Source organism: Biomphalaria glabrata, chromosome 2, assembly GCF_947242115.1.
Source record: "Biomphalaria glabrata chromosome 2, xgBioGlab47.1, whole genome shotgun sequence".
Lineage (NCBI taxonomy): Eukaryota > Metazoa > Mollusca > Gastropoda > Planorbidae > Biomphalaria > Biomphalaria glabrata.
The window spans coordinates 7,581,286-7,653,374 of NC_074712.1; the positions used below are offsets into that span (position 1 = coordinate 7,581,286).

At 37.9% G+C, this 72,089-nt stretch overlaps 1 protein-coding gene, 1 long non-coding RNA gene and 1 other non-coding gene across 3 annotated transcripts in view; all 3 read right to left on the reverse strand.

The window, feature by feature from the left end:
• The window catches only part of LOC106074815 (uncharacterized), a 55,742-nt gene extending 51,067 nt beyond the window's left edge, over window positions 1–4,675 (reverse strand). The window contains exon 1 of the mRNA XM_013235659.2: window positions 3,406–4,675. Coding sequence (XP_013091113.2) covers window positions 3,406–4,188 — 783 coding nt within the window. The 5' untranslated portion in view covers window positions 4,189–4,675. The remainder of the gene's footprint in view (window positions 1–3,405) is intronic.
• A 22,995-nt stretch (window positions 4,676–27,670) lies between these two features.
• Window positions 27,671–50,107, reverse strand: LOC129924460 (uncharacterized). Its single transcript, XR_008776397.1, has 3 exons — window positions 49,956–50,107; window positions 33,176–33,270; window positions 27,671–27,882 (listed from the first exon to the last, which is right to left on the reverse strand). It is a non-coding gene; the product is annotated as an uncharacterized LOC129924460 (long non-coding RNA).
• Window positions 42,041–42,164, reverse strand: Trnal-caa (transfer RNA leucine (anticodon CAA)). The gene is made up of 2 exons: window positions 42,127–42,164; window positions 42,041–42,086 (listed from the first exon to the last, which is right to left on the reverse strand). It is a non-coding gene; the product is annotated as a tRNA-Leu (tRNA).
• Window positions 50,108–72,089: the final 21,982 nt, after the last annotated feature.

Genomic DNA, 72,089 nt, shown 5'->3' on the forward strand with positions numbered 1-72,089 from the left:
CTCCTTCTTCCCTGAATCAGTCAGAAAAACCAACGACTTAGCAGCGTTTAAGTCACTGATCAACACCTTTAGTAAAATCACTCAATTTAGAGTACCAGTAATTTAATATTTAACCTTAAAAAAATATTAAATATGCATAGTTTAGTTTTTTTTTAAATATTTTTGAGTTTTTGGAGAGCGAGGCCCTGATTAACTCACTGCCGTATACCAGGAGCAGCAGAGGCGAATCCATTATTACGGAATATGTAGATGGTTTACAATGTAAGGTCTGTAAAAATATTTAATAAACGGTAAGACGAGGGACAATCACTTTTACAAAACTTGCTGTCATTTTAAGTAGCTTATGTTGTATCCCCATAAATCAAATGCCTGCACCGATGAATGTGCATGATTTTTAGATACTTATGAAGATTTCTTATTAAAGCATATTTTAATAATTAAAATATGTTTTGATTATTTACATACAACATGCATTCTTCTTTATTAATAACAAAATTAAACTTACTCGGTAAATTGTAAGCAGTCTATATTATAGAGCATACACTAATTAATAATATAATAAATTTTTATTTTCGGAAACAATAACACATATTTAATGCATTTATAGCCCTATATACAGAAAAATAACCTCTAATATATAATATAGTCTCCCCTGATTCTTTAAAATTTACTATTGGAAGTAAATGATTGTTAATAAAAGAAAAAGTGTATTTAAATGAAAAAATAATTTGCATATTTAATTTTAAACACAAAACATTCAGTTTCAGAATATGAAAGATTAAAGGTTGTGCCAGAACATAGCCAGCTGCAAAATAACCAGAAATCAGATTTTCAATATCCTTTCTTAACTGTTGATATCTAAACATGTCAAACGGAGGGACAGACTACATAAACAAACATTGTTAAAGCGCCTCTTTCCCTTCCAATATCCGCTCAAAACACACAAAATATTTAATCTATAATAAAGTATGTTAACTTTAGGATAACTCTTTAAAACTAAGCAAGTTGTTTCTTTTCCTCGGTTGTTTCCCTTAGCTCGAATTTTTTTATTTTTTTAAACCGCTTTCACGACACTTGTTTTTGGGTGTGTAAACAAAGACGTTGCTAATGAGCCTGCCTTGGGCAATGAGGGGGGACGCCATTGTATATAGCGTACAAAAATGTGTAATAGTGATACCGTATAACTAATTAAACTTCCTGGTGGTAAATCAAGTGTTTGAATCAGCCTAACAGAGACGTCTAGTAACGGAAATGAACGATCTACGGCGCCGTAGATGGCAAAGCAAGTGTTTCGAAATCGTCTGCTGTAAAGCGAAGGCAGGAGGAAAAAAATGGACGCGGCATGAAAAATATCAAGGCAGAACTGACGTAAACTAAGGCCGCCATGTTGTTTTCGTTTTTGTTTTGTTTTTGTTTAACTTCTCTCTCGCGGCTAGAGAATTATATAAAAAAAAAATAGGTTAATTGAGGAAAGCTTATGGACACATTCGCTTGATCCACGTACAAGAGAGTGAGGGGAGGGGAGGCGTTTCGGGTGAGGGGTTGGGGAGGAGCGTATTATGTGTGTTGCCGGCTGTGTGTGTGAGTGACTCGTTCACATCACGGCAGGTTTAGCGCCCCTCTCCCCCCCCCCCTTTTCCATTTCTCAGTGGTTCGTTCCTTACTTAACAGTTTTATTAGGCCCTGTCTTGGCAGACGGCTTGGGAGTAGACCTTGTAGATCTAGTTATTATCGCCCTTAGTATCGTGTTGCTTTAACAAGAAGAGAATGTACATAAATCTACATACGAACACACACACTCTCTCTCACACACACACACAGAGACGTGTTTACAAGCGATTTCTATGTTCTGTGATCCAGTACTGTCGGCAAAGTGCACACATACACTCACAATATATATATTGTTTAAAAAAACGTAAATTATGTTTAAAATGTGGTGTTGTTAGTTTTGTTTAATAGGTGCAAGTGTCTGTTAGTGTGATTATCTTTGAGTGTGTGCGAGTGAACGTGGACAAAAAGATGGGGGGGGGGGGAGAGGGGGGAAGTGAAGTCGTGTTGTTTTATCGCCTCAAGAGATTAGGACGATTGCTTGTTAAGATTGTGGAATGTTCTAGCACACACTTAGAAGATTACAAACCTGGTTTGCGAACGACAAAATACAAACATGTGTAATGAACCAAAAGCTTATGAGTGTGAGAAAAACCTTTGTCCAACACAGAGTTCATGTGTGTCGTGTGTGTGTGTGTACAGTCCATGTGTGTTCTACGTGTGTCACAGTCTATGTGTGTACAGTCCATGTGTGTACTATGTGTGTCGGAGTTCATGTATGTTGTGTGTGTGTGTGTGCACAGTTCATGTGTGTTCTACGTGTGTCACAGTCCATGTGTGTACTATGTGAGTCACAGTCCATGTGTGTCGCACAGCCCATGTGTGTACTATGTGTATCACAGTCCATGTGTGTACTATGTATGTCGCAGTGTGTACTGTGTGTCGCACAATCCATCTGTGTACTATGTGTATCACAGTCCATGTGTGTACTATGTATGTCGCAGTCCATGTGTGTACTATGTATGTCGCAGTCCATGTGTGTACTATGTATGTCGCAGTCCATCTGTGTTCTATGTGTATCACACAGTCCATGTGTGTATATGTGTATCGCAGTCCATGTGTGTACTATGTATGTCGCAGTCCATCTGTGTTCTATGTGTATCACACAGTCCATGTGTGTATATGTGTATCACAGTCCATGTGTGTACTATGTGTGTCGCAGTTAATCTGTGTTCTATGTGTATCACACAGTCCATGTGTGTATATGTGTATCACAGTCCATGTGTGTACTATGTGTGTCGCAGTTAATCTGTGTTCTATGTGTATAGCACAGTCCATGTGTGTATATGTGTATCACAGTCCATGTGTGTACTATGTGTGTCGTAGTTAATCTGTGTTCTATGTGTATAGCACAGTCCATGTGTGTATATGTGTATCACAGTCCATGTGTGTACTATGTGTGTCGTAGTTAATCTGTGTTCTATGTGTATAGCACAGTCCATGTGTGTATATGTGTATCTCTGGTTTGTTTTACTATGTGCATACAGTTTATATGTGTTTATGTTTATGATTGACCTCCCACCTCCAAACTTCAGAGACTTTGCCTTTATGAAATGGTGAATAAACCAGTGGTGATGAAACCTTCAAATAAAGGTGACCAACATTAGAAGCATTGTTTTTTTTTAATGGAGCAATGGTATGAAGAGAATAGCGAGCTTCCTGTGAAAAAAAAACGCCCCTGACAATCCCCATCATACTTTCTGTTTCACCCATTAGCTTTGTACCCTATTCAACATAGATTATGATAGACTCCCATTCCCACCACCCAGAGGCGTATAAGAAGACTATAATACTTACCAACAGCTGGAGCTGACTGCAAGAGTCACATCGACACGCCGCCGGATGCACGTCCAGGACATTTTTGCTGAGGAGCAGCTTCAGGCTACGCCCATGATGTCGTATGGACCTCTTCCAGTCCTTGGCCGACTCCCTGCCGGACACGGCCTGGAACTCGTTGGGGGTGAACCACTTCCCTCCGAGCTCGATACATTTGCCCTTGCTCCCCTGGTACAGTTTCGACATGTACATCAGCGCTTTGTTGTCGCCGCATTCAACTTGCAGGCAGATGTCGTTCTGCCGGAACTCCGGCGTGATGTCGTCGTCGGAGCAGTTGTTGAGGTTCACCACGGTGCTGCCGACCCGGTAGTTTTTGGGCCCCGTCTGCATGAAGCCCGTGTGCATCTGCTCGTTGTCCCCAGCGTCGGACCCCCCGTCGCCGTCGACGCTGCTGTTGCTGCTGTTACTGCTGTTGGCAACGACAGCAGCGCCCCCGCCGACGCAGGTGGAAGTTCCGGGTGTCTCCGTAACCACGTCCTTGGTCGTCGTGGCTGCTTCGATTCCGACTACGGCGTCGTCATTTACGGCGCCGTCAGACACAATACCAGTTACGGCATCGCCGATATCAAGGTCCTCCTCTCTCGGGTCGCCCGGCGTCTCAACACTATCCTCCACTTCAGTATCTTCGCTCAAACCAGGTGACGACGCTGTCAGGGTCTCCATCCCGGCCCCGGAGATGGCGTCGCCATAGGGAGTTGTCCCTTTTTTCCCTTTCCCCCTTCCTCGACGGGCCCGCTTTCTCATTTCCGACGCCGTAAGTGGATGTTATCTTTCACAAAATAATAAAACTATTAATCCAAATGGAATTCACACAGTTAATAATCCAATTCAAGAAAGTAATCCACTTACTTGTCCCTCACAAAGAGTTTAATCCTATTGGTAATATCCTGTTTTCGAAAGACAGACACAAATAATCCAGGTTCGGCAGAATAACGCGTTGGGCCGTTGGGTGTGTTAAAAATAAATTCAACAATGAAAAGGGAAAAAAAAAACCAACAACCTCTAGGTCACTTTCTTCTGCCCGCAGTCATAGGCCAATCCGGCTCGGTCGCAGGAAAATTTGAAATTGGCCACGGAGCGAGGTAAAAATCTGACCACATATTAGCGGCAATGGGAGACGGTACTTAGCCGCGGTAATTGCTATCCTTCCAATGACGGCCTGCACACTCATTGATTGATGCGTCTTAGACGAGAGACGCGCGAGGTCGCCGGCTGGCGGGGGTACACACACACACGGGGCACACACGAACACACGCACTCACACATCAAAGCACATAATTCGTGTACACACCCACTCACACAGGGCGAGAGCAGTTCGAGGGAGTGAGGGGAAAAAAATGGAAAAAAAAAAGGGGGGGGGAGAGGACAGCGCTACAAACAACAAAACTCGGGGCGTGTGGGGGGATGCTTGATTTTTTTTTTGGGGGGGGGGGGGGCGAGGGGGGAACCTAAATGGCACAGCACGAGACAACACGACACTAACTTTTTAGGCCTAGCTCCATGTGTAAAAATAGAATTTGGCGAATGGCGTAGCTCAAGAGAGGTTAAAAAAAAAAAGGGGGGGGGGGAGTCTAAAATATAGTTATATCTTTTGAAGCTGCCCTCTCTGATTCAAAATTACTCACTCCTGGATGCACAGATGTTCAATTTTTAAACTCAGTTTCCTCTCTCACCTCGTCGTGTTCCCTTCTTTTTTATCAAACGCACTGCAGAAGTGAGTAATTACAAAATCAGGACTTCCTTTGAGTACGTTAACGAAATAAACTCGTCGTCCAGGGACTTTCCCAATCTTTAAAAAAAAAAAAAAATTTACACGCGCTTACACATTCACATAGATCTAGATCTACACTGCTCTTAAGCATTAGGGAGTGTAAAGGGGGGGGGGGTAGCAATAAAACGCACTTTTAAATAGTCATTATAGATTTACAAAGCGACAAAACGTCCCGATCGCGTCACGCTGAAGTATTGATGAGTGGACATTTTACTTCCTTTAAAAATAATATTTCCCGAAAGAAACAAAAAAAAAAACAAACATAGACCTTGGTTTAAATATCAATATATCATATACCTAAGAAAAAGAAACCTCTCTCAATCTGAAATGACATCATATTATGATCTAGAAATAAAATACCCCTTTCAAACCTTGCGATATATGGGGCAGACGATGTAAACGTCACATATTTCTGGTTCACGAAGATATCACGTGGCCAGCACAACGACAAAACTCCTCCCCCCCCCCCCAACCACACAAACTATTGACAGGTACCCATTAAAGTTGGGTGGACCCAGGGGCGCCCTTTTCGAACCCTAGACCACTCAGTTCAAAATCTCAATCGCTTAAGCACTCAGCCACCATGACCCTATGATCTAGTTGTTTTTTTTTTAAATTGTTATTAGAGATCTAGATTTAACTAGATTTAGATCAGTGTGTGAATCTAAGTCAAAGTAACACCTGCAATGCCCTCTGGGTAGTAACCGAAAAAGGTTAATACATTATAAAAAAAGCATTGCTCTGCGATAAATGTGATGTATCAATCTAGTTAAATCTAGATCTAACAGACGCTAAAACACACACACACACACACTAACCGCTAGGCACTAGCTTTCGCTGCGGATGTACGAAAAGAACGTCCACTTGGGGAGGGGGAAAAAAAAACACGTTTCGCAAAAGCAGAGTAAACACATGAGGAACAAACAAACCGAGGCCTAGCGAGAATCTGTGATAGGAGGGGGGGGGGGAAAGGGGGGGGGGGCACGCTATAGCAAGGCTAACAAAGGCAGTCCTTTAATCAGCGTTGGACTTGTATTTGCCCAATAGAACCTAGCGGGGGATAAAGTCGGTCGTCACTGGCCACGCTTCCCTTTAGCTGTTGTTCATGTGTCATTGAATGTTCATGAACTTTTTTGTGTGTGTTTGTTCTAGATTCCAATATGAACACAATAAATGTTTTTCAACATGTTCATCTTTACATTGACATCAAGCGCATAAAACTATAAAAATAACTGATTACATTGAAAAAAAAAAAAAAACAATGTTTGTGTGTGTGTGTTTTTTTTTTTTTTGGGTGGAAGGTGTTGTTTTTTTTTATAAGGGCAAGGTGTTGTTGTTTTTTTGTTTGGTATGTGTCGTCTGCGATGTGGAATCAAAGACGACCCTCAGACACGAGGCCTAGGAGAGGTTTTTAAGAGAGGAAGGAGATCCTAAGTTTCAGAAATGAAAAGTGTCAAAAACAATAAAGAGGGATGGGGAGAGAGTGGAACAGAACGGTCTAACAATGTAGCAGACTGCGACGCCGTAACTCTTTTTTTTTTCTCCTCCTCCTCCACGCTTCCATCCACAGCGTTAGTAGGACAAAGAAAGGGAGTCAACTCTTTTGGGAAGACAAAAAAATCGTCTGCTCAACCGGTACAGTTCAGCGTGTCAGATTTTTTTGCCACTCGTTTTCTTCTTCTTCTTCTTCTTCTCCCCTTTCTTAAAATACTAACAATAATAATAAAGACGGGAGTCCTTTCTGGCACTTCTATTGTTTCAACAAGCGCGTGAAAGTCGAGGCAAATATCTGAGCCTTAGTCAGAGGGGAGTTAAACAATGAGGGCCGGGAGTCTGTGGAGGGCGGAGAGACCGCGACCAACGCTCGGTGCCTTTGCAGGGAGACGTAATGAATACAATCTGAAGGAGTTTGAATTTAAGACGTGAGTCACATCTGGTTTCTGTGTTGTTCTGAAATCAAATTCTAAATTTAGATACCCCCCCCCCATTTTTTCTTCTCTTCCGTAGTGCTCGTATGTTGTAGCGCTTGTAGGCCTACTGCAAATGAAAATGCTCTACAACCCATGGCTCCAGATTGAGGTCTCGAAAGCGTAAATGACTATACTACCTAGTGGTTTTATGGATGGCTGCATTGTCGTGTGGTGTGGTGTGTCGCTTGGGTACAAACTCCGCACTTACAATTATATCTCTCAATAATGTAGAAGTATATTTCCTTTATTCGACAGCCAACAAAGTAATTAAGTACAAATAATTAATTTACGATTTGTTTTTTTTGTTTTTAAATATTCATTTTTTTAGGTACAATAAATAATTGTTTAAAGTTTCAACTTCATCCGAGAATGGGTGTGGGAGAAATCAAGTGTATAATTTTCTAAGGGGAACAAACCCTACATAGTTAGCCATATCTGTAAATATTGAAAGATCAATTTCCTTTATTGGTATCAACAAAATAATTAATTACTTGTAAATAACTAGGTTAATTTTGTTTATTGATTTATATCTTGTCTATGCCAATGAATAATTGTGCAAAGTTTCAACTTGATCTGAGAATGGCTGTAGCTTTCTAAAAATAAAAACAAACTACGAAGTTTATATCTTTTGTTTTTGTTATTGTTAGCGTTACGCAGCTTGTTGTTGACTCAGACTTGAGATGACATCATCTATTTATTCAACGTGTAAGTTTAAACTATAAATAATCCTTTGTTTAGAAAATACTTCACAAACAAGTCACCCAAACTATTGGTTCGTAAGCTCACACAAACTGGCAACTTCCTGGGAGATCTAGATTCTGTTTACAGTTGTTTTTTTTAATTCAGAACTTGCCATCTATGACGCAGATGCTGTAAAGATATCATCTGTTTCTTAGGCCCACGGTTTACGAGGTAGTCAGGTGGTAAGCACAACGACCCATCGCCATTGGTGTTGGGTGGACGCAGGGGCTACCTAAAAATCCCAAAATTCAAAATCCCAATCATAAACCGAGATTGTAACCCGAGACCACTCTGTTCGGAAGCCAAGCACTTTACCACACAGCCAACACAGCACCTTAAAATTAACATTATATTACAATAGTTTTCACCAGCATTTACGTATTTACCATTTCTGCTCATTTCATTTGAGAGTTATCTTTTCTTTGCGCTTTTGCCATATCTCAATGATAATCTTGGACAAGGAATAACGTTTTACAGTGGGATCAAAGGAACATATTAATTTCAATGCTTGATAACTTTCCAAATAATACAGTTCATAAACTCTTAGGTAAATCTTAAATTTAAAAATATATTTTATAAACGCGTTGCTTCAGGTGTTAGCGTTTCTTTTGTGTCATGAAAATGCAGGGAAATTCTGTATAGTTGGTATTTTTTTATAAAGTCACCAATAGCTTAAAGTCTAAGTACCTTAAAAATGTAATTATCTTCAAAATTAAGGTAATCATTAAAGTGTGCCTAATTTTCCGGTGCCAAATTTTCCGCCATCTCAAAGTGCCCAATTTAACTGTGCCTAAATTTCAGGATGCCTAAATTTCCGGGTGCCAAAATTTCTTGATGCCTAATGTCCAATGCATGAAATTCCTGGCACCCCAAAATTCGCATCACACGATCGCCCTGTTTTTAATGATGATGCTATACCAAAAAAAAAAAAAAATTAACAATTAGGGGGGGGACGAGGGGGGCAACACTCAGTCAGACGATTCTTATAGCGCCCAAAACTATCTTAATAAATGTGTCTAGCTTCACGTTCCCCGTGACCTTTTCCCGCTGAATATAAACAAAGAAAATTATCAACTTTCTTTTAGCTTTGCACACGTGTTGAAGCAGACGATGGACGAGGCAATTTCGAGCGATATTATTGTTCTGGCTCCAATCCAGTTTTTTTGGCTTCGAATTGCACACTTCCCTGGCATATGAAATGTATAAGACATGAAAACAAAAGAGTTTAAAATAAGATAAAAAAAACAACAACCAAGATTTATAGATTGTTTGATGGGAAATTTTGGGAAGGGTGGTGGGCTGAGGTGTTGGTCTCTGTGTGTGTGTGTGTGTGTGTGTAATTGTCTGTATCTGTATGTAAAATAGTTTTGACATTTAGTGGCTGTCTGTCCTTTGGCCGTGTGTCTATTGCTATGAATCTCGTTATGCTTTGAATGCTATTTACACGGATCCCATCCTAACATAGACATATGCATAAACTTTCTGCTTAAAGCGCAAAAGGAGGGGGGAGGGAGTTCGTGAACGGAACTTTACGCCATTAGTGCAAGCTCAAGGTCTTAGCTTCGAATGGATAAAAAAAAAATGGCGGCCGAATTGGCCGGCTGACATTTACGCAACGATCAGCATTTTCAAGTGTCAGTCAACAACATTGCGACATTTTAAAACAACATATTTCAAAATGTTTAAACATCACTACATACCATCTTTAAACAACTTCTCTTAACATCTTTAAACAACTTCTCTTAACATCTTTAAACAACTTCTCTTAACATCTTTAAACAACTTCTCTTAACATCTTTAAACAACTTCTCTTAACATCTTTAAACAACTTCTCTTAACATCTTTAAACAACTTCTCTTAACATCTTTAAACAACTTCTCTTAACATCTTTAAACAACTTCTCTTAACATCTTTGAACAACATCTCTTAACATCTTTAAGCAACATCTCTTAACATCTTTATACAACATCTCTTAACATCTTTAAACAACTTCTCTTTACATCTTTATACAACATCTCTTAACATCTTTGAACAACTTCTCTTAACATCTTTGAACAACATCTCTTAACATCTTTAAACAGCATCTCTTAACATCTTTAAACAACATCTCTTAACATCTTTAAACAACTTCTCTTAACATCTTTCTTTATACAACATCTCTTAACATCTTTATACAACATCTCTTAACATCTTTATACAACATGCTCTATGTTTTTGTGCTAAGGATGGCTGCCTGGCCGTGCGGTACGGACGCTGGACTGTCATTCGGTCGTCTCATTGGTCCAGGTTCATGCCCTGCCCGCTGCCAACCCCCGTCGTCCTGCGGAAGGTTTGGACTAGGAAGTAGATTATCTTGAACTCTGAATTAACAACTGAAACATGTACAACATTATACAAACAAAAGCATGAACAAACGTATGTTCTGAATGAACTAATCCGAACGCTTTAAACTTTTGCTTTAAGTTTTTTTTTTAAGTTATAAATCTACGAATTAAACGCAAGGGCCGTCATTCACTGACTCCCATATCACTAATTGGAAGAAAAAAACAAACAAACAAACAAAAAAAAAACAAAAAAAAACCCTGTTATTACTAGCCATAGGTGTAAAACAACGAAGTCATTTTCACGATCAAAACCGCAGCGGTTGAATTTAACAAAAACCATAATTTATTCGCATTTTCGACCGAATATTCTTTTTTTTCAAGCCGACATATCGATAATGTACAAGATTAAACTTCCTTCCGTTTCAAAGCACTACTGAAAACTCTTTTTGTGCGTAAATTTCAACAGCGCACCTTGGTGCGTAAATTGCTTTTCTATAAAACAATCAGTATGATATTTCCTTTTTATACGAGGACAAGGTGCAAAAATGAATGTAGTGTGGAGAACTGGAAGAGTTCATGGGGCCAATCATATTTACTGTTGGTCATTGATTGGTGTCATGTCAGTTATTGGTGTCATGTCAGTTACTTACTTAACTGACACGAAATGTTCGTTTTGTATTTCAGTGAATTGTGTCTTACTATGTGTGAGTGTTAGTAAAGCCCAATTCAATGTCAAAAACTATCCAGGTATCGTAGATTTATTAAAAGCTATCCAGGTATCGTAGATTTATTAAAAGCTATCCAGGTATCGTAGATTTATTAAAAGCTATCCAGGTATCGTAGATTTATTAAAAGCTATCCAGGTATCGTAGATTTATTAAAAGCTATCCAGGTATCGTAGATTTATTAAAAGTTATCCAGGTATCGTAATTCAATTAAAACTTGTCCTGATATTGTTGGTCTGTCAAAGGCTAACAGGGCTGTAGACTTTTGGTTCATAAACAATTTAAAATGCATCAGCAATGTCCTCGCGTCCCACACACAACCGCACACACAAACCCCCACACACAATGATTACCACACATTCACACATTGTTACAAGCCCACGTTCTCCTAATAAAGCACAGATCAAATAGCCTTCCATCTTCGGGTCTTCACCTCACTGATTCAGTAGCAGACGGTTAGACAAATAAACAATCCCTCACTTCCGGTCTGCGTCAGAAAAAGACTTCAAAATGAGAACTTCCCTTGTAGCCTACACACTTCTCCCCCCCCCCTTTTTTTTCCCCCACCTACTAACTGCAACACCTTTACCCACAACACCCCTTCCCTTATTCGCCTTTTCCCCAATTTTAAACTACACGTAGTCTACTCTTCATTTGTCACAAGCATTTTTTTTTCTATTACAGGCGAATGATACCGACGTCAGACAAGATAATGGATGACACCCCTGGCCTGGACACAGCGACAATAGCGTTGTACGGTAGCCAATACCAGTTTGGGAGACCGGAAAAGAGAGATCGGGGGGGGGGGGGAAGGAGGGGGTTAGTAAGGCGTGTCGCTGAAAGGTCAAACTCCGATGGTCAGCCCATAGAATATATAACTATATGTATAAGGACGTGTTGGCTGAGTGGTTAAGGGTTAAACTTCAGAGCCAAGAGTGTGTAGAACGCCAGAGAAAGTGGCAAACGATATCCCTGTGTCCACCCTCGACGCAGTTACGATAGCCCTTGTCCATCCAGCAGTAGTGGACCTGGTGTCTGGAAATTTAGGCACCGGATATTTAGGCACCCGGAAATGTAGGCACCCGGAAAATTATTATTATTATAGCTTTTATATAGCGCTACTTTCATGCTTATAGCATGCTCAGAGCGCTTTGGTACAATCTCATATGTGGACCTGGGGGGGGGGAAGGGGTATCTAGGAGTTGGTTTTCCGTGCTGCCTTTAGGCGCTCAGTAAAGGCAACTCTTCCCGAGTCAGGTGTAGAACCTCGAGCCCCCTTCTAGGTAGCCAAGACAAGCCAAGTTCAAGCGCACTTAGCTTATCGAAGACTCTTTAATAGCGACCTTAATTTTGAACATAATTTAACAGTTTTAATGTATATTTTATCCTTAGGTTATGGGCTATGGGTGACGTTGTCAAAAATAGCAACTATAACGTCACAGGTCATTGTTCAGGCGATCAATCGTCATAGAAGGCCTGAACACTGACCTGCAACGTCACAACCTATGGGCAGTGGCGACCAATAGCTAGTCTTCACGCCACAGGTCTGTATGACGTGGCGACGAGCTATTGGTCTCCACTCCCCATATGGGCTGCCACGTCGCAGGTCAGTGTTGAGGCCTTCTGTGACGATTGGTGTCGGCTCGAATCCCTGCTTGCTGTCATCCACTTGCCGTCTTGCTGAAGGTCAAAGAGCAATCACGTGATCATGCGAAAATCTTCCCCTCTGAATGACACATAGTGAGACATTCAAGGAAACAAAGCTTATTTACTTCCTTCAAAATGCCAAGAAAAAAGAAGAAAAAAAATTTACTGTTGATAGAGGAAAAAGTTGTACAAGAATCTAGAACAAAGATTTTCTCTCCTCGTTATGGAGTGTGTGTGTGAGTGTGTTTCCATGGTGATTTTGAAGAAAGGGAGCATTAATTGTTAGAGGACGAAGACAGGGAGCGTTAATTTGTAGAGTGATGCAAGATAATCGACTCTGTCATAATCTATGTTAAGATCGAGAGACGACGATCGAGGATGCTTAAGTGTAAAGATGTATTTTTATAGTGAGTTATCGGATTATTCCATTTCAACTCAAATTAAATGTGTCTATATGTTGTAATAAACTTTATATTTGGTTTTGTTCACAAAAGACGTTTATTCAAGTTATTTCAAGCTCTATAAGTTAAAATATAATACGCCTACAGTGGTTTAGTTGTCTACCAGCAGTTTGGTGCTATAAGTCAACGACCATCAAAAACGCTGCCCCTTGTCTTCCCTAACACACACGCACGTACTTGATATCACACACACACTCGCACTTGATATCTCACACACATACACACACTCTAGCACTTGATATCACACACACACACTCGCACTTGATATCACACACATACACGCACTTGATATCACACACATACACGCACTTGATATCTCACACACACACACTTGATATCACACACATACACACACTTGATATCACACATATACACGCACTTGATGTCACACACATCACTTGAGCTGTAGGTAAAAGAGATAAGCAAGTGTGTGTGTGGGAGTGTGTGTGTGACCACCATATCTACTCGTTGCACACTGTTGATGAGTTGTCATTCAAAGCCGAAACTAAGAACGATTCTCAGATTACCGAGATAAACAGATGGCTACGTCAGAGTTATCACCTAAAAACTGGGATTAGAAAACAAGAAATATGGCGAAACAAAGTTGCAATATGCGTTTTATCTTGTATAGAGTATGTCAACATTTCTTTGTGTTTATAACTTATACAGCCGCTAGAGGGCATACTCACTGCCGCCTTTGTTGATTCTAAAAGGTAAAACAAAGTACATTTAGGTCCCTTGCAAGGGTCTCAAAATATCGCAATGCCCCCAGTATGATTTAAATCAGTGATGACCAACCTAATTTGACTTGCGGGCCGTTCTATTTTCCGACACTCGTGTCGCGGGCCACATTACTAAAAATTTATAAAAACGAAATTGACTTGAAACTAATTTTATGAGAAACTCGTGTGTCTAGACCGTCTAGTACTTGCATTATCTTCTTCTTATCTTATATAATACAGACGTTACTTCAAAAAAGAAGATGATTACGTCCTACGCGTCATGCATTTAGTCATGCATATTAACCAATGACTTAAATTCTGCCAAGTCACTGGTTTTCCTGGCTAGCTCAGGCAACCCATTCCATGCTCTAATAGCACTAGGGAAGAAGGAGTATTTGTACAAATTTGTCCTAGCATATGGGACGAGGAATGTGCCTTTATCTTTGTGTCTTTCAGAGTATTTTATTAAATTTTGTTTTTGTATTTGAAGATTATGGTTCAGTGTTTTATGTATGATTGCTACTTTACTTTTGAGCCTTCTGTCCTGAAGGCTTTCTAAATTTAGTGATTTTACTAAAGGTGTTACTCTAGTCAAATGTGAATATTCGTTTGTTATGAATCGCACTGCTCTATTTTGTGTCTGTTCTAGTTTCTTAATGTTTTCTTGAGTTGAGGGGTCCCAAACAGAGGATGCATATTCTATTATTGGCCTAACCAAGGTTAAATAACATTTTAGTTTTATGTTCTTATTTGATTTATAGAAATTTCTTTTAATAAATCCTAATGCTTTGTTTGATTTTTTTGTAGTTTCATCAATATGTGGATTCCATGACAGTTTTTCATTTATTATAACACCTAGGTATTTTGCGTTTTTAGTCTGTGTTACTGGTTTGCCATGAATAAGATAAGTGCAATTAATTTGTTTTAGTTTTTTTGTTACTCTTAACAACTGACATTTTTCTGGGTGGAAAGACATGCTCCAATTTGATTCCCATTTCTGTAATTCATCTAATTCTCTTTGTAAAATATCTGTGTCTTGTGTTGTTTTTATTGTTCTATATATTATGCAATCGTCTGCAAATAATCTGACTTTTGTTCCTGAACTAATGCAATTTGGTAAATCATTTATGTAAATTAAAAATAGTAGTGGACCCAAGACTGTTCCTTGAGGTACACCTGAGTTTACTGTTATCGGTGTTGATTTAGAGCCATTTATTATTACAGTTTGTTCTCTCCCTATCAGAAAGTCTTTAATCCACTGATGCAGTGGACCATTAATGCCGAAATATTTTAATTTTTTAAGCAAACTATGGTGTTGAACTTTGTCAAAAGCCTTAGAAAAATCTAGTAAGATAGCATCTATTTGTTCACTATTATCTAAACCTTTTGAAAAATCATCAATTAGTCCTATTAGTTGTGTTTCACATGATCTATATTTCCTAAAGCCATGTTGGTATGGTGTGAGGACCACATTAATTAGTGGGATATGTTCTTACACATAGGAAAATGACTTCATTTCTGTACTTAAAATTTGAGCAACTTTATAGCTAGCTCTAGCTCATTTTCTTGTCACTTTTTGGTAAATATTTCCATCAATGCCGCCATATTTGTTTCATAATGCCGTTTATATGTTGTGTTTTTTTTTGTTTGTTTAAACAGACACAGTTACTTTATAAAACAAATATGGCGACTCATTATCATGTTCCATTAAAAGAAGATGTTTACATGATAGTGTTAAAGGTCTTGGTACCAATCCATCAGAGAAGAAGTGAGGGCCCTAACACAGGCAAATAAACATTTTTTCCCCGCCGGATTGAACCAAGTCGCGGACTGGATCTGGCCCGCATATTTTAGCACCACTGATCTAAATAATATTCTTGCCACCTTTCACCAAGATTGATCAAACGGTGATTTATATAAAGAACACACATATACCTAGTGATGGGAACTATACCGTATTTTTTTTAGTTAAACTAAAACTAAGTTTGAACTAAAAAAAAGTAATTAAACTTTTAGTTAATCACAAATTGAAAAAATTAGTTAAACTAAACTAAGAAACTTTAGTTAAACTTTTACTAACTATTTTGACCTTTTTTAAGGACGAAACAGCCAAAAATGAAAAATATAAACAACAACCAATCTCTTTAGCAAAATGTAATAAACATTTATTTGTGCACATAAAAAAGATTTAAATGTCTTTATGGGACAGATGTAGATCTTAATAGAATCACTAGATTAGACTAGAATGATACTATTATAGAAATAAATTAGAAGTAATTGTCCAATTTCTAATATAAGTTACCTTTTTAGAAGTAATGATATAACTGCATGTTGACTCTCTAACTAACTTTAGATTCTGGAATATTCTGGATCTAATATCTTCTACAACGAAATGATCAGAAATATAATCTGGGTCTAGAATTAGATTTAGCTACTAGACCATGATCAAATAATTAATATTTTAATCTAAAAATAATCTAAGAAATACTAGTTACTACTACTACTACTACTACTACTATTAGATCTAAATAGTCTAGTAGATATCTTAGTAACTCTAGATCTATCTAGAGATTTTAGATTATTATAATTATGATTAGGCCTATAACAAGATATGGGTATTTAGATCTATAATATACTATAATATAATATACTCTAGTAGATAATACTAGATCTAGATCTAATAGATCTAGATAGTAGATATAAGTATAATTAAAATAGAAGTAGATGTAGATCTAGTCTAGATTTAGTTAATTTAGTATTAGATCTAGATCTAGTATAGTGACGACTATTATTAGTAGGCCTATTATAGTCATTAATATTATAGATCTATCATCTTTGGATCTTAGGTTTTAGTATAGGCCTAATTAGTAATCTAGAATTTTCTAGAATATTCTAGATATATCTAGACTCTAATTCTAGAATAGTAGAATGTCTAAACTAATAGATCTAGAAATCTATATTATTGACTTATAATTTTAAATTTACATTTAGATCTAAGACTAAGACTACTAGAAGTTAGACTCACTCTACTTAAGACTAAGAGACTAAAATAATTAAATATAGACTATTATGACTATAGATCTAATAGTAGTAATAGACTAATACTAATAGACTAGACGTCGCTAGACTCTAACTTTAGATCTATCTAGTAAAAAGTTTTAAAATAAAGAGTCGACATTTCTTTTACGTCTATATAGTAAAGCAAAATTCTTTGCCTGCAGCTATACAGGAACACACTGGTGTTTAATAAAAAAGCAGCAAAATGTAGATCTATAGAAGCAAGGAATTATCAGGATTTATCAAGCAGCGAAACTTGCTAGAAATATAATGAACACGTGTATTTTTTTTAAAAGGCGGGAATAGCGGCCATTATAGGGTAAAGGTCAAAAGGCTTTCTAGTGACCTGTGCACCCTCTAGTTTATTCTCCTCTCTATCATTCATTATATATATTCTCCGAATTACATATATCTAAATATTTATTGGTATGACCGTATGTATGTTAAAAAAGTTTGTAAAATTTGTAATTAAACTTTTTAGTTTGTAACTAAAAAAAATTAATTAAACTAGGATTTTAACTAAACTATTTTTTTTAAATTAAACTTTGGCCTTAACTAATTTTTTTTAGTTAAACTAAAAGTTAGCAACTTTTTAGTTAACTTTTGCCCATCACTACATATACCATCCTTGGCGCTATTGCACATTTGGATCTATGGCAAAAAAGTATAAAAAGTTACCCTATTTTGTGTATCCGATAATTGGAACATATGAAATAGTGAAAAGCCATGTTTTTTAAATATTATATGCCATTAACATAGATGTGGTTATAGGATAATTTTTTTTTTAGAACTTTGTAGCATAGAACAATAACATTTTTTAAGCTCTTCTGTTTCCTTCATAGATCTTTTGAAGATTTCAGACATGGCAGAAAGAACTATAAATAGCTCATGTTTTGGTGCATCCGGTGTACATAATAAAGGAAGCAGTGAGAAGTTTGTTTTTTTTTTTGTTAAAGGTAAGCCCTACGCCCTAAATGGTATTTTTTGTTAAAGGTAAGCCCTACGCCCTAAATGGTATTTTTTGTTAAAGGTAAGCCCTACGCCCTAAATGGTATTTTTGTTAAAGGTAAGCCCTACGCCCTAAATGGTATTTTTGTTAAAGGTAAGCCCTACGCCCTAAATGGTATTTTTTGTTAAAGGTAAGCCCTACGCCCTAAATGGTATTTTTTGTTAAAGGTAAGCCCTACGCCCTAAATGGTATTTTTTGTTAAAGGTAAGCCCTACGCCCTAAATGGTATTTTTTTGTTAAAGGTAAGCCCTACGCCCTAAATGGTATTTTTTTTGTTAAAGGTAAGCCCTACGCCCTAAATGGTATTTTTTGTTAAAGGTAAGCCCTACGCCCTAAATGGTATTTTTTTGTTAAAGGTAAGCCCTACGCCCTAAATGGTATTTTTTGTTAAAGGTAAGCCCTACGCCCTAAATGGTATTTTTTTGTTAAAGGTAAGCCCTACGCCCTAAATGGTATTTTTTGTTAAAGATAAACCCTACGCCCAACATGGTATTTGTGTTAAAGGTAAGCCATACAGGGTATTTTTTGTTAAAGGTTTGCCCAACGTGGTCTTTTTTGTTAAAGGTAGACCCTACATGGTATTTTTTGTTAAAGGTAGACCCTACATGGTATTTTTTGTTAAAGGTAGACCCTACAAGGTAAGCCCAACATGGTTTTTTTTTTGTTAAAGGTAGGCCCTACATGGTATTTTTTTTTGTTAAAGGGAAGCCCAACATGGTATTTTTTTGTTAAAGGTATGCCCTACATGGTATTTTTGTTAAAGGTAGACCCTACATGGTATTTTTTGTTAAAGGTAGACCCTACATGGTATTTTTTGTTAAAGGTAGACCCTACATGGTATTTTTTGTTAAAGGTAGACCCTACATGGTATTTTTTGTTAAAGGTAGACCCTACAAGGTAAGCCCAACATGGTTTTTTTTTGTTAAAGGTAGGCCCTACATGGTATTTTTTTTGTTAAAGGGAAGCCCAACATGGTATTTTTTTGTTAAAGGTATGCCCTACATGGTATTTTTGTTAAAGGTAGACCCTACATGGTATTTTTTGTTAAAGGTAGACCCTACATGGTATTTTTTGTTAAAGGTAGACCCTACATGGTATTTTTTGTTAAAGGTAGACCCTACATGGTATTTTTGTGGGCTCTTTTTAGCACTTCTGAATCAAACGATCTAAACTTTTCCGTTTGATGCTTTCAATAATGAGAAACTATTAGACTTTCTGTATATGAATTCAAACTTAAAAAAAAAAAAAAACAACGAGCAACTAACTAGCAGTAATAAAGGAGATTTGACACGCAGATGTTGTTGTCATGTCTCTATTCTTTTTTTTTATTTACTTGGCAACATAATAGTTCAGTTTAGTGTCCTAGACTTAGTCTATTGGGAAAGCTCTCCAAGATTTATATATAAAATACAAATAGTTTGTAGCACAATTTTGTTTTATTAGTTGTAAAGTTCAGTTTAGTGTCCTAGACTTAGTTTAGTTTATGTTGAAAGATCTCCGATATATAACTGATGGCAAAAAGTCCATTGAGCATGTCACGCTGTGTTCAAACCTAGCTGAATGATCTCTAATTGTACTGTGGAAGTCTTAATGTAATACAACTCCTGGTTCAGTACCGTGATCCCGATACAAAGACTGGTACAAACAGCTTAAACCTTCACACTCCCTCTTACTGGGGGGGGGGGGGGCGGAGGCGGTGTGCACCTGACAGCGCCCTGACACCGAGACAATAGTGAAAGTGACACTTAACGAAATAAGACAAAGTGAAGACTGTGAGGTAATCCCAGGTAGAGAGAGAGGTCACAGCCCCTGTGGCCAAGCTCAGATTAGTTTTGAGTTCTTTGGTCAGTGTCTAGTTAGTAAGAACAGTCAATGGTATTAAAACTTCAGTTGTGGTCTAGAAATAGTTGTTCTGTCGTTCATTTCTATATAGTTTTCTTTTTCTTAATCATTTTGTCTCCACGTGGAGCCTAAGGCCGCAGCTGTACTTCGCCAGCTGACTTCGTTCTGCCCTTAGCTGGGTCCCTGCGGCACCTTCGAGGTCACGTTCCATGTCCATCCTTCCGTCTTTGCCTCCTGGTCTACCGACCTACTCCATGTTAGCTTTGGTCTTCAGTAGGGGGGTGGGGGGGGGAGAATGGGGAGAATTTGAAAATCCCCCCAGGACCCCCAATTGAAGGAGCCCCCAAATGAGTATTTTTTAGCATTAAAAGTTAAATATTACGCAAAATACAAGGGCCCCCCCAAAGAAGTCAAGCCCCCAAACGATGAAAAATTCCTAGCTACGCCCCTGTTGGTCTTCCCAGCCTTTCTCTTTCCCCGTGGGTTCCAGTCCAGAGGTTGTTTTGGAATGTCTTCTGTTGTTGTTCACACTGTGTGTCCAGATTATTGATAATATTAATTATTAATACTTTTGTTGATGCTGATTACTTTTGCATTATTTAATCATGAACATGACAATCACAACCACAACTGACAACAATGATGGCCAAACTAATGGCATTCAATTTATACCGCCACATCTGTGAAGGACAATTTCTTTCCCTTGTTTGATGAGTCTGCCAAATAGTGGCAAATAATTAATTAACTACTTGGTTAATTTAAAAAAAAAAAGATTTATGTTTTGTCAGGTACAATAAATAATTGTGCAAAATTTCAACTTGATCCGAGGTACGGTGTGGAGGAAATAACGCCTACAACAATTGTAACAGATAGACAGATAGAGTAATGTACCTCCCTTCTTCTTTATAAACAAAATTGATTAATCACCACTAATGAGATGCACAATTGGTTAATTTTTTAAATTGATTCGTGTGTTGTAAATGAACATGTAATAAATTTTTAAACTTTCAACATGATCCGAGAATGGGAAGAGTACCAGACAGACAGACGGACAGACAGACGGACAGAGTGGGTTCAAATTAGCTTTGTAATTAAATCCACTTGATAATAGACATACATTTTTGGGATTTATTTCGGCCCTGCTATTAATTAAAGCAAAAAACGAAGAAGGAAGTGTGTTTCCGATGATTTCTGGGTTAAAATACGTCAACCTTCTGGGTCTAATTAAAACTTGCACATATATTCACGATGTTTTATTACAGCCAGTGATAGTCTCAGGTCAACGTCGCCTTAATCGAATACATAGCGCCCCTTTCTCTCCCGACCTCTTCCTTCCCATCCCCACCTGCTCTATTAAATAGACCAGTGATTCCCAAACTTTTTTCTTGACGGAACACTTCGCACATTCTGGGTATTTAGCGGAACACTTTGCTTATTTTTTTTTAGAGAGATTAATTCACGTGGTGGCCTACTAGTTAATTATTCCAGTTGTTCGCGGGACACATATTCAGGTCTCGCGGAACACTAGGATTTCGCGGTACACCGTTTGGGAAACACTGAAACAGACGAAACAGAAAGGGGAGGCTACAAATGATGAATGTTTATAAGGAATGGTGAGAGTTGCTTTACAGAAAATAGCGCGAGATGGTGTCATTTACACCTCGGTTTTTGGTGCACTGAGTCATGTCAGATGTCAGGACGGGCCACAGTGTTGTCATTTGTAACATTTGCCAACAAAAGTTTTTTTTTTAAACACAGCAAGCTGAGACCTGCGTCTACGAATTTTAGATTCTTGACGTTTTGTTTTATATACTAAAAAAAAAGGCAGACAATAGAGCATATATTTTCTTACTATATCTTCAGATAATACTGTCTACTATACTTAAATATCTTATTTGTCAATGAAACAAAAAAAGAGAAAAAAAAAGGCCACTTTGGGAGATCGATCCCATGACTTTCGCTTTATTAACGAGACTCTATCCACTTCGATACCTAGCCATACGTGCGGCCTTTCAGCTTGAAATAAATAAATCAATTTTTTTTTATTTCCGACCAACTTCACCTCTTTTTTATCTAACATTACTATCCATGAAGTAAGTGAGATTTAAAAATAGATATCATAGTAACTGAAATACATAACAGGAGGGTTTTGGTTTAGTTTAGACTTCCTGTCGACTCCTTTATATCCCACACTTATACACAGCCTTTACCCAATCTGACATCTTTCTTGCATCAGCGTTAAATGTTGTCCAGTGTTGGCTTAAGAGCTTCCTAACAACCTCAGAAAACTATTGATCATATTTCATCTTAAACCGTTGACCATATAATATCATCCTAAGCTATTGGTCACATGAGTTCATCATAAGCTGTTGACGACATAACATATCCTAAACTGTTAACCACATACATCATTCTAAACTGTTGACCATATAACATCCTCCTAAACTATTGGTCACACGACATCATCATAAACTGTTGACCACATAACATTATTCTAAACTGTTCACATAATAACATCATCATAAACTCCTGGCCACATAACAATATAATAAACTATTGACATCATAACATCATCTTAAACTGTTGACATCACAACATCGCCCTAAACTCCTGGTCACATCAGCCTAAATTACTGGTCACTTTCAGTGCCTTGATCTCAAAAGAAAAATATTTTGTTCTAAGTAGGTCAATATATTCTTTAAACACGACCAATAGCTCCATGTATACTGTTAAACTGTGTTATTTGAAACCATTCTAGTCTTACAGACGTCACCACTCAGGTAATACAGTTTTCTTATTGAAAAGAGAAAGTGAATCTTGTGACTCAGCGGTGAGGGGGGAAGGGAGGATGTTTTAATAATTGCCAGAAAAACTAAATTTTCCATCTGGTTTCCAAATCTCCAGTCAACGATTTTATCAGACTTCAAGGCATGAAATATGTTACTGCGTAAACACTTTGGATCGTTTTAGGTATTTCGGAGCTTCAAAATTAGAAATGAAACATATTTTTTTTTTAAATTAATAAACTAACGCCATTCCAGTTTTATCTTAGGTTGAGAGAATTAGTCATTCGTGTAGTAAACATAGCAGTTTGTGAACAATATTGTACGCATTTAATCTGTGGCATTTTACGTCTCGAGAGATAATCTTTTCCCTTTGCAACTTCTTTGTGACTAAAGAGGCCGATCCTTGATACACAGCTGCGGTCACAGGTTTGGGCATCTCTAATCACCTGGCGCCGTTGCACTTTCACCCTTCTTTCTACTTCTGTTGTGTATGGCATCTGCACTCTCTGACCCTTCCTTTATGCTCGCTCTCCATGTGGAACTATCCAGTGCCACTTTTTCCCAACTGCAAGTGTTGATTTTGATGAGCTTCTTGTCGCGTTTGCATACATCCGTGTGGCGACAAGCGGCTCTCCTGCCTTTTGTTAGCTGGAAACTGGAACATACGTGTAGTTGTTAAAAATTCAAAAGAAACAAAAATATACGTGAAAAATGTAGTCATGTATAGCGCATCTTTCAAGCTTCTCATTGCACTAAGGTCAGAGGCTTTAACTTAAAGCTATGTCTGATTTCCTGCAGCCTGTATTCAGCCTTTGTCTTGAGGGGGTGCCCAATAAGAGATATAATGGAAAAAAAGAGAATCAATTTTTTATTAAACTAATGTTAATGTCCAGACACACACACACACACACATACAAGCTTATAACAGCTTCGTCTGTTTGTCTGTCTGTCTGTCTGGTACAAATCGTGTTCACATTATTTCTTCTACTTCCTATTCTCAGATCAAGTTGAAACTTTGGAAAATTATTCATTGTCGAGGACATCACATGAATCATTCATACAAATCTTGCAACATTTAGAGATTTGGCAGTAATTTTAAACAAGTATTTTTTTAAATATAGATTTTCCTTGTTTCTTTTAATATTCCGAAGATGGGGCGTCGTCCTCTCACTAACAGGTCCTGTGTCTGTATTTGATCAATTTATTAAAATATATAAGGAGAGAACGTTAGATCTCCAAGGCGTTCATATATTCTTCTTAGTGTTCAATACTACTGTGAGTTTGTGGTCATGATACTTACATAGCATCCTAAATTGCACATTTATAGTAATATGGCATACTTTGACAACGCCAATATAGGAGTATGTAAACAACCTCATTGTGTTTTTTATTTAGATGTTTGGATATTTTTGCAATCGATCTTTCGACTATTTCAACCGGCCATCAAATTTTGCACACGGCCTCATGCTCGATGCACACGAGTCAGTTAAAAAAAAATCAACCAATTAGTTAATCAATTAGTCGTAATTAATTTATTTAGTTTGTATGCAGAAAACCTAAGGGGAGATAAGCCTTGTGTAGAGAATTGCGATTGGAATTGAAAGATAGTTTGAGCTAAATAACATACTTCAATGTTAACAGACTGAATAGCATAGATTATATAAGAGACTATGTTTATTAATCAATTCTAAATAAAAAAATTTACTTTCGGCAATATGAATATAAATTGACATTTTTAAAAAATGTTAGTGTCTTATGTGTTGTAAAGAAAAATAAATTATATTCTCAAACATAATCTTAACAGATCCCTTTGTCAGCTTTGAAACACCAAATGGAGATTATTTGTTTTTACTTGTTAAAAATTGTTGCAAGCGACAAGAAAGACTATACTAATTCGACTCCTTCCTATCTACCATGTTTGTCTGGCCTGTATCAGGACAACACACCAGCATCTACTCTTATTTACACCTTCTTATTTACCACATTTATCTGTCCTCCGTTTGGACGACGTATCGGCACAACTTAGTTGTTTAATTATTTTACACTACAATGTTCAACCTTGTGGTGCGTCAGATAAAAACACACGGGCAAAAAGGGGACTAACACAATTAAAGTTCTGCACTCAAGAAAGTAGAAGAACAGTTATCAAGAGGCGGCAATGGAATACAGATCGTTACTCTTTACCCATCCCTTAAACTGTTGGGGCACCATGCAAGATTCGTCGACCGTCTTTCTCCATTCCTCTTTGTCTTTTGCCCTAGTTAAAACCTCCTTCAATAGTATTCTTTTATTCAATAGCATTCTTTTATGTTGTCCTACCATCGCTTTCTGTCTGCCTCTTCTTCCTTTTCCTGGTACTATTCCCTGAATGAATGTCTTTGCGAGCCCCGAAGATCTTGTAATATGGCCCTAGATTCTTAGCTTGCGTTTTTTTTTTTACGATAGTTAGCAGGTCATCAAGGGGTCCAATCGCTGCAGTAACCCTGTCTCTAATCTCTTGGTTTGTGATGCGGTCCTTGAATGTGATACCTAGGATCCTTCTGTAGCATCTCAATTCCATTGCTAGGATCCTCCTCTCTAGCTCTGCAGTCAGCGTCCAAGACTCACAAGCATATAAAAAATGTGCCAATGACCATCAATCTGATTTTGGTGCCGAGGACTAAGCCTTTGTCTTGCCATATTATTTTAAGTTTTGAGCGGGCTGTTGTGGATTGTGCTATTCGGGCAAGTAGTTCAGGTTTCGTTCCCTCATCTGAGACAATTCTCTGGAGTTGTCTATTTTTTTTTTCAGTTTCATTTTCAATTACTTATTAATTTATTTATTTTGATGGTTTGATTGCATTTTTAGTAGGATGTTTAATTATGTAAGAGGCAGGAGAACAACACACCCCCTCCCCTTCCGCAGAACCTCCTCCTCCTCCCCCCCCCCTCCATAACGACCATTTCCTGTCTTTCCATACACAGAACTCTTCATTGCGTGGAGGAAAGAAAGAAAATAAAAAAAGAAGGAGGGGGGAGATGAAGGACTGAATTTTTTTTTTTTTTAAATCTGGAGGGAAGATGAGAACCTACATTTTTGTTGTTTTCACTTTTAATTCGCCACTGAGCCCCCCCCCCCCCAGTCGTCTTTTTTTTCCCTTGCTGTTTTAATGGCGTGGGAAAACGAAGGTCTGATGCCTGGCCCGTTCTTTATCCAACATGGCGCACCCTTTTTTTTTTTTTTGTTCTCCCACACACAGTCGGCCTTGCTCGGCATGGCCACAGAGAGGCTGTTAACGGAGATTGGCGGAAGAAGCCGAGTGTTCAATCTACGGAACATACAGTTTTGAAACTTTCCTTTTCAAGCGCACATGAATAGTTGGAAGCATTAGTACTGAAACAAATGACCATCACAAGTAACTTGTGTAATGGCGACGAGCTATTGGTCTAAACTGCCCATAGGTTGTGACGTCGCAGGTTAGTGTTCAGGCCTTCTATGATGATTGGTCTTGTCCTTATACGGCTTTGTGGCAGTTGAAAAATAGGTACAGGAAGAAATTCCCCGTGGTTAGCGCCGCAAGATCTGAGTATCATCTGAGGCAGTGCGCTACACTTAGACCCAATCGTAGTAATGGCGACAACTTCGAGGTCACGAGTAATGGCCGTTGCCACTGTGGAAACTTCAGGCAGGACTTAGGGTGAAGAGCTCCCGGCCCAGACCTGCCCGTTTCGGTAAAATAATTCCTAACAGTCATTGGGATAATGGGGCGGCTTGCAAGAACTCCGAATCCGTAATGGGCTTTTTCGAAGGTCAACAAAAGTGCAACAGATCACTCGACTGGTGAAGGGTGAAGGTCAAGAAAAAATCAGATGGTGTGTGAGATATCGTTGCCATATCTTAATGAAGACAGTACGCAGACATACATTTAGTATTTAGTCAAAGGAATGAGTTATTTACTGCACATACTAACTACTACACAAGATTTCCGTCGATGCACTTTTAAAAAAAAATTACTCTCTCCTGGAAAATTAAAGAGGTGGGGGGAGGGGGGGGCTGGTAGTCGGGATCATTGTTGATGTCTGTAATGTACTAGTTTAGAGAGTAGGTTAGGTTTGTTAGTTAAATATATTGTGTGTAGTTTTAGCGACGGTAAAAGTAATGACGTAGTAAGACAGACTAATGACGTAGGTAGACTTAGGCGAACAAGAGACCAACATGGCGTTATGTTAGAAGTAGGCTGTGTTTTGAATAGTAGTTGAATAGAAGTTAGATATAGCGACGTTTTAGAAAGACTTGACGGATTTCCCAGTGGTTAATAAAGTCTCATTTTATAGAACTGAATGTTGTTATCAAGTATATCTATTCTGTAAAGTTCTGTGGCTAATGTTAAGTAATTATTGATACATAGTCGAAGTCAGATTAGATTAGCCCACAACATTATTCAACATGTCCAAGGGCTGAGCCGAAGGCTTTTCGAGCCCTAAGTTTGAAAAAAAAACCTGTTTGGACGCCAAACAGTAAAACAAAAACCTGTGAGAACACAGTTCTGTTTGAGAGAGACCCGAGTCAATGCCTATGTAAAGCATTGCTGTTTCCAATGCCTTTGGCCCCCGACGCATGCTTGGCTGCACATGGCCGAAGGCCGAGGACACCGGGAGCCTCCGACATTTCCCTTCGTTATACCAAGCTAACTGTGCGGGACTCGCCATTTATGTAACGGTCCCTTTGAGGAACAGCGCATGGATGTGTGACAGGTTTGTGGGGACTTTTTTACAACCCCGCCCGTGCAAGAGGTGGGCATCCCAACGGGAGTCTTTTGTTGCTACCCATTTAGCCTAACCACTTCCTCTAATGGTCGTTTCCACACGAGCGCCACGATGAGGCAGAGCCTAAAATATTCTACAGTCTACGCAATGATCTAAGGTAGCGTGTCCCTAACTTTGTTTCGCGGAGCCTTAGTGTTCCGCGAGGCTTGAATAGATTTTTCAAGAACTACAGGAATAATTAACTAGAATAGGCCGCCACGTGAATTAATCACTCTAAAAATAAAGCAAATTGTTCCGCTAAATACTCAGAATGTGCAAAGTGTTCAGTTATAAAAAAATGGGAAAGAATCATCTAAGGAATATTTATGTCGAGCTTCGTCAAAATTGGCCAAACTGTGTTGATTTCTGTAAATAACAAACATTCATACAAACTTGGTTTAAATATTTCTTTTTATTTGCAAATATCTGATAGATATCGAAGGATATTAAAAAAAAAAGGCTCAACCAGTGTAACCAGACATTGGCTCATCTGCTCCCCAGTTTTCTGTCACTCCTCTCTGTTCTACACCATCTTCACCTAGTAGCTAACTCGTGTCTCCTCTTTGTAGGAAGGTCTTGGCGAGTCCTGAGACAGTATCTAAGAAAAACAGAAATGTTGCTTTAATGTTGGCAAGATAATGAATGTGAATAGTGCAGTAGCTAGAATTCAGTATCTTCAAACTATTAGGGAATTGGGCCCATTAGAAGGTTAGATATTATATGTTTCTTCTAAATATTGATTGGGAACCCTAGGTGTATCTTGTGTTGCCTACAGTAAATCCGGCTTGGAAGTGAATCGCTCCTACGATTTCCACTAAAGTTAGATCTGGAGATACAGAATGAGGTAGTTCCGAATCTCTGACCTACTTTATAAAAACTCACGTGACTGTGGTCTTATACATGACAATATCTTCCTATGATAAAATGTAGATCTAGATTTAGTGCTAGCCTAGCTCTAGTAGTCCTACTAAATAATCATGAAAATTAGTGAATTTTTGTAACATACTTCTTATTACTTAAAGATGTCTAGATCTAGACTATTTTCATGTTTAAATTACAATGAAATCAATGAGGTCATTAATGTAAACAACACACCCACATGACTGAGAAGAGATCCGGAACTACCTCACTAGGGTAAAAGCTACTTTGTTATGTGACTTCCCTTGAACTGCTAAGCCTCTATCTTGAAATAAGCATGCAGTGGCCATTGAAACACCGTTGAAAAACTAAAAGCGTCAAGTTTCTATTGAAACATAACATGTTTTGACTTAAAGCTCGTACGACCTTCGATAAAGTCCAGAAGGGAATCGCAGCCGAAGGCGCCATTATCCCGATTTATCGATGGAAAGGCTTTTATCCAACGACCAGTCCTGGACCAGGATCTCTTCACTCTTAATTCTGTCTGAGGGTTCCAAACAGTAAGGGCCATTGGCCGTGAAGGGAACCCCAACGTGTACAGGGAACGTCTCGCCCCCGAACGGGTCCTTCTCGTGTTAGCAGCCCAGGGCAGAGCGTCCAATGGAGACTTTGCCTCATATTCCTCCTCTGTAACCGACACATTCCGAGGGAGGACCGCCACTCCTATTGCTCTTCTATGACGGCCTCGTTTAAGGAAAGGCGTGGTGGACTTTTTGGAATGGGTTACCGGGGTATTTGTTCCATTCCCTCCTCCAAGTGACCGGCTCACCCAATGTATCTCGGAGAGACCTTGTGCGCGTCGCGTTCTTAGCCTATCTACCTCCCGGAGGCGCCAGGCTGAAGTGACGGGGGACTGAATCCTCTAAGCTGTAGGACCAGATGTTACAAATCAGCATGCACATTGGACTTTGTTTTTCGAATTGACCTCAATTTTGTTTTTCGAATTGGCCTCAATTTTGTTTTTCGAATTGGCCTCAATTTTGTTTTTCGAATTGACCTCAATTTTGTTTTTCGAATTGGCCTCAATTTTGTTTTTCGAATTGACCTCAATTTTGTTTTTCGAATTGGCCTCAATTTTGTTTTTCGAATTGACCTCAATTTTGTTTTTCGAATTGACCTCAATTTTGTTTTTCGAATTGGCCTCAATTTTGAGAACGAACTTAATTAACGTATTAATCGAACTTTTTTTTGTTCCACCCACCATTATAGCATCCTCAGCTCTATGACGATGCTCTTCAACTTCTTTTAAAAAGATTGCATTGGGGGTTTAGTCTAGTTTGAGGGTGGGTAGCGCTGGGCTTCTGACCCGAGAGGTCTCAAGTTCGATATGGAAGACTAGGGACTTAGAAATTTGCGGTGGTCAGTCAAACTAGTACCTGGCATTAACTGGGTAAAGTAAGACGGTTAGTCGTTGTGCAGGTCATACGACACCCTCGTTAACTTTCGGCCATACAAACATATGACCTTTACATTGTCTCTCCCCCCCCCCCCCCCCGTGAATCGTAAGATAGTAACATAGTATTATACTAATTAGTCAAGTTACATAGTAACAATATTATACCTATTAGTCAAGTTACATAGTAACATAGTATTATACTTATTAGTTAAGTTACATAGTATTATACTTATTAGTCAAGTTACATAGTAACATAGTATTATACTTATTAGTCAAGTTACATAGTAACATAGTATTATACTTATTAGTCAAGTTACATAGTAACATAGTATTATACTTATTAGTCAAGTTACATAGTAACATAGTATTATACTTATTAGTCAAGTTACATAGTAACATAGTATTATACTTATTAGTCAAGTTACATAGTAACATAGTAATATACTTATTAGTCAAGTTACATAGTAACATAGTATTATACTTATTTGTCAAGTTACATAGTAACATAGTTTTATACTTATTAGTCAAGTTACATAGTAACATAGTATTATACTTATTAGTCAAGTTACATAGTAACATAGTATTATACTTATTAGTCAAGTTACATAGTAACATAGTATTATACTTATTAGTCAAGTTACATAGTAACATAGTATTATACTTATTAGTCAAGTTACATAGTAACATAGTATTATACTTATTAGTCAAGTTACATAGTAACATAGTATTATACTTATTAGTCAAGTTACATAGTAACATAGTATTATACTTATTAGTCAAGTTACATAGTAACATAGTAATATACTTATTTGTCAAGTTACATAGTAACATAGTTTTATACTTATTAGTCAAGTTACATAGTAACATAGTATTATACTTATTAGTCAAGTTACATAGTAACATAGTATTATACTTATTAGTCAAGTTACATAGTAACATAGTATTATACTTATTAGTCAAGTTACATAGTAACATAGTATTATACTTATTTGTCAAGTTACATAGTAACATAGTATTATACTTATTAGTCAAGTTACATAGTTCTAACGCAACATGCGCTACACCGTCAACGTAACTACAGTATTCTAGTCCCTTCGCTGGCCTATCCTCTTAACTTTCTATACATTTGGTGTTCCTTAGTGCGTCTATAATAAGTAATGTGTTGCTTTATCTCTCCCCCCCCCTCTCCAAAGTACAAAATGAGCATTGGCGGGATTTCATGACCTAATTAGCGTCGGTTAATTGTCGTCAGGTGGAGCTCTGCAGACGATATGCGACGTGTCGGTTGTACGTGCTGAGTGCTGACAGATTGTGTGAGTGGAGGGGAAAAAAACACAACAACATGCAATTTAAAAAATACGAGGATTGAGTGAGGGAAAGTGAGATAGAGAGATAGAGAACACGAAGGGGCGGGGTAGGGAAGCAATAAAAGCTAAGGCTTGTGGGATGTGTTTATTTTAGTGGCAACACGCTACATACATGTGTATGTGTGTGCGTGAGTGGCCTGAGTGAGTGTGTGTGTGTGTGTCGACTGTGTCGGGATTGCGTTAACCTTTATCTCACTTGGGTATCGATTGCTGAATTTTATGCATGGCGCTAATAAGTAATCGATTTACTTTGTTGGTAGAAAATCGATACGGTGTTTATTTTAAAAAAATCTGGTGTCACGATTACTTTAACTTTTTTTTTTTTTAAAGATTAATACGCAATTTAAAAAAAAAATCTATCTTTATCTCAAACATGGAATCTGAAATCTAAGCGTTTTAGTGCGGACAAGGGAGTGTCTGTTGTCTTGGTCAATAGTCTGTCTTGTGATTGCCCTAAGTGATCTTAATGTCTGACAATCCTGTATTGTCGTAATCTCTGTAAGAAGTGTCCATCTTCTGGCTCTTGTGATGGTCGATATGTTTTACTAATGTCTGGCTATTTAACGTATGGTCTGTCGAAATGTCTGTCTATCTTATAGAAGGTATGTCGTAATGTCTAACTATCTTAAAGATGGTCTATCATAATGTCTGTCTATTTTATAGATGGTACGTCGTAGTGTCGTTCTATCTTATAGATGGTCTGTCGTAATGTCTGTGTTATAGATGGTCTGTCGTAATGTCTGTCTATGCTATAGATGGTCTGTCGGAATGTCTGACTATCTTATCTTATCGTATCTTATAAAATAAAGACGTTACTTCAAAAAAGAAGATGATTACGTCCTTCGCTTGTTCCTAGGTCACCACCCTATAAGTCCACCTCTGATTACTGTTGTCTCATCATTACTTGACGTTTTGGCGTCAAAAGAAAATCAAACTAAAAGTATTAATCTTTTGAAAGACGTATTCTAAGCAATTTATAATAATAATAATATAAGATAAATAACTACCATTTTTAACGTCCATAGCCAAAATGACCACCGCGACAAAAACGGCGTCGCCAAAATGTCCTGCTTCATAGTCGCAGTCAGGGCCTGCCTTAGGCCACTGCAACCTATGTCATCTTCAAGGCATGTTTTACCAAATACCGCCAAAACCCAGAGAGAAAATTTAGCTTATCTGTCTACTAATGAAAGGTACACTACTTTCCGAAATTACTTTGTTGCACTCGGAATATTTTAAAAATACCCGCAACTCGTGGCATCTTGTGAAAGAAGCTTCTCGTGCCTCAAACTAATCAAGAATTACTTGAGGTCAACAATTCACGAAGATAGATTGAAACATTTGGCAATTCCTGCTATTGAGCGTGATCTATGTGGGAAACAGAATTTTCATGTTACGCTGTATGAAGTCGCTAGACTCGTTACACACAAGGCTCGTAAAGTAAATTTGATCGAGATTTTGTATTTAGTAAAGAATGAATAAAATGTACAGACGAATTTATTCCCTATTACAAAATTTTAATATTCACTTATTAGTCTTATCTCTACACAGACTAGGCCCCGCGCAATCCGTCTCGCATAGGGCCCCACAATCGTTAAAGTCACAGAAACAGTTCAGCGCCTACAGAACGCTAGACATCACACATAATTATTTTTTTATATATTTTACATTGAGAAAAAAAATATTTGTTTGGAATATTCTTTAAACCAGCGGTACGCCAAGTTCATCTAGTGTACTGTAAATATAGACAGTGTACATGTTTTTAAAAAAAGTTTTTTTTTTCTCTTTGTGTACTGTCCAGAGCTGATAATAAACAATGCGCTGATGACACGAGCAGCACGTGTCGCGCTAGGTTCATAATGGCCTCAATGTCATCCACCAGCTGTCAAAATTGTTTTTCGGATGACAAATGACATAGAGAGTGGGCAAACAGTTTGAAAACTTGTTTGTTTCTTTGTCTCTCCACTGTCCTGGGCTTCTCATTATGTTTACAGTTTGTTGATGGTTGATGGAGGGAGGGGCCGAGGGGAAGGGGCTGTTACTTAAAATGTTTTTTTTCTTTCATTTAAATTTTTGTGAAACAATAATGTGATGTTAGTTTGACCCTCTATATTCTATAAGATCACATTGACCTACCTACGACGTGTTCCTGCTCTCTATAACCGACTGTTTTCTACTGGTAAAAAAAAAAGAAAAAAGAAATATCGTACCTTTCACTGGAACTTGATCGCATGACCCTCGCTTTAAATATAGAGAGTCCCTGGGCAAGACTTGTGCACTGGAGGTCCCCACCCACTTCTGAAAACTATTGAAAATAGACTTTATGCTAGAGTAATAAAACGCTAGAGTAGACTATTTGTGTCTTTAATCTCATTTTCTTCTTTTTACAATTCCTCTTATTAGCTTGCAAAGTCTCGTGGAAACTGGAACATGGACAATGGACGGGTATTTTGAAAACGGCTTAAACGATTTCACAGTTAAGTATATCTTTGGGAAAAAAAATCCAACTTATTTGCCAAATATGTCTGACCGCTATAATTTTTTTGAAAATGTTTATAGACGAAGTTGATTGTGCAGTGCACAGCTGAGAAATCTCACTGGAAAGACTTCTTGCAATATTGAAGCATAACAAGAAAATATATCTCTAGTCTAGTCTATAGCGTAGTTGATGTTGAGGCCATCTGATTCTTTGACCAACCGTTAAGTAACAGGGTGTCATGTGGCCAGCACAACGACCAACCTTTACTTTCCCCAACTAAAGTCAGTTACCCATTGGAGTTGGGTGGACTCAGGGGCGCCCTAAAAATCCCGAAATTCGAAACCCCAGTCTTCACCGAGATTCGAACCCTCGACCCTAGGTTCCAAGCGCTAAACCACTCATCCACCGCGCCCTTAAGAAATGAATAGCATGAGAAATTTATAGACCGCGTCTGCTTCATAACACTGGATACTAAACGCAGAAAAGTCATTCAGGTATTTGTTTACCTTCCGTTTTACATGTTTTCAGAGATAAATATGATTACATCCTACCCCAAACTACTCGCAGGACGGTTGTGGGATAGCGGGGGAGGGGGGCAGGGTTCAAATCCGGGACAATCGATAAGTCCACAGGCAGACCACACGACCATGCCAGCCATCAAAAAAGATTATATCTCTAGACCCTTAGATATATCCATCTCCATCCGAAGCTTACTATTGGCATACATTTCAGATGCCAAGAAATGCATAGATTTTAATGTTATGTAAACTACATGACTGGCTCAGCAGGGTCGAGGTTAGAGTGTTGTGGTCTCAAGAAACACGACATAGCTCACAAACATTGTATACGTACGTGTTTTGCATATACATAGTTACATTTAAATCGAATAAACTCAATAAAAACGTAACAAAAATCCCAATAAATCCATACAAAACCCAAATAAAACCTACCTAAAACTTAAATAAAACTTAACAAAACTCATTAAAACCTAACTAAAACCCAAATAAAACCTACAAAACTCAAGAAAAGTTAAAGGTAATTGAAATCGATACACATTAGTTTTAGAATAATAATAATTATTGTTATTTGGTTTGCGGGGCTAGAGCAAAAGACATTCAAAAGCCAGATGATAGACATACCCATTGATGAGGTCAATCACTTGGGACCCGGGACAAAGAAACCAAACCAAACCAACTGTTGCTAAAAATAGACCCTCGCCCATTATGACAGGTGGCGCTCATAAATCTTTCGGCTGTCTCCTTTCGCCATGTTTTCTTTTTTTCTCTTGTATCTGAAAATATATTTTGGACGAAATCAAATTTAAATCCTTAAATCTTTCAAGACTGCAAATGTGTGTGGTGTGTATCTCCCCCTCTCTACGGGTCCCCATATCAACGAATAAGACAACTACCCATAAACAGGGCATATAATAGATGTGTGCAGGCAGCAGTCCGAATGTGTAAATTAGCGTGTGTATGCGTGTGTGTTTGATTGGCAGACGACTCTGCCCGCTCGTCATAAAACACGTGATGTACGAATCCCCAGAATGGTCACGTGGCGCCTGCCATCAGACACCCTTCCCCCCCCCCCCCCCCATCCAACACACCAACTGAAGAAATGACCTTTAGATAGCAGACGAGAGAGGACCAAGTCCAACATTCTGGAGTGTTGAGATGCACCCCAAATCTATTGTTATAAGAAGAAAATACCTGACGTATCTATGTATGAAGAGATCTCATCAACTGTTGTTCGTATTTGCATGAAACTTTGGATCATTAAACATATTAGCAACGAAGATTAACTGAAACAGGCTCAGTATAGAGGATTAACTGAAACAGGCTCAGTATAGAGGATTAACTAAAACAGGCTCAGTGTAGTCAAAATTTAATTGATCCTGCGTAAAAGCACTCTTATCTTATCTTATATAATACAGACGTTACTTCAAAAAAAGAAGATGATTACGCCCAGCACGTCATGCATTCAGTCATGCATATTAACCAATGACTTAAATTCTGCCAAGTCACTGGTTTTCCTGGATAGCTCAGGCAACCCATTCCATGCACTAATAGCACTAGGGAAGAAGGAGTATTTGTACAAATTTGTCCTAGCATACGGGATACCGCAACTCTGAAATAAATGGAATGGAACTTTAAGTTGAAATAGAGGCAATCGAAATTTAGTATTTCAATGAAATTGGTTTCGTTGAAGTACTAGAATATATTTTGTAGAAATAATTTTTTTTTTTTGGTTGTTGAAGGTTACAAATTGTACTGCCAATGTCTCACCAAAGTCTATGGCTAGCAGCGAACGGTCTTTTTTTTTAAAATTAAATTAAACTGTTTAAAGTTACCCCAGTTGCCACAAGAAAGACTATCAACTTCATTGATGTAACTACACCCTCGCCTTTAACAAGCTCGAGAGTACCGCAACGTCTACGTATTGCCATGCGGCAAGCATGGACAGCTGTTTGTTACAAGTTTGCATTATTATACACGTACATGATTACCATTTTTAAAACATTTTCATATTATCAATAGAGTATTCATTTATTGGCTAGAGATAACGGCACAATAAATTATCAATAAAAAAAAATAATACACACACCTTTACTTCCATAATCCAACAATATCCTTTAAAAAAATCAACAATATGCTGTAACAAAAATCCAACCATATCCTCAAAAAAAAAATAAAAAAAAATCCAACAATATAGAGCCCAATCTGCAAAATGATGGACTCCCAACCCTTGCTTATTACCAGTGCATCGCTAGCGACTTATAGATGTGCAGGCTTTAGAAAATGTGTATACTATTTCTACATGATTAAGGGAGGTAATGCAGTTTAATGAGAAATTACAAAACAAGTCATTAAAGGAGCATAGTACTCCAGTATAGTGTTGATGAGACTTAGGATCCGTTCTTGGTCAATTCATGGTCACTGTGGTGAATGCAATTTAAGACTAAGACTAAGACTGCTTTATTGATCCTTACGGAAATTTGTTGTGATTACAAGGACTCTTTTCTCATATAAAGACAACACAACAGAAAAATACACATAAATACAACAGACAGTATAGAGAGTTCAGATATTTTAGTGCATTTCATGTTCCTTTAGATGTGAGTTTGCGTTTTGTACAATGCAAATGACTAATGACTGAGCCGCAGGGGTCGCCTTTGATTTGGTATGTCATTACTTTCTTTTTACTTCGCCAACTTTTTTGTTTGTAAGTTTACAGTTCTTCTCTTCAAATGAAACACCCCCTTTTCCTCCGACTTGCTCTCATTCATTACGTGGGTCGTTTCTCTAAGAGCATTTTTTTTTTGAGAGTGAGAAGTTGTTTGTTATCAGTGTGCGTTGGGTCAACATGTTGGCTTGGAGATGAGGAGGAGGAGAAAGAGAAAAAATTTCCTCTCCCCCCCCCCCAAAAAAAAAAAATTAATGTTTTTCAAGGTTAAATGAAGGACATGGACTAATGGATGTGATGTCGGGTGAGCGCGAAGATTGAGGGCGCTGCCATCAATCCACATGACATCATCACAAGCACAGCTGGACCATTCAGATTGGACAAATCAAAATGCCCCATTCAAATTGGACCGTTCAAAATGGACTTTACTTTTCCGTCGTCTCACAAAGCTAGCGTAAAAAAAAACAAAACAAAAACAAAACGAAAACAAACAAAAATACAGTAAAATAATGTAGAAAACGTCACTTCTCTTTTACACATATATTTTTTTGTCTTAAATTTTTAGCGGCCCCCGTAAGGGGAAAAAGCCGCTATTAGGTTTGTGCAAAATGTCCGTCTGTCCGTCTGTCCGTCTGTCCGTCTGTCACACTCAGATCTCGAAAACTAGAAGAGATATGAAAAATATTATTTCATCATTAAATCCGGCTTGAAAAGTTTAGGTGCAACGGCTACTTTTGGTTTTCTAAAAGCAAACCGTTTAATTTATAAAATTAATTATGCAAGCGATTTTTTCATAAAAATACACCAATTCTAAAACAATTACGTAAATGTAAGGGAGGCAATGTTACAATATGCTAACAAAGATGGACAATTTTTGTGTATTTTCAGTATCACTAAGTCAAATATATTTTTAAAATGTACAGGAAATGTTTACAACAAATACAAATAATAGTTAAAGACGTTTTTTCTGGTCAACTAGCTGCTAAAATTAAAAGAAAACATTTCTGTTTGTTTATAAAGGCTAATAATGAACTTTGTATGTAAATATCACGCACATTTTTTTAAATGGACTTTTTATGCAGCGATTTTCGTGCAGTAGCGTAACGTCGCAACATGATCAGGTGCTAAACCAATTCCTTAAACTTTTTTTAAAAATCAGATTTTATTTATTTTTTGTTTAGTGCCCCCATCCGAATAAAAGAAGCTTATTTTTGTGCGTTTTGTCTGTTGGTCGGTCTGTCCGTCACGATTAGATTTAAAAAACTAGAACTCTAAAAGCTATTGAAAATCTGATTTACCCTTTAATGTTCCTCCCATAACATCTCAATAGTTTTAAGTATCTAAAATTGATTGTTCCGGATTTTTTTGTGCAAAACTAATCAACGCCAACAAATGTTTATTTGCTCTTCTAACTTATATTACATTCAATTTCCATGCTTAAACGTTGCAAAAACACATTATCAATAATATGTTGTTCCGTTTTTTATGTAAATAGCATATTAATGCTAAATCATAATCTCTATACTGACTTATATTTCATTAAGTGTAAAAATGTTCCGGATATTGTTTTATAGAACATGAATTATGCCTAATGATTGTTTGAAATCGCATAAGGCTTTTAAAAAAAGTAATTTACTTGAATTGATTACTGAAAATTACTTTTTAGACATTTAATTTTCTTGTAAAACAAACATAACATAGAAGTTTTGTAATCGATAAAGAAAGTTCCGGATTTTGTTTCTTACAAATCGTCGCCAGAAATTTCCGAATTTATTTAAAAATCTACTAACGACAAATAATTGTTTGAACTCCCTCTTCTAATTAATAAACAAATAATCTTCTCATTTACGAAATAATGTTTTTACGGATTTTTATGAAAAATATTTTAACTCACTACTCTCTTACAGTACATTTAACTTTCTACCTAAAACACTAAAAAATCTAATTATCGTTAATATTATGTTCCGATTTTTAAGGAAAACAGAATCCAAACACCAAAGTAAGGTATGAAAATCTCTCCACGTGGCTGTAGTACATCTAATTTTTATACGAGACCATCCAAAAAATTTAATTAACGGTATTACATTTATCTGAAATTCTCTTTTTCTTTTACTATTTATACAAACATCCGGAACAATCTATTATATAAACTTTTCAATTGTGTTCATACCTAAAAATTATTGCGATGTTTTGAATGGTAAAATAAAGGTTAATCAATTTTTAATAACTTTTAGTTGTTTTTTTTATATCAAGATAACGGACAGACCGACTGACAGACAAAACGCAAAAACAATGTGGCTTTGATCCTTTTTAAATAATATCTATTAGAACTCAGTGCACCAATGTCTATGAACCCTCGTTAAATATCTCGTGTAAATAAAGACATTTTTTTTTATGGTACCGGTACTAGCCTATTGTGAGGTAATGGAATTTTTTTTCTTTGACGTCATATGAATGGACTCTTTAAATGTAATGTTAAAAGAACGCACTCGGTGCACCAATGTCTATTAACCCTCGAAAAAATTGCTTGTATTAATGAAAACATATTTTAGTCTAACTAAGCCGTGTGACGTAGTGTTTTTTTTCCTTTGACGTCACATGGAATGAAATCTTTAAATGAAATGCTAAAAGAACGCACTCGGTGCACCAATGTCTATGAACACTCGAGAAATGGCTCGTGTTGATAAAGGTGATTTTTAGTCTAGCTAGGCCTTGTGACGTAGTGTTTTTTTTTCCTTTGACGTCATATGGAATGAATTCTTTAAATGAAATGCTAAAAGAACGCACTCGGTGCACCAATGTCTATGAACACTCGATAAAAGGCTCGTAATGATGAAGGCGATTTTTATTCTAGCTAGGCCGTGTGACGTAGTGTTTTTTTTCCTTTGACGTCATATGGAATGAATTCTTTAAATGAAATGCTTAAAGAACGCACTCGGTGCACCAAAGTCTATGAACACTCGATAAATGGCTCTTATAGATGAAGGCGATTTTTAGTCTAGCTAGGCCGTGTGACGTAGTGTTTTTTTTTCCCTCTGACGTTATATGGAATTAATTCTTCAAATGAAATGAAAAAAGAACTCGGTATCATGGGCGTAGCCAGGATTTTTTTTCGGGGAGGGTTTGGGGGGGTGATTCCCCCCCCCTGATCCCCCCCCCCGCGGAAAAAAATTAGATATATATATATATATGTGTGTGTGTGTGTGTGTACATAATTAATCTTTATTACATTCTGACCCTTTCGGAAGACGTTTATTGTTTATTGTAGACTCCCTGCTAGCAAAGGGGTCTAGGGGAGTTCGCAGCGCTCCCCCAGCGCGGGGCGAAGCCCCGCCGCCGAGCACTATTTCTGGTATTGAAAGCCAACAAAATGCATATTCTGAGGTATCTACAGTGCATTATCTTGCTATTAAAAAGTTTTATTTCAAAAACCTAATGTGCTATTCTTACTGACTTAGACCCTCTCGAGCCGTTCGGCGCATTTTCCGGCAAGCTGTTTCCGCAACTCTTATTTTGCGTAATTCATTTTGTGTGAGAACATGTCCCGCAAAACCTCATGCGACGCTCTGTCACAACCTTACTAAAAATTCGACTCACAGTTCGGCATATGATTTCTTTGATTTAGACCCGATCTCTATGACTGACTCCTAAAATCTGTCTTAGTCATCTTTGTTGAGACACATTTAATGATTTTCAATTTTGGCAGAACACTATTCACACTTTATTAATGGCGCCCAAGCTACTGGTAGAAATTTGTAACCTTTCTTGACTACGCTCTTGGAATTACATGCCTGTATTTCGCTTTAGATTTTATATCGAAAAGGAAAGTTTTTTCGTCAAATCATCTGTTGAGGGGTTTTAAACTAAGAAATCTCTGGAGTTTTTTTGTTTTGTTTTTAATTCAAAACCCCATTTAGCTACGATCATAGAATTTGGTGACTGTAGTTTGCTTTAAAATAATATTGAAGAGAGAGGTTTTCAACTCTAAACGCTCTGTAGGGGAATTTTAAACTCAAAACCATCTGGATGGGTTTTAAACTTTAAAGAAAAAGCCATCTGGAGAAGGGGGACTTAAACTCAAAACCCCTTTGGCTACGCTCATAGATTTTATAGTGTGTAATTTGCTTTTTTTTTATATTGAAGAGGTACTTTTTTAGCTTCAAACCCTAACTGGAGGGGAGGGGGGTTTAAACTCAAAACCCCTTTGGCTACGCTCATAGAATTTTGAGTGTGTAATTTGCTTTTTTTATATTGAAGATGGGGTTTATCGTAAATTTTGGAGGGGGTTTTAAAATCAAAATCTTCCTCAACTGTGCTGTTGGAATTTGGGGATTGTTGTTTGCATTTTTTTTGTTTTGTTTTATAGAAGAGGGGGATTTAACTGCAAAAAACCTCAGGTAGGGGGTTTGAAATTCAAAACCCCCTGTAGGGGGTTTTAAACTCAAAGCCCCCTGGTAGAGGGATTTGTATCTCAAAACCCCCTGGTAGGGGGATTTAAACTCAAAACCCCCTGGTAGAGGGTTTTTAACTCAAAACTGCCTCGGCTGTGCTGTGGTAAGTGATGATTTAGTATTAAAATCTCACCTAAAATAAACAAAATGAAAGCAAAAATCAGTCCCTTAATTCCGTTCCCTGCGGGGGGGGGGGGATTTCATTTCGGGGGGGGGTTTGAACCCCAAGAACCCCCCCCCTGGCTACGCCCATGCTCGGTATAGTAATGTTTATTAAGCCTCGTTATGTGACTCGCGTTTAAAAAAGGAATGATATCTTGATTTAGATCTAATCTAGATTTTTTAAACTAGATCTAGATTTTTATTACAGTATATCTAGATCTGGATTTATATTCTAATTAAAATTATTTTAGAGTCTAGATCTAGAAACTAGTTTAGACTAAAATAGACTAGATTAAGATGTAGAATTTCAATTTCTAAACTTAAAGTGTAAAAAAAATGTGTAGATTTTCATTTCCAAACGTTTTGATCAATATTGTAATGTTTTAATATACTAAAACTAATCTACTATTTTTTTATTAAATTTAAATTTAAATTTACGGCAAATGAATCTTTGAAACATTATTACTTTTGACCATCGGATGGCTGCCTGGTCGTGCGGTTTGCGCGCTGGACTGTCGTTCAGATTTATGGATGGCCCAGGGTTCAAACCCTGCCCGCTCCCATCCCCCGTCGTCCTGCGGGAGGTTTGGACTAGGAAGTAATTATCTTCAACTCTGAAGGAACATCCGAAACGTGTAAAACATTTTACATCAAAATTAAATCACCTCTTGAATATTATTTGCGAATATGCAGATCCGACAGGGATCCGACTTCGACGGGGGCCGCCTCTGAGTTTGTGTAACACAAACTCTCTTTGTAATCTTGTTTTTTTTAAATTTGATTTCCAAATAAAAAAAAATTGTCAGAAGTGGGATTTGAACCCACGCCCACATTCGTGGACCAGAACACCCAAGTCCCACGAATCATGGGAAGGACTGTGATTATCCTTGAGTCTGGCGCCTTAGACCACTCGGCCATCCTGACATACGGATGATAAACCATTTGAATCATATTAATACTTTATAATATCGTATAATATAATAATATATTATATATATAGAGAGAGATAATATAAATCATATGTAATTTAATTTAAAAAAAAAGTAATAACAGATCACATAATATCAATAATTAACGATACCATGGTTGATTTGACCTTATTAAATAAATTAAATTAGTTTCTGGTTTTATAAACTTTAATTTGTGTTATATAAAAAGAGCATGCAGTCTCCTATAATTATATACCAAAAGTGGCAAAAGTAACATTTTTTAAATTACAAACAAAAATGTTATTGAAGTTTAATCATAACAGGGTAGAATGTACAAATGTGAAAAATGAATAATCATGTCAGAACGTGGAAAAATAAGGACGGATATAAAGAGTTAAATAGTCACTCCACCGAAGGCTTCAGAACAAACCGCTTGGTCTTTCCATAGCCCGAACGAATTCTGCTCTATTCTCAATCGACGAGTTTGCCTTTTTTTTTTCACGCCAAAGTCGGGACGTCTGCTCACCTTAATTAGGGTAAGGTGGGACGAAAAGCCCCCTCTAAGCTTCTATGGCCTGTTTATATTTATTTAGCCCAAATTTATTATGCAAGTAGTGCAATATGTCTACTCTACAAATTAGTTTTAAAAATGATATTGTGTTTATACATTTAAATATTATTGCATGAAATTTAGAAGGCTCAAAATTGGTCATTTTACCCCACACCATTAGTTACATTTGTTTGAGAATTTGTTTCAAGTGAGGTAATGAAACGTTTGAAACTCATACTGCAGTTACTCCGGCAGTAAATTTATAGATGTAGGCCTGTTGTAATCCTAAATGTCACAAGTGTAAATGATACAGCCCAGAATAAATCTTTCTAAATGTCAGCAATATGATTGAGAGGTTGGAATAAAGGCCGCCATCAGTGACACGATGTCTCGCTGGAGGTGTTGGACTCAGGGACGATAACTAATCCTCTTCTCAGTCGGATCGTCTGCAAATTTTTTATTTATAACATGACGCTTGAGAACTAGACAAACCTAAACAATTACTGAGTTTAGAATGTAGTGGGAACACTGTAATGTAAATGTATTACAGTTTGGCACTGTGCATCGCCTCTAAATGTGCATCGTATTCCCATTGTGCATGTCTTTCTTTGTGCATCGCTTTCTCTTTATGCATCATGTCTAAACGTGCATCATCTCCAATTGTGCATGGCTCTCAATTCGCATTGTCTTTTAATGTGTATCACTTGCTCTTTGTGCATCGCCCCTCTCATTGTGACTTATCTCCCGTTGTGGCAATAGTCTACCTAGTCTGTTAACGGCAAATGTATTTTATTTAATAGCTCTACTAAAGGCAGAAGCGTCGCTAGGGTTGATGCCACCCGGTGCGATTAGCTTTTGTTGGTTTATTCATTTTTTTTTTGTTAAAACATACACCTTGTATCCAAAGGCGTAGTGAGAAAGACATGCGCCCGGAGCAAGGTGCTTTATTGGCGCCTCCCCATTTTCCATGAGCATCGCATAGAAATATAGGCTGCGTGTAGCGCACCCCAGAGGGTGGCGCTTGGGGCATCGCGCCCCCTTGCCCTCCCCCCCCCATTACTACGGCTCTGCTTGTATCTGATTCTAGATTCATTGATTGGTACACAACTGCCTTTTTTTTGTGTATAATTCGTTGCTTCTGAAGTTGTATCACTTTGGTGTCGTCCCTGCTGGGTGTCCTCAGGGCGGTCCTCACATTTCTTTCCAGAGACGCAGCTGACTAAATGAACTAGTGGCAAGTGAAAAGTTACTATAGAGAGGGTTACAATACTCCACTGCTGCCCTTGTCTCACAACACATGGGCACTTGCACACACGTACACATACACGGACAAAGCTTCATGGGTAGAAATTCACTTCACCTTCTACTAATGATTAGTCTTACAGGACACACACTCTCACACACACACAGTGACCGGAGATTGATTGGTATTTTGTGACACTAGGGTTGATACCGATCTTTTGTAGTAGTGAGGTAGTGAGACAGAGAAAGAGAGAGAAAGAGAGAGAGAAAGAGAGAGAAAGAGAGAGAAAGAGAGAGAACGAGAGAGAGAAAGAGAGAGAAAGAGAGAGAACGAGAGAGAGAAAGAGAGAAAGAGAGAGAGAGAAAGAGAGAGAAAGAGAGAAAAGAGAGAGAGAGAAAGAGAGAAAGAGAGCGAAAGAGAGAGATAAAGAAAGAGAAAGAGAGAGAAAGGAGTCTAAGGGCCTTTGATTGTTTGCTAAGTTTCCCCATAACTTAATGTAACCGCTGTGATCTGTTTGGGGGGAGGGGCAGCAGCAGCTGGAGTGAGAGGGATGGGAACATGAATGTTGTTGGTAGATGTGTCTCCAGTAATCTCCTGTAACCAGCTCCCTGTCACGCACAAGTCATCATGCGCCCCCATCCACGCCCCTTCCCCCTCTATCTATCTCTCCCCCCTCTCTCTCTCTCCTTCACTCAGCCACTGGACATTTCTCAAGTGTCTTTATTTTATTGAACTGGTAAACATGACAAGTCCACATACACACTACCTCCCTCCCACCTCCTCCTCTCCAAACATCAACACACACACGCACACACTTTCAACCCAAATGGCCTTTTCCTCTGCTGCCCTCCCCCAGCCTCTCTTGCCTCTCCGGTAGAGGCTTCTGTCATTTATCTCAATATTTGTTTTTTATCTTCCTACTTTTTGTTAGTTTATGTATCGTTCTTCAGTTCATAGGAACAAATCAACTTTGACCTTTACTTTCATAACTTCCTCCCAGAATACATCATCCCCCCCCACCCCAATCCATTTGATGCTTTCTAAAACTTAGTCAATAATGGAAATAAAGTAGACTATAAGTCATAACAAAACCAAAAAAAAAAAAAAAGAGGGGGAAGGGGGAGGAGAAAGAATACCTCTGACAACTCCTGATTGATTATGTTAGAGTTTGTTGTTGTTTTTTTTTTCAGAAAGGAAAAATTTAAACGGATAGGGGGGGGGGGGAGTCAATTTCTGATTTATATTTCGACACTAAGCTTGCTGACAGCTGTAATAGCCAAATGATATGAAAAAAAAAAAAAAAAAAAAAAAAAGATCCGTTGAACCACTAAGAATCCGACAATGCAACAAAGATTGCAATGGAAAGGCGGAAGCGTCACTAGGTGTGGTGTCAGCCGGTGGGATGAATTAATGCTATGACCCGCATTATCCTGCCATCCCCCTCCCCCCTCCTAAAACCACCAACAACGTTATTTTGGTTGAAACACAAAGCAATGTGATCATGTGATCTGTTTTGGTCAATTGATTGTTGCACAACTATAAAGTATGCGCATATATTTTCTTTTATTCCTGAACTCTTATCATTTTGGTGTCTGCCGAAGTGCACCGCACACATTACCCTCTCTCCTGTTATGGAGTGTGTGAACTGTGTGTGTGTTTCCTAGGTGATGTGAAGAGACTGTGCAGTGTAGAATGATGAAATATAAACGGAGCTCCTTATAATGTATGGGGAAAAACGACAGACGATCTAGAGATACGAAAGAGTTAAGACGTGTATTTTTTTTTTTTACAACTCTTTTATCAACTCTGTCTGTTTGTCTGTCTGTCTGTGTCTGACCAAAAGTTTGTACACGTTATTTCTCCGACACCCAATCTCGGAACAAGCTGTAAATTTGCACAATTATTTCTTTTACCTAACAAAATAAGAAAGAAATAGCAAAAATTAACCAATAAGTTAGCTATTTATTGTTGATAAATTACTTTAGTTGGTATATCAAACAATGGAAAGAAATAGAACTTGACTGAAGTGGTGGTATTAGCGGAATTGACTGAAGCGGTGGTATAAGCTGAATTAGTCCCATTTATAGATTGTCGTCTGAGGCTTTTTACAAACTTTATTACATGAGTGGTCAAAACTAATTGATACACTTAGTATTAGCTTTGTTTGAAAAAAATATATATGTATTTTGTATTTTGCTTGTTTTGTTTTTTTGTTGCTTTTTTATTCTTTGCAATGTGATATATTTTGTTTATTTATATTTCAAGTTGTTCAATTTTGTGCATGTTTTACTTCTGTTTAAATTTGTCCACAAAAAAAAAAAGTTAGTATAAGTTCTAATATTGCACAAACTCAAAATCGGCCACGGAAGTGGTCCACCTAGAGTCTTCACCAGGATTGGAACTCGGGACTTTCGGTTCCAAGTGCTTTAACCCTCAGCCACATCATCACATATTCGTTTGGCGAACACTATTATTTTTTTAAAATAATAATTATTAACCTTCTCCATACATTCAAAATTAATAACATGTTACATGTAATAAAGAGAAACTAAAAAAGATTTTTTCTTGTAACAAAATTAGATAAATTGGCAACACGAAGAAAAATAATTCTTGACCTACTTTAAGCTACAATTGTGTACAAATGACTTAACAAGACTTTCCCCTCGCAAATAAAAATTAATATCTCCATTGTCATTTGTCATACAAACTAGACAGAGATCTACCTAGATCTAGACCTCGTTTTAGATCTAAATTTAGATTCAAGATCTAAGTCTAGGTCTAGAACTAGATCTAAGTCTTTGTATAGTTCTGGATCTAAGTGTAGAACTAGAGTTAGATCTTAGTCTAGAATCTTGATATAGAATCCACAAATCTAGACTAGAATACGTATGAATGTACACATTTAATCTTAAAATTACTAGACCTAGATAGTAGGCCTTTTGTTACCGGGTAATTGTGTACTATGCTGTTCATATCCGATTCATTTCTTAATGTGATACTATTGTTTACATAATAATAAATCTACACCCCTAAGCTGTCAGAAGATAAGTTATTGCCTTAATAATTAAAATTTTGTTCAAATTATCAATACATTTCTAATATTAGAAATATATCTAGATCTGGCCTGGGCTCTATTTAGTCTTATTTAAACTGTCATGTGTAGGTCCCTATAATGAGAATATCTCAAAACTGCGCGCTATAAAAGTAGTTTATTATTTCTGAAAGTTATAACTAAAACGAAGTTCGTATCAAAATTCTTTTTTTTAAACAACATTTGAATCAGTATTCTATTCAATGAGTTAGTTAATAAATGGAAAATATATTTTATAATGATCTATTGACACTTTTACCATTGTGACCTTAGATGCAATTTTTTTGTACCAATGCGCGAATCTATGAATGAAGCTAGAATTATTAATGAAGAAGTCCATGACTTTTTTTTTTTTAAAGTTACCTCCCCTGTAGTTTTTCATTGAAAAGTGGTGTAATTTTTTCAAAAAATCTGCTTGCATATATAATTTTAAAAATTAGATTGTTCACTTTCGGAAAAGAAAAAAGTAGTCGTTGCATCAGAACTTTGAAGGATTTAAAATATCATGATGTCCGATTTTCATTTTCTCTTCTAGTTTCTGAGATCTAAACGGGACGGACGGACGGAAAGACAAGCCACAAAAAACCAATAGCGTCTTTTCCCTTTTCGGGGACCGCTAAAAATAGAACACCCCCATTCATTGGTTTAGTTGTACTAGCAATTTTTGTGCTACAATCCAACGACCAAGTTACAATTCCTCTTACTTTCAGTGACGTAACTCCAGGGAAGGAGTAAAGCATGTTCGTCTGTTTCGGAATGATGATCTCCGACTGTTACTTTTTTTTTTTCAAACGGCTAGCTAAAAACGTGAATCCTCAAATAGGGCTCTTTGTCTTAAGGCCCCTCACCAAATAGGACCCTGCCAGATGGTTGCGTGTCTAAAGGGCCTTTTAGTCGAATCTTAAATTGACGGGGTCGTTTCGCCCAGGCCGATGAAAACGACCTGTTCACATCAACGAAGCCAGGCTGAGGCTCACCTATAGTGTACTCCGTTGCCTGTCGTACAAGAGGATGATGTGATCATTTATTCATCTCTGTAACATTACAAGGCAATGAGATGGACTGGGGGCGGGGGCGGGGGAATCTCGAAGGATGAGATAAATGGAATGGAGCTGTGGTTGGCAGGAAGTCGAACAGCGATCAGATCCTCTGATATGACAGAATACAGTATCAAAGAAAGAAAGAGAGAGAGAGAAAGAGAGAGAGAGAGAGCGAAAGAGAGAGGACGACATTTAGAAAGTGAGTGTACCAAAGAAAAAGAGTGATAAACACTTTATTGAAAGAAAAAAATATGGAAGGATAATATATATATATATATATATATTAAAGATCGACTCTCTCCAGACACACAAATACACTCTCACACACACACAAACACACACACACATATATATATATATGTGCGTGTGTGTGTGTGTGTGTTTAAGAAATCAACGGACGCAGTCGTTGTCGGTGTCTAATTTTAAATCAGTGAACATTGATACTGACCATTGGGAAGACATAGCCTTAGACCGCAATAGATGGAGAGAGACGGTGACCAAGAAAGCTATAGACAGCGAGAAAACATGGGCCTCAGTTCTAGAAGAAAAGCGTGCAGTACATTACATAACCGGTACCTCAACCACCATAGCGAAAGCCACATTGCAATATATGTGGACAGGAGTGTCTCTCCAAAATAGGGCTACACAGCCACATGAAAAAGTGTATATATATATGTATGTACCCGGTATGTAATATGTATGTATGTATGTATGTAAGTTTGTGTCTGTCTGTCTGTCTGTCTATCTGTCTATCTATCTATCTATCTATCTATCTATCTATCTATCTATCATCTATCTATCTATCTATCTATCTATCTATCTATCTATCTATCTATCTATCTATCTATCTATATCAGAAAAGACGCTCAAGACAATAAAGAGATGAAAGACTGAAACATAAAATTCTACAAAGATGTTCACCAAGGGAAGATAGCTGATATTTTCAAAATAAACAAAGTTATCTTTCTTTTTCTTATTTCTTGATATCTTTAACAAGTCATAACACACGCATGCACATACACACACGCGCGCACACACAAACACATGTCCCCCTTAAGTTGCATGCACAATCTAAATCAAAGAAATGGCGTCATCACAATATGTTGGCTAAGAGTGAGGGCGAACATAGCCTCCAGTGGGCTACCACTGTTTCTAGCGAACAAAGAAAGGTTCACTAACAGTTTCATCTGGCGCCCCGTTCCCCAGCGGGAATTCTTACGGGCGGTTATAGTTCTCCCAAGGTACGCGACGGTACATTGTATTTATAGGAATAAGAAGCGCCCCCTTGTGTGCTCGGCTTCCGGCCATCGCGTTATTGGAGAAACTGACACGTCGGCTTAAGGAGCCGTGACTCATGAAAACGGGTGTGATAAAATGATCACTTTGTTCATGGAAGGGGGGGGGGGATCCTTGACAGGAAAGAGCCAATCTCTCATATGGCCGAGGGGTTGAGACCTTCCCGAGTCGAAGGCAATAATAAGATATTTTTTTTTTAACGAATGAAAATGAGAAGAAGAAAAAGTACAAGTACTCTTCTTCTTTCTTCTAAAATGTGGTATGCTTTTAGACAGAACTATTATTATTATTAAGTGTTTTATTAAAGCCTACATGTACTTAAATCAGTCCCTGAATTTCCAAATGTGTTATATGTTTCGGATGTTCCTTCAGAGTTGAAGATATTCTACTTCCTAGTCCAAACCTTCCGCAGGACGACGGGGGATGGCAGCGGGCAGGGTATGACGTTATGAACCCGGGACCATCGACACGACCAAACGACAGTCCAGCGCGCATTCCGCACGACCATGCAGCCATCCCGACCAGGCTTTAACCCTTATCAGACGTTTCAAGTATTAGTAACTTACTTCTAGTTTCCAACATGACTGTAGATTACAGTGTCGACTGCACATTGACACTTGACCCTCTGGCAATGTACACAATTACCTCAGCGAACTAGTCACGATAATAACTGAGCACGAGGTTTGAAAAGACACGCCTTTGTTACAATAACAACAAAAAAAAAAAGCTTGAAGGTAATGGGTTAATTCGTATCTGCGCGTGTGCGGGGAAGAGAAGTGGAGCGGTCTAGCGTGGGGGGGTGGGGTGGGGGAGGGGGAGAAGGGCGAAGATGAGACTAAGCAAACAGTACAAGGGGAAAACTTGTGGACATAGCGTACTAGTCTCTCTATCAGCGTCCACGTCAAGCCCTGGGTCAATCTACACCCTACGTGACCAAAAGATAATAGCTGATGAAATCCTAGAGTACACTGGTCTATGAGGACGTTGTAATGCGGAGAGAGAGAGAGAGAGAGAGAGAGAGAGAGAGAGAGAGAGAGAGTTAAAACAGCATCACTTCATTAAAACATCATCGTATCGAACAGCTGTCTAATAGATTCGTTAAAACGTAGGCACATAACATATTTCCAGGCTCAGCCGGAGTGTAAGAGTTAACATATTACATAAGCAAAACGAAAATAAACAAGCAATAAACACGATATATATATATATACTTAAAATAAAACATAACTTGTGTTGAGTTAAGGGAGACTACTTCAAACCGCTGTTTTAATTTTTTTTTCTTCACTTAATAGATCAAGTAAAAACTTTGTAATTGGATGTGTGATACCTAACAAAACATGAATCAATATAAGTAATTAAACAACTAATTATTGTATACTGATTTTTTTTTCGCATCTAACAAAGGAAATAAGTGCTCGTTATTGGGAGTTGTGGCTTTATATCGGCGTTATTCCCTTTATTTCTTTTTATACTGTTTTTTTCCCTCCCAATTCCCATTTTCGGATCAAGTTTTAATTTCGCACAATTATTCATAGACGATGAGCATACTTGAAGCAATTGAAAAAAAAACAACAACAATTAGTTAATTGTTTCGTGGTAATTAATTAATTGTTTTATATTGAAAAAAGGAGCTTATTCATGCAGTATTAAGATAGATGCCAATAATTTTTTGTGGTTATTCCCCTTGGATAAGTATTGATTTTGCTTTTTAATTTTTTTTTTCACATTCTTTGATCTAATTAAACGAAAATACGACGCACAACGAAGAACAACATCAAGCCTACATACTTGGCTTTCCTTAGACATAAGATTTGGTCCGAATAAGCGACTGGTCTGATTAACTTGTGGTCAAGATTGGACTGAATTGTTATTGGTCACAGACACACAATGTCCTGACATACCACTCTTCATTTCTCCCTCGCCTGAAGTGTTATGCTAAGTTCTCTGTGATTGATTATACAAGTACATGTATTGTGATCATAAAGAGGATTTAAACATGGACGAACTGAAGGCAATTTATTTCTATGACCTTTTTTGGATATGGGTTGTAAAGCAGTCATATCTAAATAAATAAGGTAGTAAAGTTCCCCTTTCAGACCTTGCCATCTTTAGGGTAGATGATGTAAAGGTCATTGGTTTCTGTGACCCGCTGTTAACGAGGGTTTCGTGTGGCCAGCACAACGAGCAACCGCATTTACTTTTCCTCCCATGTTCGTCTGTGGTCATTTATAGGTAAGTTCTGCAAAGGTCATTAATGAAGGTAGTTCGTCTGTGGTCATTTATAGGTAAGTTCTTTAAGGCCATTAATGAAGGTAGTTCGTCTGTGGTCATTTAAAGGTAAATTCTCTAAGGCCATTAATGAAGGTAGTTCGTCTGTGGTCATTTATAGGTAAGTTCTCTAAGGCCATTAATGAAGGTCTGTGGTCATTTATAGATAAGTTCTGTAAGGCCATTAATGAAGGTAGTTCGTCTGTGGTCATTTATATGTAAGTTCTTTAAGGCCATTAATGAAAGTAGTTTGTCTGTGGTCATTTATAGGTAAGTTCTCTAAGGCCATTAAGGAAGGTAGTTGGTCTGTGGTCATTTATCGGAGAAGTCTGTATATTTAGTTTGCAGTTATTTATCGGAAAAGCGTGTTCGCTCGTTTTTTTCCTGCTTCGAGTGTTCCTTCAGATATGAAGGCTATTACATCCTTGCCCAAACCACCAGATGGAGGGCGGAGGACGGCAGTGGGCAGGGTTTCAATCCGGGACCATCGATACGAATGTCCAGAGCACATTCGACCCGACCAAGCATCCAGTCTATTGATTTAGTGTTGTAAACGGCCGGTTGACTTGTAGCACCAAACTGCGGGTAGACAACTCAATCGAAGTAGGCGTATTAGATTTGAACTTGTAAACCTTGAACTAACTTGAGTGACTTCTTTGTGAACAGAACGAAATAGAACTTTGATTACACTATAAACAAATTCAACTTGAGATGAAATGCAGTACATGTAGTAGACTGGAGTCATACTATAAAATGGTATTCTGAACAAAATCTCACTCACTACAAAAACACGTCTTCTCAGTCTGGCTTTCTGGAGTCGTCTGTTTTACCGGTAACACCGGTAGTTTACGGCTAGTCACTCTTTGCACAAGCCGCGTATATAAAGGAGCGGGTTATACGATTTTGGTTTTATTTATTGTTTAATTAGTGCGGGGTATATGTATATGCGGGGTATATGCATGTGCGGGGTATATGTGCGAAAATAAGGTAAGTCTGCTGTTAATTATTGGAGAAGTCTATTTTAATCTGCTGCTATTTAAGAGAGAAACCTGTCTATTAAGAATGCGGTTGTTTATTAACATTTGAATATATAAATATAATATATACATATATTGTATTTTAGTTCTTTATTTAAATGTATTTGTATCGCTGCAGCATTTGGGATGTCGCAATCATGTCCCAGGGACATATCACGACACTTCTATTGATAACTATGACGCAGCCCCCTCACCAGCTGTTGAACCAGTGCGTGACTTTCTATCGCCTCGAGGGTGGGGAGATTATGAACTTTATAAGTCAAGGATTTCAGGTCTGATCGAGATACACACACACACACACACACAACCACACACACGCACGCGCGCACAGTCATTAAGGCGGCAAGTGTGTTTTTTTTTTCAAATATGCATGAAATGTTTTTACTCATTTACTAATTCTAAATTCAGTACATTTTTTTTTTGTAATCAAGAGTTGTGACCACATGAAGTGGAATGACCTTGGTACAGCTATGTGCTTTGTACACTCACGCCAGCCTCTTGCAGACGGACATACTCAATTTCCATCTTTCTTTTTTGTTTATTTTACAAACAAACAGATAATCTAGAACATATATAACACAAAGAAATCTTGCTTCAAAACATAAAGTACGGTACTTGTGAATCACGATGTGGACGTCATCATCGAGTAAGATGTCGCCGTAGAACAAGGTGTGGTCAGTGTGGTGTGGTCCGTGTGGTGTGGTCCGTGTGGTGTGGTCCGTGTGGATACCGCTATACGGTAAGTCATCATCCTGCAAGATGCCTTGCTTCTACAAGTCCTGCCAGGTGTCATCGTCGTGCAAGATGCCATTGTCCTACAACACATTAAAAGTATAGATCTATATTGCAGAACACATGATATATATATATATATATATATATATATATATCATGGTCGTAGACGAGGGAGGGGGGTGTTCAAACCCCCCCCCCTTAAAATAAAATCCCCCCCCCCCTCAGGGAATTTAGTAACTGATTTTTTGCCTTGATTTTGTTTATTTTAGGAGAGATTTTTATACTAAACCATCACTTGCCCCACCGCAGCCAAAGGGGTTTTGAGTTTAAAACCCCCTACCAGGGGGTTTTGCTCTACATCCCCCTCTTCTATAAAACAAAACAAAAAAAAATAATAATGCAAACGACAATCTCCACATTCCAAGAGCATAACTAAGGAACATTTTGATTTTAAAAACCCCTCCGAAATTCTACAAGCGTAGCTAAGGGGTTTTTTCCATTTGTTTTAAAAAACAAACTCCAGAGATTTTTCTAGTTTTAAACCCCCCAACAGATGATTTTGACGATAAAACTTCCATTTTCGATATAATATCTAAAGCAAACTACAGTCACCTAATTTCAAGAGCGTAGCCATGAGAAGTTACACATTTCTACCATTGGTTGGGCTCCATTAATATTGTGCAGTGAATAGTAATCTTCGGAAATGGAATAGACTAAATGTGACTCAACAAAGATGACTAAGATGGATTTTAGGAGTTAGTTATAGAGATCGGGTCTCAATCAAGGAAATCCTTTGCCAAACTGGTAAACCCCTTAGTAAGATTGTGACAGGAGCTTCGCATGAGGTTTGCGGGACATTTTTTCCAACAAAATGAATTACGCATAATAAGAGTTGAGATGGCATGGAGGCCATTACGAGGAAAGCACAAACAGGGGCATCCTATTACAACTTGGTCCACAGAGCAGGTGGGGGGAAGAGGCTTCAGACATTGCTAGTGACAAATTTTTGTGGAAGCAGCTTGCCGCCCAATGCGCCGAACGACGAGGGAAGATATAAGTAAGTAAGAATAGCACATTAGGTTTTTGAAACTTTTTAATAGCAGGATAATGCACTGTAGATATCTCAGAAAATGCATTTTGTTGGCTTTCAAAACCGGAAATACTGGTTGGCTGCGGGGCTCAGCCCCGAACCCCGCTGGATGAGCTAACACCGCTCTCCCAGACTCCCTTGCTAGCAAGGGCGAGGAGTCAATATTTTTCCACTAACTCCTGGAAGAACCTATTCTAGGGTACAATAAACGTCTTCCGAAAGAATGAATGGTTAGTATGTAATAAACATTAATTATGTACACACACTCTCACACACACACACGCATACATATATATATATATATATTTATATGATATAAACTTTCTGCATGTAAATTATGAGTGAGTCTAGTGTGAATGTATATTTTGGTTTTCTATAGTTATAATGTTGTTGGGTTGTTTTGTGTGTGTGTGTGATGCACAAATTGTAAGACAAATGTCCATTTGGATAATAAAGATTATTATTATTATTATTATATAATTTTTAAAATCCTGGCTACGCCCATGATATATATATATATATATATATATATATATATATATATATATATATATATATATATATATATATATAAATATACCAAGAAGCATTGTTGGATTCGGTAAAGGGGGGGGGGGGGAGGGCAGGAAAAAAGATTAACTCATTTTGAAGTTGAGCTAATAATTTACATATTTTACTTATTGGTAGAATTCTAGATCTAGTGTAAGTCTAAACTATCTAGATCTAGTGTAAGTCTAAACTATCTAGATCTAGTGTAAGTCTAAACTATCTAGATCTAGTGTAAGTCTAAACTATCTAGGTCTAGTGTAAGTCTAAACTATCTCAGCCCCAGGAGACAAAGACATATTACTGAATTTGAACCAAGTAGACAACATAGAAGATATAGTAGTACAAGAAAATGGAATTCAAAAACTATTAGCCAACACCAAACCAAATAAAGCTTCTGGACCTGATGGTATTCCAGCTAGATTACTCAAAGAACTAAGTAATGAGCTAGCCCCAGTGTTCAAAATACTCTTTCAGGCTTCACTTAACCAGGGCAGAGTACCAAAGGACTGGAAAGAAGCTAATGTCACCCCCCTATTTAAAAAAGGAGAAAAATCTGACCCAGGGAACTACAGACCAGTATCACTTACCAGCATCACATGTAAAATCCTAGAACACATAATATGTAGCAACATCATAAACCACTTAGACAAACATAATGTCCTCACACCATACCAACATGGCTTTAGGAAATATAGATCATGTGAAACACAACTAATAGGACTAATTGATGATTTTTCAAAAGGTTTAGATAATAGTGAACAAATAGATGCTATCTTACTAGATTTTTCTAAGGCTTTTGACAAAGTTCACCACCATAGTTTGCTTAAAAAATTAAAATATTTCGGCATTAATGGTCCACTGCATCAGTGGATTAAAGACTTTCTGATAGGGAGAGAACAAACTGTAATAATAAATGGCTCTAAATCAACACCGATAACAGTAAACTCAGGTGTACCTCAAGGTACAGTCTTGGGTCCACTACTATTTTTAATTTACATAAATGATTTACCAAATTGCATTAGTTCAGGAACAAAAGTCAGATTATTTGCAGACGATTGCATAATATATAGAACAATAAAAACAACACAAGACACAGATATTTTACAAAGAGAATTAGATGAATTACAGAAATGGGAATCAAATTGGAGCATGTCTTTCCACTCAGAAAAATGTCAGTTGTTAAGAGTAACAAAAAAACTAAAACAAATTAATTCCACTTATCTTATTCATGGCAAACCAGTATCACAGACTAAAAACGCAAAATACCTAGGTGTTATAATAAATGAAAAACTATCATGGAATCCACATATTGATGAAACTACAAAAAAATCAAACAAAGCATTAGGATTTATTAAAAGAAATTTCTATAAATCAAATAAGAACATAAAACTAAAATGTTACTTAACCTTGGTTAGGCCAATAATAGAATATTCATCCTCCGTTTGGGACACCTCAACTCAAGAAAACATTAAGAAACTGGAACAGACACAAAATAGAGCAGTGAGATTCATAACAAACGAATATTCACATTTGACTAGAGTAACACCTTTAGTAAAATCACTAAATTTAGAAAGCCTTCAGGACAGAAGGCTCAAAAGTACTGAACCATAATCTTCAAATACAAAAACAAAATTTAATAAAATACTCTGAAAGACACAAAGATAAAGGCACATTCCTCGTCCCATATGCTAGGACAAATTTGTATAAATACTCCTTCTTCCCTAGTGCTATTAGAGTATGGAATGGGTTGCCTGAGCTAGCCAGGAAAACCAGTGACTTGGCAGAATTTAAGTCATTGGTTAATATGCATGACTAAATGCATGACGCGTAGGACGTAATCATCTTCTTTTTTGAAGTAACGTCTGTATTATATAAGATAAGATAAGATCTAGTGTAAGTCTAAAATATCTAGATCTAGTGTAAGTCTAAACTATCTAGATCTAGTGTAAGTCTAAACTATCTAGATCTAGTGTAAGTCTAAACTATCTAGATCTAGTGTAAGTCTAAACTATCTAGGTCTAGTGTAAGTCTAAAATATCTAGATCTAGCAGTAGAAGATGGGTTTATGAATACAGATGTCAAAAGACGCACTGGATAGATCCACATGGAGAGGATGCATAAAGGAAGGGTCCTGGATTGCAGATGACATACACACCAGAAGTAGAAAGAAGGGTGAAAGAGCAACAGCGCCTTGTTATTACAACCTGTATCAAGGATTGGACTCTTTAGTCACACAAGAAGTTGCAAAGGGAGAAGATTATTTCGGAAGACGTACAATGCCACAGAGATGATGCCTAATTTAACTAGAAATGAACCAATCCCATTGGCCAATGTCATGAATCAACTTTAAAACTTGGTACCTTAACATCTTAGAGTGGGAAGTTTTCTTCCTTAGGAGTTATCTTTCCTTGCTACACACGTCACTATCCGCTTTCCTTTTTCAGTTTTATAATAAGTCAGGGGCGTGTCAAGAGCAAGTGTGTGTGTGTGGATATGTAAGTGTTGTGTGTGTGTGTGAGTGTCAAATGAAGATAAGAGATGCTGCATTACCCACAGACTCCTTGCCTCGCCACACCCCCGCCTTCCCCCCCCCCCCCAAACTGCCCTTACACAGTTCATCAAAAGTTGAAATCTACAAAAGTAACGAGAGCGCGGACGACCTGACATGTCACCGGAAACAGATGTTTTGGTTTATACATTGCATTGACGTCATTGTTTCAAACAGCTCGCCCCTCCCTCTCCTTTTCGAGCCTCTGTTCTACCACATTATCCCCCCCCCCTCGCCCATTTATTTTTTTTTAAAGCCTTATCCTTACAGTATTGATAAAATAGAGCAATAGCGAACTCATAGTTTGAGTTAAAAAAAAAACACAACTCTTTAACGTAGTGAACTATCTTAAGGTGGGGAGGGGAGGGGGGGGTACGCTAATCGATGATTAATTAACAAATAACACGAACACAGAGAGTTGGGGGGGGGGCATTGGGTGGGGTAAGACGGAGCAGACGAGTAACTGATTTTTTTTTTAGAGCTTCGATCCAAATGCCTCGTTTTCGATTCGATGGGGACACGATGTGTGGACCAACTTGTTGCAAGTGACTTGCACTAGAAGATCAGCCATCTCCACGCGTGTACCGAGCTGACAAAAATCATCACCATCATCAATGAGTCATCATCAGAATCCATGTGAGTGGGGCCCTGATTGACTCAAATCTTCTCTTGAAAAAGCCCTGGACAGAAATCCTGCATTTGTATGTATATACTCTTGAAAAAGCCCTGGACAGAAATCCTGCATTTGTATGTATATACTCATGAAAAAGCCCTGGACAGAAATCATACTTTTGTATGTCACCATACATGACAAGAACTCTCAGACCAGTTGAGACAGAGGTCAGCAAGTTTGGGGCAGTCGAAAAAGAATATGAGACACGGTTTCCCCTTCCTTCCGTCAGCGGGATGTTAATATTCAGTCGTTGGATGGTAGATCTAGCTCCAGACAGCTAAGACAACTAGTCCGATCTACACGTAGTATATTTTGTAGAGAAATAAACTTTAAAAACTTGAACAAAAGTCTTTTGTGCACGAGAACTCAAATATAACTTTTATTAACAATATACCCAGATTCATCTTGAAATGAGATGTTGATCCAGTAGTTCCCCTTTCAGTCCAAGCTGTCTATGATGTAAAGGTCCTCGTTTTTTTTCTGTGGCCTACTGTTAGCGAGAGTGTTATGTGGCCAGCACAACGACAACCGCCTTTACTTTTTCCCCAACTAATGTCAGGTACCCATTAGAGTTGGGTGAATCGAAATTTGGCCATAGCCGTGAGAAATATGAGCCAACAGGACAGTGGCACTGTGCTATAATAGCTTGCTCAGGCCTGGACAGCCTCCACCACGGGGTAGTGCTGTTAGGCGCCTCATGCGCTCACAGACTCCACGGGCTTTTTTGGGACTTGTCCCAGCACTCAAAGCACTTTTCCATTTCTGTTTTTTGAATTATAGCCAGAGCCTGATGAAAACTTACAGCCTGTTCAGTGGGTGGAATTTACCCTCCCTGGTGGGCCAAAGAGTCTGCAATAGTGTTGCCTGTTACACCTATGTGACTCGGTACCCACTGCATTATTACAGGGATGCCATAGCGTTGCTTTATGTTGTCTGAAGCCATGATGACAGTGCCAGTATTGGGGGGGGGGCAGGGCCGGTCTTAAGCCACTGCAACCTATGCGGCCGCAGTGGGCCCCAAGCTTTCATAGGTCCCGCGCTAAGTATATCTGTAATTGTGTAATGATGCACAATATACGAAAAGTCGTGGAAATTATTACTAAAATCTCCTTATAAATAGACAAAGTTGTTATATAGAAAACACAAATCTTACGCGAATAAAAAAAAAAGCATTGACAGCTTTCATATTTAAATAAAAATATAATAATAGTGCGAATTTTAACCGAAACGAAAGTTCCAATAGAACTAGAATGCGTTTTTAAAACGATCAAAACCCGAAAATGAGAACATAATCCCTTCTAGTGAGAAACAGATTCTATGAAGAATGCAAAAACTGCATTGGTGAATATCGTAAGAGAAGAAGAAAATGATGTAACACTAACAAATGATCAACATGTCGTATGTAATGAAGACAATAATATAATAACTGATCAACATGTAGTTATAGATAATGAAATAAATGTGGTCGATTCATTGAAAGATCTGGATTATCCTGCCATGTGTCTAGAAAAAATGGTAAGATCTTGTATTGACTATTTATTACAAAAAGCATCCACCTGAGATTACTTTGGAGAATTTTCCGAAAAATAATGATGGTAGACATTTCTCTTAAGTGCATTGCAAACCAAACCTGAGTAAAGGTGAAAGTGTTTTGCGTCCTTGGCTGATATATTCTGTGTCAGCAGACAAGATCTATTGTTTCTACTGTCGTCTACTGGAAAAACAAAAAAGTTCCTCTTTAAATGAAGGATTTGACCAGTGGCAAAGCTGTACCACAAGCCTAGCAGAGCATGAAAAATCGCAAAGGCATTTAGACGCCATGACCAGTTGCTGTGAAGATGCAGCAAGACAAAGTAAAAAAAAAAAGAAGGCATTGACAAAGTTCACCAGGAGATGCTTTATTCTGAAACTAAACGTTGGAGTCAAGTTTTACAAAGACTAGTTGCGATTGTACAATTTCTAGCGGAGCGCAATTTAGCTTGAAGAGCCAAGTAAGGGAAATTTCATAGCTGTAGTAGAATTACTCGCAAAGTTTGATCCAGCAATGGGGGAACATCTTCGACGTGTTACCAATGCAGAAATTCATGATCATTACCTGGGAAAGAAGAGTCAAAACGAACTTAATACTGTAGTAGCTGGTTCTGTTGTGAATTCAGTTATATTGGATTGTACTCCAGACATAAGTCCCAACGAGCAGATGTTATCGGTATCTCTCAGAAAGGGTTAATATGAAAGAGCTTGTGGTTGTGTATGAACATTTTAAGTATCTTCCTGTTGTTTCTTCTTGTGACAGCGAAAAGAAGTTGGCTGGAAACATGGATGTTGTTGCAATCTTTCTAGTCAAACGTCAAAGGAAAAGGCAGTATGATAAATCTTTGGAAAACTTCACACTTGGAAAAGCTGAAGATGGCTACAGGATAAAATGCTTCAACAGAATTGTGAACACTGCAATTTACTCCTTGCAGCTGAGATTTGAACTGTAACTGTGGCATCTTGTGAAAGAAGTTTCTCGCGTCTTAAACTAATCAAGAATTACTTAAGGTCAACAATTCACGAAGAGAGATTGAACAATGTGGCAATTCTTGCTATTGAGCGTTATCTATGCAGGAAACTGAATTTTACGACTTCGCTTAAGTTCGTTAATTAAATTTGATCGCGATTTTGTACTTAATTAATTTGATCTTATCTTATCTTATATGTATAAAATGCAAAGACGAATTTATTTCTTAATACAAAATCTTAATTTTCACTTATTATTTTTATCCCTACATAGAGTAGGCCCCGCGCAATTCGTTTCGCATAGGGCCCCGCAATTGCTAGGACCGGCCCTGGGGGGGGGGGGCATGGCCCAGGGCTTTGCAAAGCCTGTAGCACAGATTTTTGAGTCAATGACCACAACAATCTGTGTTGCCCTCAAATGTCCCTCGCCGAGTTGAGAGTCAATGTGGTAGGTCTCTCGTCTTCATGGCTCTGGGTTCAAACCCCCAGGCTGCAAACCGCTGCTGTCCTTCAGTAAGTTTGGGCTAGGAATTAATCATTTTCAATCCTGAACGTCGGAGACTAGCATATCAGTTAGAAATCATTTTATAATGACCCCCCCCCCCAAACACACACACCAAGAGCTGGTATGTTCAATTCTCAAACATTAAAGACTCCTTCATTGGAAATAGGTTTGAATTAATATGAATCGTGCAACAAATTGGAAGCCGCCATCCCCAATCCCGCCCGTAGACTTTCACCTGTTCTAATTTAATGAACTTACAAAACATTTAATAATTAAAGATTGTGTAACCATATGATAGTTTTCGCCGCCGCGATCGTCTGTACAAGTTGTTTTGACCTTATTAAGTCGACCCACTGCGGACTTTCACGACTTCTCTGATTGCCCGGTACTCTGAACTTCCGGCCACAGAGATCATGTACTTTAGTTTAACGCTCCGGTCGAACGCTGAGACAAACAGATCGCTCGTCTTCGCCACACACACACACACGCGCATGCACAAAATAATTTGACCTATATAGCCTACAAACATAAACAGCATGTACACCAACTGAGTAGCCAGGTATACAGAAACACTGTACCTCTCCTTGCTCTGTGGTCTTGCTGTTTTTACTATCAGAAGAAAAGGGTAGATCGATAGATTAGCGGTAAAGCACTTGCCTTCCGAATCGAGGGACTCTCGGGTTCGAATCTCGGTAACGAATGGGATATATGAATTTGGAAAGTAAAGGTGGTTGGTACTGGCCACATGGTACCCTCGTGCCACAAAAACAGATGACAATTACGTCATCGCAGGGTCTGAAAGAGGAACATTCAATCGAAAGAAAAATAAAAAACTCTATGTAGGTTATTGTGGGGAGATTGGTGTGGGGCGGGAGTGTGTCAGGAAATTTAGGCACTGGAGTTTTAGGCACGAGGGTGTCATGTGGCCAGCACAACGACCAACCGCCTTTACTTTTCCCCAACTTATGTCAGGTAGCCATTAGAGATGGGTTTACTCAGATGCGCCCAGAGATCCCGAAATTAAAAATCACAGTCTTCACCAGGATTCGAACCCGGGACACCCATTTGGAAGCCAAGCGCTTTACCGCTCAGCAACCGAGCCTCGATGATGAATTTGCAAGCTGAAATAGGGATTGTGAAAAAAATTCAACTTTGTTTTGAAAAAATGGTAATAGGACTAGTTAGGACTAGTTAGGACTAGTTAGGACTAACACGCTTAAGAAGGTAAATCGGATTAGATATCTGGGACTACAGTCCGTTGTTAGAATAGGAAACATTTTCATTTGGTCACTTGTGATCATTTATTGTTGATCACAGAATGTAAATGAATATTTCATCTGTTGACCTCATGTACAGTGTGATTATTTGTGATATCACCTAAGCTCTATTTCTTGTTCTCCCAGATGGCCACACTGTCGTACTATGACCAGCAAACTTCAGGCCAATGTTGACCAACTGGTATTGATCAGCGATCAGAAATGTGGACACAAGTCGATGACACAAACACGCACGGACCTACTCGCAAACACAGACACATTCAGGTGTTCACACTACTAGTCAGTTATTCTTTCGCCCTTTCTCTGTTTCTCTCTCACACTCTCCCTCACTTGGCCTCTCTCTCTCTCTCTCTCTCTCTCTCTCTCTCTCTCTCATAGCCTCACTCTCGGCATCTCCTATTACAGCGGGAATGCTTCAGATGGTCAACCCCGTGACATTAATGTAGTGACCCTCGGACTCCAGCAAATCTAGACACATACAAACACGCACACATTCTCTCTCTCTCACACACACAGAAAGACGAAAGTCATTAGGAGAATAGTCGAAATGGTTTCTATATTTGTGGTCAGTAATGTGGTCATCATCCTCGTGTGATGCCGTGACTGGACATAACCGGATGATCGTTTCAATGACCATCTCCTGGTCAGCTAAGTGACTATAGAACGAGATCCAGCCAAACTAAGAGATCAATATCCCGATGGACGATGTCCTTCAATTTCATCATAATTTCGTAACCACTCTCTGTAGAAGATACGCTTTGTTAGCGGCCCGCGAAAGGGGAAAAGACGCTATTAGTTTTGCGTGGAATGTCTGTCTGTCCGTCCGTCCGTCCGTCCCGTTTAGATCTCGTAAACTAGAAAAGATAGTGAAAATACGACATCATAATATTTTAGACTATTCAAAGTTCTGATGCAACGGCCACTTTTTTCCTTTTTTGAATGCGAAAAAACTTATTTTTTAAATTACATAATTATGCAAGCATTTTTTTTTCATAAAAATACACCACTTTTACAACTATTCATTATTAATAGTAACAAACACGGAAGGCTCTTTAGTAGGGAAGATGATCATTTACCATATTTTCAACACATTTATGCAAATGGTTTTATGTTTTTGTCAAACTGTCATACTAACTACTAAATTTACAAAAAAAAAATGTTTACTTTGTTTAAAAGAAAAACTGTATTTAGTACGCATATAAGTTGGACATAATTCAAAACAACAATTAATTAGTCGTATTTCGTATTATGGCGTGAACTGCAATACCACACCTCAGTCATAAAGCACTTAACCAAAGGAACATTTTTTTCTTAAGGATTTCAATAAGAGATTGACCCTTTAGATCAATTAGATATTCATTATAAGACATTAGTTAGTCCAGGTTCACATCTAACTTCACATTCAGTTTCACCTATCAATTGGTCTGCTGGACCGCTGGGGCACCACACAAGATCTGTCAACCTTCTTTCTCCATTCTTCTCTGTCATTTGTCTTTGATAAAGTTTCATTCTGATGTTCTTTCTGAAAATATTGAAACCTGCCTTTTTACCTGCCTGGGTGGACCACTTCGGGGGCCGATTTTGAGTTGTGTTTCCACGCAAACTGTCTTTGTAACCTTGTTCTTTATCCACTCCTCAAATCTAATGCTACCTAAATCATTGTTGTATACCATATGCTGAGAATTCGGTCACCTTTATCATGATTATAATGCCTAGTTCCTATTGCCTCTCTTAAATAATTATCCTCCATTTATCTTCAATATTTTTTCTTCTATTGTCCAGCTACAGATTCGCCTTACCCAGATGCAAACTTAAATTGCACCTATTTCTATGTATGAAAAAAAAAATCCTCTCTTTTGAAGTTAGATGGATTGGTCACACCGTTAGACAAGATGCCAAATGCCAACAACAGAGCCAGACAGACCTTAGATTGGACCGCATACCTAAAATGGCGACGCAGTGTAGAAGATAAAGCTGAAAGGACAGGAAAGCGATCTGGAGCAATGAAAAGACTTGTAAGAGAATGTGTCACTGAAGCCGTACGTTCAATTATAGCGAAAAGACGGATGATGATTATGATTATTGAACTTGCTAGAGATCTAATCATTTCTAGGTATGACACACAATTGCAGAATTGTCCATTGTTTTCTGTGTTAAGCTTTCGTTTAGGCCTAGGCTTCGCTTAGATTAAAATAAGGAATTTGTCGCGTATTTTATTTTGTGTTTTTTGGGTCAGGTTTTATATAGCGACAATAACGTCATAATAAAAACTAGACTGGGTTTTGGTAATGGAATACTAGCAGTTATTATGTCAGCGTCTTTAGAGACATTCAAGTTTTGTTAATCTACGAGTTTTTGGACTTCATTATTTGCTGAGCGACACCGATGACGCAGACGAATTCCCTACATCATCGGATTAGATGATTTTGATTCGTCAACAATCTTGATTGTCTGATTTCATTGTTGGCCTTGCGCCTGTTAGTTAGCTGGAATAAGTTGTTACCTCCGCCTGTGTTCTGTTGGTTAGTTGGAATAAGTTGTTACCTCCGCCTGTGTTCCGTTAGTTAGTTGGAATAAGTTGTTACCTCAGCCTGTGTTCCGTTGGTTAGCTGGAATAAGTTGTTACCTCAGCCTGTGTTCCGTTGGTTAGCTGGAATAAGTTGTTACCTCAGCCTGTGTTCCGTTGGTTAGCTGGAATAAGTTGTTACCTCCACCTATGTTCCGTTGGTTAGTTGGAATAAGTTGTTACCTCTGCCTGTGTTCCGTTAGTTAGTTGGAATAAGTTGTTACCTCTGCCTGTGTTCCGTTAGTTAGTTGGAATAAGTTGTTACCTCTGCCTGTGTTCCGTTAGTTAGTTGGAATAAGTTGTTACCTCTGCCTGTGTTCCGTTAGTTAGTTGGAATAAGTTGTTACCTCTGCCTGTGTTCCGTTGGTTAGTTGGAATAAGTTGTTACCTCTGCCTGTGTTCCGTTAGTTAGTTGGAATAAGTTGTTACCTCTGCCTATGTTCCGTTGGTTAGTTGGACTAAGTTGTTACCTCTGCCTGTGTTCCGTTGGTTAGCTGGAATAAGTTGTTACCTCAGCCTTTGTTCCGTTGGTTAGCTGGAATAAGTTGTTACCTCAGCCTGTGTTCCGTTGGTTAGCTGGAATAAGTTGTTACCTCAGCCTGTGTTCCGTTAGTTAGTTGGAATAAGTTGTTACCTCTGCCTGTGTTCCGTTAGTTAGTTGGAATAAGTTGTTACCTCTGCCTATGTTCCGTTAGTTAGTTGGAATAAGTTGTTACCTCTGCCTATGTTCCGTTAGTTAGTTGGAATAAGTTGTTACCTCTGCCTGTGTTCCGTTGGTTAGTTGGAATAAGTTGTTACCTCTGCCTGTGTTCCGTTAGTTAGTTGGAATAAGTTGTTACCTCTGCCTGTGTTCCGTTAGTTAGTTGGAATAAGTTGTTACCTCCACCTATGTTCCGTTAGTTAGTTGGAATAAGTTGTTACCTCTGCCTGTGTTCCGTTAGTTAGTTGAATAAGTTGTTACCTCTGCCTATGTTCCGTTGGTTAGTTGGAATAAGTTGTTACCTCCACCTATGTTCCGTTAGTTAGTTGGAATAAGTTGTTACCTCCGCCTATGTTCCGTTAGTTAGTTGGAATAAGTTGTTACCTCCGCCTATGTTCCGTTAGTTAGTTGGAATAAGTTGTTACCTCAGCCTGTGTTCCGTTAGTTAGTTGGAATAAGTTGTTACCTCCACCTATGTTCCGTTAGTTAGTTGGAATAAGTTGTTACCTCCACCTATGTTCCGTTAGTTAGTTGGAATAAGTTGTTACCTCCGCCTATGTTCCGTTAGTTAGTTGGAATAAGTTGTTACCTCTGCCTGTGTTCCGTTAGTTAGTTGGAATAAGTTGTTACCTCTGCCTGTGTTCCGTTGGTTAGTTGGAATAAGTTGTTACCTCTGCCTGTGTTCCGTTGGTTAGTTGGAATAAGTTGTTACCTCTGCCTATGTTCCGTTAGTTAGTTGGAATAAGTTGTTACCTCTGCCTGTGTTCCGTTAGTTAGTTGAATAAGTTGTTACCTCTGCCTATGTTCCGTTGGTTAGTTGGAATAAGTTGTTACCTCCACCTATGTTCCGTTAGTTAGTTGGAATAAGTTGTTACCTCTGCCTGAACAGAGTCAATACCTCACTCAAGACAGCCAATATGTGCCCAACGCATGAGAGCAACTGTGGCCTGTATAAGCTTTTCGCTAAGGTAGAAGTTAAAAGACCAGTTACTATTGATGTGACTAATTTGACTCGCTGTATCTAGAAGACCTGCGGCACAAAGCCAAATCAGATGTTTTCTTTATTACGGAGTTTAAAAAAAAAGACTTCTGTCCTAATGATTTTTTTTTAGCCAGGAGGAATAATCTCTGAGACTTATAAAATTGTTTATTTATTTGTTCGATTTTTTAATACCTCAAAACAATAACACTAATGTAATCTTTATTAAGACATGTGTTTTCAATATCAAATGTAATGTACTAGAAATGAAATGGCGCCCATAAGAACGAATTCCAAAGCAAGTTTTAAAACAATACAAAAAAAAATTTTAATGAAATTTTTCTTACTATTAAACAATATCATAATTAATGGGCTTTTTAAATTAAGCTAGATGTTAAATAGACCTTGTTCTCAGTACTTCACAGTGAGAAGACTTATTTCTATAATCTGTACATATACAGTCAAAGTGCTATAGACAAAGTGTTCCCAAACGAAATGAGATAAAAGAGATAGAAAGAAACAGCGAAAACAGGTGTCATTTGATTTTGTTGTTGTTTTTTTTTTATTAGTAAAAGCATACAATTAAAATAGTTACAATTTAAAATAAATTAATTACAGTTTTTTTTTATTACTAGATTTCACAATGCATATGTCTTAAATGAATTATCACAATGGTTAATTTAAACTGTAAAAATATATTGTGCCAATTTACAATTGACCATGTACAACTTTGAGATACACATGTTATATAATAAGTCTGTTTCTGTCTACCGCCTAGAGCAATGAAAGGGATAGGAAATTGTTATTAAATGTACATAGTTTTGTTGATATCATAGCTTGTTAAAATTTGCATACAAATATTTATTTACTTCGAAAACGTCATTTTAAAATTAATTACGCAAGCTTTATTAAATTTGAAACTTGATAGTCCGAAGCTTTCGGACCTTGGTGGCATGCTATTATTGAAAAAGTCGGATTACCAAAAGGTTAGCTATGTGTAATGTGGCAGTATTTGTCTAGAAAATTATATTCATAAAGTACTTGTTTTTTTCCTATGAGCTGCCAGGGAAGAATAGGTCTGCAAACACACCTCTCCACCGAATCCACCCTAAGCATCTTTCTTCTTTTGTTCTCATGTCAATCCAGTATCCTCAGCTTCACTGATGACTGACCTCTTCTAGGTTTTCTTGGGCCTGCCTACTTTCCTTACGGAATTCAAATTAAGTGCCAGCCTTGCAACTTTGCAACATAGGTATTTGGTATGTCTTATTCCGCTCCCTATTCGCTTCTTAATGTCTTGAACTATGGGGTTTTTGCTTGGCTCTATCCCACAAGTTGACACTAGATATCTTTTCAGGCCATTAAATTCCCATTATCTGGCAACTTTTGGAGAAGGTCCTGAGATTTTCCATACTTTTATTTTTTCGTGTTTCTCCATGTCTCAGAACTTGTATCGAAGGACCGACTCAGGGTTTGTGTTCTTAAAAGACAGTGCCTGGGAGAGTCAGATTATTTGAAGAGTGGTAAAGGCAAACCTAGTTTTAGTCATGTAGTTTCGTGTATCGTCACCAGGTCCACCTTCTTTGTTCACCCTACTCCCCAGAAAGATGAAATGGTCCGTATTGAAGTCAACCGTCTTTCTCCATTCCTCTCTGTCCTTTGCCTTGGATAGAATTTCATTCACTGACAGGCCGGTCCATTCTTTGATGTTGTCTTCCCAGCGCTTTCTCTGTCTTCTTATTCTTCCTGGTACTGTTCCCTAATTTATCCGTCTACAGAGTATGTCTCTGTCAATTCTGTCACAGGATTTCTCAAAATCCAGAAAGGTCATGTACAGAGTGGACTGCTGTTCAATAGATTGTTCTATGATATGGCATAGAGTGGCAATGTGGTCAGTACATGATTTTTCCTTCCGGGACTCAGCCTGTTCTGGTCTAAGTCTTTTGTCTAGGGCATCTTTTTTCTATTAATATTTTTTTGAAAACCAGTGTGTGAAGACTTTCTAAATGTTATTGAACAACAAACATCTAATCAAAGTAACAAACTCGTATAACTCTATTTAATATCAATCTGTTGAACTTTATTGACTACTAAGTTTCTATCTCACAACTTACACCAACATGCATTGACGTCCAACAGTGGTTCTGCAATCCTGACGTTATCCCAGTTAGACTGACCCATGCAACCGCTGGACAGGTACAGAACAAGGGCGTAACTTAAGGGTGACCCTCATACTCCAGGACAAACACGCGCACCCCGAAATTCTTTCACAACACCGTGGTAAGTGAAAGTCGGACCGGCGAAAGTCGATGGAGCACTGGATCTGTTGATAATAATAATTTACATTTATAAAGCGCGTTAACTAACATAACGTTGGCTGAAGGCGCTGTGATAAACATAACAAACATAAACATGATAGTTAAAATGACAAAATGATCTAATTAAAAAAAAAATTTAATTTGAATATATTTTGTTACGCAAAAAATCTTCAAACCTAGCTCCTCTCCTTTGTAACAAATCGTAACAAACATACATAACTCCTCCCCCTCTCTTAAGCCATTACGTAGGCTAATATCCGAGAGTTCCCAAAGATCCTGACTTATTTCAACTCCCGTGACTATTTTTAGTTTTATTGGAAGTTTACTGTTGTTTCTGGAAATGAAAACACGTTATTTATTGTTGATACAAGTAAAACAACATTGACAAATTATTATCACGTGACCATTTGTTGACTTTGTGTGTAAGTGAATACATACGCCTACATGGTGTGGTTTAGATTTAGCTGTCCTGAACCCCAAACTCAGCTGAAATACGCTACGCCTATACACAGTACAAATGCTCTCCTAATGGTTAAAAAAAACATACAGAGAACCGCTCTCCTAAAGTACAAGACTTACAGATATGAAATAGGAAGGCTAAATGTAGAAGGGTATTTCCTTACCATTATTACTACCGCAGGGCCCTCCCACTCTCGTCTCTAATCGCCCCTCGCACCCAGATCCATCCAAGCAAACAAATCGTCTGTTTATCTTCAGTATTGCCAACAAATTTCTCGCTTGAGTCAGAAATGAAAAAAAAAATTGATTTACTGTAGCCTTCAGTTTTGTTTCGTTTTTTCTTTTTGATTTTTCTTTTTTGTTTTTTTTTTTCTTTATTTAATGAACTTTGTTTTGTTTCCTCACGTGCTGCTCAATTAGTTCATGTTTTTCAATTGTTCAGATCCACGAGCCCCGTCCATTCTATAGGAGAAATATAAACAAAGCGAAACGACTGAATTGATCATGTGTCCTAGGCAGGGGCGTATTTCACTTTATTTTACAGGGGGGGGGTGTCGTTCATTTTTTTTAAATAAGGCAACAGGAGGGGCAGTATTCAATTAATAAATTGCTTTGGTCTCTACAAGAACATAAAATCTAAAAACATTTGTTTAGTTTTTTTTTCGGAAACTTCTTTAAGGGCGCTCCTAAGTCCACCCAACTTTAATGGGACATTAGTTTGGGGAAAAAAATCGGTTGGTCATTGTGCTGGCTACATGACACCATCGCTAACATCTTCTGCCCATTAGGTCTGAAAAGGGTACTTTTTTTTTCGGAAACTAGGCTAGGGACTCACAGAGATGTGGTCTTTTGGACCCCATCTCCAAACCAGGATACGCCTATGATTTTATCCTTTATGTTCTTTGCTGCATTACATTAATTGTTTTCTTGTGGTATTGATCTTAAGGATAGCTCTGACCTTCCTTGGTGCCGTCTTTACGCAATATGTCGCTTCTAGAATGTCCTAGAACTGGTAACCTTATCCTCTAACTTAATAGTGTAAAAGAGCATGGCGTCATCATCTTGTTTCAAGTCTTGTGTAGTTCTAAAATTGCTAAAACATAACATTTTAAAATGTATTGATGTTTTTTTAATGTAAGTAAAGTTTCTCTTTCAGACCTTCAGATCTATAGGGCAGATGATGTAAGTAAAGTTTCTCTTTCAGACCTTCAGATCTATAGGGCAGATGATGTAAGTAAAGTTTCTCTTTCAGACCTTCAGATCTATAGGGCAGATGATGTAAGTAAAGTTTCTCTTTCAGACCTTCAGATCTATAGGGCAGATGATGTAAGTAAAGTTTCTCTTTCAGACCTTCAGATCTATAGGGCAGATGATGTAAGTAAAGTTTCTCTTTCAGACCTTGAGATCTATGGGGCAGATGATGTAAGTAAAGTTTCTCTTTCAGACCTTGAGATCTATAGGGCAGATGATGTAAGTAAAATTTCTCTTTCAGACCTTCAGATCTATAGGGCAGATGATGTAAGTAAAGTTTCTCTTTCAGACCTTGAGATCTATGGGGCAGATGATGTAAGTAAAGTTTCTCTTTCAGACCTTGAGATCTATAGGGCAGATGATGTAAGTAAAGTTTCTCTTTCAGACCTTGAGATCTATAGGGCAGATGATGTAAGTAAAGTTTCTCTTTCAGACCTTGAGATCTATAGGGCAGACGATGTAAGTAAAGTTTCTCTTTCAGACCTTGAGATCTATGGGGCAGACGATGTAAGTAAAGTTTCTCTTTCAGACCTTGAGATCTATAGGGCAGATGATGTAAGTAAAGTTTCTCTTTCAGGCCTTGAGATCTATAGGGCAGATGATGTAAGTAAAGTTTCTCTTTCAGAGCTTGAGATCTATAGGGCAGATGATGTAAGTAAAGTTTCTCTTTCAGACCTTCAGATCTATAGGGCAGATGATGTAAGTAAAGTTTCTCTTTCAGACCTTGAGATCTATGGGGCAGATGATGTAAGTAAAGTTTCTCTTTCAGACCTTGAGATCTATAGGGCAGATGATGTAAGTAAAGTTTCTCTTTCAGACCTTGAGATCTATAGGGCAGATGATGTAAGTAAAGTTTCTCTTTCAGACCTTGAGATCTATAGGGCAGATGATGTAAGTAAAGTTTCTCTTTCAGACCTTGAGATCTATAGGGCAGATGATGTAAGTAAAGTTTCTCTTTCAGACCTTGAGATCTATAGGGCAGATGATGTAAGTAAAATTTCTCTTTCAGACCTTGAGATCTATAGGGCAGATGATGTAAGTAAAATTTCTCTTTCAGACCTTGAGATCTATAGGGCAGATGATGTAAATGTCAACTTTTTCTATGGCCGACGGTTAACGAGGGTGTCGTACTGCCAACACAATGACCAACCGCCTTTTAAAAAATTGTTTACCCCAACTAAAGTCGGGTACCCAATGGACCTCATTCGCCAATCGTAAACAAACAACATTTAGTCACGTGATAATA